Source organism: Centruroides sculpturatus, unplaced genomic scaffold (genome assembly GCF_000671375.1).
Source record: "Centruroides sculpturatus isolate CEXI.00-Female unplaced genomic scaffold, Cexi_2.0 scaffold558, whole genome shotgun sequence".
Classification (NCBI taxonomy): Eukaryota; Metazoa; Arthropoda; class Arachnida; order Scorpiones; family Buthidae; genus Centruroides; species Centruroides sculpturatus.
In genome coordinates, this window is record NW_019384839.1 from 314,341 (window position 1) to 386,429 (window position 72,089).

Consider the following 72,089-nt stretch of genomic DNA (forward strand, 5'->3'; position numbering starts at 1 on the left):
TAATAATTGATATATCTTTAAATTAATTTTGTTTTATATTAATAAAAAATGTTATTAATTTATTCTTGTTTTATATCAGGATAGGAAGTGGTTGACATATAATATAGAATGAGAATCCTTGATAAAATTTATTTAAAAAAAACAAACAATAATTTGTATCTACAGCTGTTTAAGCTATAAAATTAAATTATTGTTTTTAAATTTTAAAAAAATATATATATTAAATTTTCATTTTAATTTAATTTTTAAGCTATTATTAACAGTAATATAACCTTTAATCGATATTTTAATTTATATTTAGCATTACTGAAATAAGAAATAATTTTAATATAACAATAATTTATTATTAAAAATTTTTNAAAACTAAATTATTTTTATTATTATAATTTATAATATTTCAAGAATATCTTTGAAAAAAAGGTTTTATTTTGTTTTCTTATTGATAAAATTTGTAAAAATTCCATTGACATTTTTGTCATTTTTGTTATAATAAAACACGAAGGTTATAATATCTACCTTCATCAATTAATTTATTCAACAAAATTAACAATGTCGAACTTTATCACAAAGACAGGGAGAGAGAAAGGAACTATCTGGATGTCACTAATTAATTTTTTAATTATCTTATATTAAAATTATTTAAAATTTTAAATTAAAATGGTATAATTAAATAGGACTTATTTTCCTTTTTTTTCCTCCCTCTCTCTCTCTCTCTCTCTGTAAATAGTAAATAGTAAGGAAGAAGTTCAATTTCGAATATTTAATCCGAGAAAATTTCTTTTTATCTTTTGAAAAATAAAAGGAAGAAAAAAAAGTGAAGCATGAGTTTCATCACTTGGCAAGTTTCCAGAACTCAGACGGAAATGGGATCCCACGTGATTTGTGTCTGACTTCCGCCTGACGAGTACAGGAACCGGAAGTGACTGGTATCGTTTCTACGTCACAACATTACGTCATCTCTAATGAAAAGTTGTTTCTGTTAAAGGCGGTATTTTTTAAAGGTTATATATTTAAAAAAAATTAAATAAAAAAATAAAAAATAGAAATTAAATAACTAAAATTCTTCGAATCGTTTGAGTTTCTTTTCCCCTCCGTTATAAGAAAAAAACAATAAGAAAAATGGTAGAAGAAATTGAATTACTTTTAAGAAATTGAATGATTTAATTTATGGAATTTTTTTTTTCTAATAAACAAAAACATATTTTTTGAAATTTTATAATTGAAACAATGCATTTGTTACTGTTAAAAAATAATTATTTTACTCATCCAGAAGAGATTTTAGTATTTGAATGTTCGATATGCGGATTTTATACCGCAAGAGAGAAGAAGAAATAACAGAAATCAACTTCTCTTAAGTCGCTTAATTCCAGTTTCAATTTAAAATATCGCGCCTTCTTGCCATGCGATGAACTATGAACATTTTTTCGACTTCTCTATAACAATTTTTATTTACTTTTTAATACAGATGCACGCACGATTCGCTAACTCCATAACTAAACTTCCTAATCTCATACCACCGACAACGATTAATATATTCATATACATGTATTTTTTTTGGGTATGTAAAATTATTTCTGGTAAAATATTTTAGCTTAAAATGAAAATAATTATGATAAAATATTCAGTTGTTTGAGATTATATGCAGAATTTCCTTCTATTCCCTTTAAAGTAGACTGCAAAAGTTTCTTGCAAATCCATCTGACTTAGATGTAAGCTTTTGTGTCATGCCATCAACTGATTGGTCCAGTCAGAAAGGCTACGTGATGTCTCCTGGATTGAGCCAATTTCTCAGGCCCTTAGAGTGTGGAACAACAAGCATGGAACAGACTCCACAAATATTATGCTTGGATAGTAACATGCTATGCCTTTTGTGGCTGTTTTTTGCCCAAATAAAAAACGAATACAAAAAGTGAAAAATTAACAACTTAAATACGATATTATTTTTTTTACTTATTCATTAATTTATTTATTTATATTTGTTTTTAAAATAGGAAAAACGTATATAACAAGTTCGTAACCGACGTGCAAAATTTAATGACGGTTTTTTTTTAATTTAAAAATTTAAATCGACCAATCGTTATCGCGTTTTGTGTTATTTGTAAGTGATTAATTTAAGTTTATTGTTATTATATTTATTCTAATTAATATTTATATATTTTATTATATTATACTTTATTTTTTAAAAAATTTAAAAAAATTATCATTTGTGAAATTAAGAAAAGTCACAAAAATATTTCTAGGGTAATGTGTATGAATTTTATAATAAGTTCAAAGTAGAGAAACCTAACTGTTAGCTAAGAAAAAAAAAATTAAATCATAAAATTTAACTTTTATAGTTCATTTTTGCGAATTTTACACAGTGTCAACATTTACACAAGACAAGGAAGCAAACAATTAATGGGCTACAAAAAATTTTTAACGATCATCGTAAGAACAAAAGATAACTTATACAACTCTGACTACGATCGAAACAGCAAAGAAAAAGAAAGGGCTTTTTTAGATGCTGGGTGTAAATCTCTGGATAAACTAGACTTAGCAACAATATTCGATGGTAACGACACTCAAAGAAAACATTTCCTGACCATGATCTTTTTTTCAAACTTCACTTATTTTTCAGCTATTGTTCCAGCTTAAGGTGTTTGATTAATATAATAATTCTTTACTTTAATAGGATTTCGTAACCATCGAAGTTAAGTTGCAACTGCAGCATTAATATATTATTAATGAAGTTATAGAAATTTAAAAATATTTTTATGAATATTCACTATAGTTAAGAAAACGATACCAACGTTATTTATAAATTTTTTGCATTTTTTATATTAATGTAACGAATTTGTTAATTCGTTACATATTTATAAATAGATTATCGCTGGCGAAATATTTAAATTATATATGTTAATCTTTTATTTAACATTCATAAATTTATATACATATAAGAATTTAATTCGGCTTTAAAATATCTTTAGGAACAATTGAAGCTACGTTCGCTCTTTCTTATCTTTTCTCCTAATAGGTTGAAAAGTTGCTTTGAATTCTTTTGTAGTTTCCTTAGAATGGATACTTTTCTTTTCAATGTCTTGTGAAAGTTTCTTATAGAAAGTGATGCATTCTTTAAAACCTTTCCCATCCAACACAGAATACAAGTGTTGTAGTATAATCATCAATATTTGATGCACACTATTCATGCCGAAACTTAAAATCAATATTCTTCACTTATCTATTGAACTTCAAATGCAACAAGAATAGGAGTAAAGAAAACGTTGTACACTTAAAACGCCAAAGTATTCGCAGCTGCAAAATTGGATGTCAGTCATTTTGTGGCTGTTACTTGGACGGCCACGAACAGGTGGTCAATCATCCTGTTGCAAGTTAAAAAAAATCTTTTTTTTTTAACAGTATATAACCCTAATAAAAGTCTCCTTTGATAGAACGGCTCAAAAATTTATTTAAAAATCTGAATATCGTATCATTTATAGTCTAATATTTAATTTTTTTTTATTTAGAAGCTTTATTTAAGTGTGTAATTAAAATTTGTTGCTCAAAATGATTCGAATTTAGTCTGAGGTCAACGACATGAGCGATTCTTGGCAAAGTTGTTGCTCGAATCTCGTTTTGCATACTTTCAAATCGATGTTTTCCACTGTTGTCGGGCCACTTTCTATCAATCTCTTTGATCATGGCTACTTCACTTTTATCGCGTAAGTGGACACAGTTTCAGCTTGTTCTGTACACACATCCACTTTACACTGTCATTAGTTCTCCTCGACAGAACAGTAAATCTCTGCCTACAAGTTGATGGATGACGCTTGCTTGTCCCTTGTCCTCTAATGAAAAATTCATGGTGAAAGGAACACCTGGGCTGGATCTAATCTTCATTACTACAAACATGACACCGGTCTCCACTCCACACTTCGGTACTGTTGTCTTCTTTTACGTAAATATCTTTTCTCCTCACGTCCGTCCGCCATTTTGTAGGCCAGAAGAATCGCTTGGAAAAATTTAAATATCCCTAGTTTACGTAGGCGCTTAAAACTTACATATCAGCTATCGGATCTTCAAATTTTAACAGATAAAATTGTAATATTCTTAAGATGCAATTATCGTCGACCAATATTAATCGAACTCAGATAAGATCAGCAAAATACCAAGCAACAATATCGTAAATAACGGCTATTCCCGCAACTACCACTTTGGATTGACACTTTTTTTTACGTGTAAAAACCGGGCTACTGGGCGGAAATGACCCGGATGTTGACGGACAGTTCTATTGGACGTTTTAATGTCACATAAATCTGATGTTGGTAAGCTGCCATATCTGGTAGCGTGCAGGCAGACCTGGCCGCTAACCAAACACCGTCGTACATGATTCAATGTGGTAGTTGGATGACTCTCCATCTTACTAGCTATAGTCATCGTAGATTGCTGGGATTAACAGTGTAATGAGATTAGATGTCTGGTTATCTCTCACCTCCATACGTAGGATTAGGGTCACATACCTGGTGGTATGACTGTAATTGTATCCTGTTCTAAGTGGTATTGGGAAATTTTGGTTTTATTTTTTTACACTCCGATAATCTTACCCAAATAGAAATATTCGATTATTTTATTTAATAGAAGAAACTGATAACTGATTAACTATTGATACTATTATTAGAAAAAACAACAATACATAAATACTTTTCTTTTTAATAAAAAAAAAAAAAGGTCAGTGTATCAAAAAGTGCATGACCTGTTGGTAAAAATATTTTCGTGATCGTTACCGACACATCCAACTTCAAATAGTGTTGTTGTTTTTATTAGATAAAACAAAAAGGAAAAAAAGGTTAAAAATTACATTTCATCCATTAAATTTGATTGAAAGAAACAATTCGCTGAACAAGTATCAGCTAAAAACAAACTTCCTAATGGTCAAATCATAGAGATTCTTTTTTACCGTAGAAATTCGAGAGTCTAATGGTCAACTTTGGTGTCTAATTGGATGAGAGACATGTCACACTATCAAGTGTCGCTTGAAAGAGTTTAAATTACACCATTACACCTCCATCCTGTTCTTGATTCTATCCGGATTTGGAAGTAACAAATTAATAAATTATTTTTTTCTATTTTATTTTGGTTCGTTAGTTGCTTGTTTTATGATTTTAAAGTTGTTAAAACTGTTGAAAATCGTTATTTTGAACACGGGAAAAAACGTTATTAACAATTTTTGACGAGGAAAAATACTTCAATGCATTAAATCTTTTAATAATTCGTTATTTTTATTATTTATTCATTTTATTTTCGGATGAGCATATAACTGAATGGAACATTTCAGATGTAACTAATCAATCCAAATGTATAATTGCTGATTAATTTTCAGTATAAAGCGATTTAATCACTTTAGCTCAGACTAGAAAAAAGGAATTTTATCAATATATCCCTAAGCACTTATAATTCAAAATTCCCGTTTCGTATGCACGCATTTGGTTATCAATAACAATTTTTTCTTGAAGTTTTATCTAAAGGATAGCAAAACATTGACGTGTATGATATATATATCCACATTCTCTACACAGGTTGAAGGTTGATGTTATAAATCTGTCAAATTCGATTAAGTTTTGGCAGGCTAGAAACTTCCGTCGCCCTAACTGTATTCATGGCTGGGTAAGTCCTGAAGTGCTGATAGCTCAGAAATGAACCGTAAATTTGCAGTTTGGATGCCTTGTCCCGCAGAAGTTATTAAAGTTACCATAACTATAGAGCTTAGTGGCGAACTAGCGAAGCGCTATGCCACCAGCTGTTACCACAGAAGGTAGTGAAAAATTCAGCAGTTCCTAGGACCTTAGTCCCGTCACATGGTTGGAATCAACCAGCCGTCCACACAGAAGCCACCCTACTGTAAATTAACTGTCTGACACTGAAGCCTACCATTGAATGCAATGCGGACAATTCTTGACTTGGAAGCGTGCAAGTTGTTGGGGCGTGATCTTGAGGCAAGTTTGGTATTTTACTTCGAAATCTCCCATTAATTCTGCTTGCTCCACCGTATACGATTCCAATTGTTCCAACTTTTTGTCTGCTTCACTTTCTTTACTTTTAGTCTTGTTAGTAAATCACACATCATTTGCTAGTTGACCGAAGAACACGGAAATTATTCATTTACGCCCACATTAAGTAGCGTTTAAATTAGCCAATATGAAATTAGTAAATTTAATCGTCAAAGCCGAATACGAAGATAAACCATCCCTTTCCGAATTCCAAAAAAAAAATCCTATAAAAAACAAGGCTTAATCCCCCTTATCCTATTAAAAAAATTCCTCTGTATTAATTTTCGTATTTAATTTAAGTTACGGTAATAAATTATAAATTTAAAATCCACAATCGTTTCAAATAATTAAAATAAAATTTAAAAAAAAACGGAAATTATTATTATTTAAAATAAATAATTTATTTAAAAACATAAGCGAGCGCATTTTTCTCGCCAGATGGCACTACAATGTTGGAGGAAGAAGCCGTGGAGCGTAAAATAAAATCATCACGGCAAACATATCTGTTTGATTTTATCTTTTGACGTCCTTAATCCTCGATCGAAAAAATATAAAGGAAAAAAATTTCCAATTTTTCTTCATCATCAAAGTAAAAACAATGTTTTACCAAAAGTATAAGGAAAAATCTTTGACTAAAGCCGATCCCTAAACGATAGTCTGTCGGTCAGTCCGTAAATAAAATCGTTTCATTTTATATTCTTAAAATTGAAAATAAACTTCATTCGTAACGTAATATACATACGCAGCCATCTTTCCAAAACTCAGACCTTTATATCCTTAAAAAAATTTAATAAGACGAATTCTGTATATGACAAAAACAAACTTAATTGAATTCAGAAATAAGCAAAAAACATTTATAAATCGAAAGGAAGGCCATTAAAGAAGCTTCTTTATACATATAAACATGTATACATACACATACAATAATAATATTAATATATCAATGTATATATAATGTATATATGTATACTAATATTATTATTGTCTATAGGCTCTATATACAATTTTAATGCAGATATTTTCATTTATATTTAGATAATGCTTGATATTTTATATAAAACAATTATCTGAACATTAATAATGGCGAAAGTTTGACGTTTTAAATCGTAATTTAGATCTTTAATCGAGTTATACGTGATTCTTGCATATTTTAGAGGCTGCTGTTGAATTATAACACAAACACCGACTTAAAAAAACAAAATTATGTACTGACATTCAGTGTACAAATCACATTTACGATTAAATATTACGTTCAAAATATATAAATGAACGACCAGTTTTAATGGCCAGTTTTCTAAAACATTATATATCAAATAGATGTATATATACATAAAACATTTTACATTCCTTCGAGTATTTTAATTAAATATTCAGCTTAAAGTTATATGCTTGATATGATAATTCTTATATCTTTTTCTTGTATCTTTTAACCCTTCACTCGTGAGATAAACCGATAATTTTGAAATTTAAGATTAAATACCAATACAGTACTTTTCCAGTTTTCGTTAATTAAAATAACGAAATACAATTAAAAAGTAATTATAATTGACAAAGTTCTTCTATTTTTTTTTTTAAAGTGTAATATTTAATAAGCCTAAAACAATAATTTTTGTAATTATTCGTGTAAAGTATTTAATATAAAAAAAACATGTTTAATTAAGTTATATTAAGTAATATTACATTAATTATAAACTTTTAATGATACTTAGCTGACCAGTTTTTATAATAGAATAAGGTCGTGCAATATGACAAAAAAATGTATTGAAAAATATATTTAAGACCCTGTGTTAAATATTATTCGTGCTGTTTTTTTAAATAATTTTTATTATTGCAGATGGATTTAAGAGTATGTTAAATATTGATAGAGTAGGCCTGTGAATATGAAAATTATTATCTGGAAAATGAAAATTTATATAGATATAAGTCAATTATTGCATGTTCTCACTTAATCGTGCAGTTCCCAAGGGTCAGAAAGTGAACTAGGCGAGAAACGTGGAGTCAACTGACGAATTGATTTTATTCAACAAGGTCAAATTGTTCTAGACTTTAAAATGCACGGAGACATGTCTATGTTCCTTAAGGTGAGATGAAGAAAACTACTTTGACACCATCAACGTGAGCTAAATACGAACATCTTTAACTAGAAAGAAAATAAAGCAACTAATCTAGTTGATGAGTATTAAAAAAAAAAAATTAACATCGTGTCATTGATATTTTTATTGATAACTAATTTATATCAGATAATAATTAATATAATTATTTTTTGAAAATTTAATTATCTCTTATGTGTTTTTTCGTAGGTCCCGTTTATCCTATCGAATAATAATATTAGAACTTAGGCCTGGTTTGTTTTTGTACTTTATATAATGAAATTATAAAAACAACCACAACAAAACCAAAACTGAAATCTAAAAGAGAAATTGTTTTTCGTACGTCGGATTGAAAGCAAGTCAATCTGAGTAAAACAATAGGAAAAAAAGCTGTTGTGACCTTTTCTCGTATTGTGTACGGCTAGATTACGGCTACTGTCAATACCATCTGTCCATCGGCAGACATGTGACAATACCTGATTGTCATCAGACCAGGCTCTTGTCTACACCACCTGGTCACAACTAGACGCATTTTGATGTCAATATGGTAGAACGTTGAGCATTTTCCAAATAATTTCAAGGTAGAACTATAATTGTCATAAAAAAATCGATCTGTTCTCATTAAACATTTATATTTACATTTAAACAAATTCTGAAAAAAGTAGTAACAAAAATTTGCGTAGGAGGATTTAATATACCTTCTTACGTCTTTATAGATCCGTTCTGTTTACAATTTTTTCTTTAAAAAAAATAACTAAAAATAGTCGATAATACAATTGTATTTTGGAATTTTAGAAGCTCGGCCAATTCTTTCATCATTATAGGACTTTATCAATTGACAAACCCCGAAAAGGAAGTTATTTCTTCAAATTGATTCCACAAATATATCTCTTAACATTATGGTGCCGTGTTAGGAAATGAATGGTCGTGCCTTTGATGAACAGTCAGTTGTTGCTAACTAGAGATTGATAGACGGGACAACACTATAATTCTACATTAATGTACAGTTACTTTTGTCAGATAGAGCTTAATTAATAATTAGGAACTTCTCAACGTTGTGTTAAATGGACAATTAACAATGCAGTTTGTACAATGCAGAAGTAATGGATGAATTAGTAGAATCTTTCTGATGGAATGCACACTTGGATTGATTCTATCGACGTCTTTGAAGAATTACTCTCATAGATGATAATTTATCATCATCAGTTTTAAAAATGTAAGTTGTAATTCATTAGTTGCCAGTTTGATAACGAACGTGTTTCGCAAGCATCCCTTTTAAATATTAAATTATTTACGAATACTTAATTTTCATATCTATGGAAATTCTTCGCAAAAGTGATTTTAAAATTATGATCTAGTATAACATTTCTTAGCATAAGGCTTGGTTATAATTAAAAAATAATTTTGCTCGTTTTAAATTTCAAAATTTTCACCAGATTTGTATTATTCGTTGTTGGTAGAAACAGTAATGAAGCTAACACATTAAAGAAAATTTAACAGCCACAGCTAGACGACGTTACTACACCCTAACGTTGCTACAAAAGTAATTAACAAGTTTTAGCAAGCTGCTGATTAACATGACCGTACTGTGAACATTCTTACCCAACACTTCAGTGAAACAATTAAAATGACATTAATTTCTTTGTCGTTGGAACCAACTGCCAAAATGAGTGTGACAAATTAACACAACGTATATCTGCGAAGTCACAACTGTTACGACTGATATAAAAGTATTTATCAGTAAATTCGCTTTCGTATATCTGATTTTTATACACTTGATAAATTGAAGTTAGCAAGTTCATTTAACGTTGTCTTTACAGTCTTCTTTAAAAAGGTATTTTATTACCTCAGTCAATGTTTTTAATGCTTATAAATATTTAGCCTATATTATTATTATTATTAGCAAATATTAGAAGCATTCTTATATTTTCCAGAAATATTAATTTGCAACGTTCTGTTAAATACTCTATACGTTGGTGTTAATTCAGAATATGCAGACTAAACAATAATGTATACTGTACTTTCAGAAAGAATCTAGAGCAATGCACTTAATACATACAGCTTTAAGCTTGTAGAATTTAAGAAACAAGTTATTATTAATGGATTTATTTCCAGTGATAAGTTCTAATATATAAAATGTGTCATCATTTTATTATATTATTAAATTTACTTCGAAATTTAATAATAATATAAATAGTAATGTTAATTTACAACTTACGTTAATAAGAATTTTAATTCGTATATTTATAGCATAATAAAATATGTAAATGATATTGCTTTAATATTATTATGTTGGAAATACAATGCTTCCTTAGGCGTGTCGACTAAAAATAAATAAATAAATAGAATCACATAATTTTTAAATTAAAAAACTGTTTATTTTTTATACAGACTATTTGCTAATAAAGATTTTCAAAATCAGAAAAATTAACGGTTTACTCTGTTTAATCTTTTAGAGGAAGCAGGTAATACTGTCTCTTCCTTTCTTAGAGGATAAGGTTACATTAATTACTATAGCGGTGAAATGTTTCCCACACTGTTAATCTGCGAACGGAGGAAATTTCAACCTTCTCACTAGTGCCAAGCATAGAATAATAGGGGCATCAAATCTGCGAGAAAAATGGACGCAAGGCAGGCAATTTCGATGCTAATTACCCCGTTTGATGGATGATACGAGCAACCTGGCTCCAGATATAACAGACAATGGCTTTACCACCTTTTACTCAGATGGGAAATATCTGCGGGTAGGATTGTTTTTTTGTATTTAGTAAGTCGACGCATGCACAAATTTACACATTTTTTGCAATGCTTTAAGCAAGAGAATGGAGAATTTTCTTAGAAGTTTTCTATCCTTTCAACAGTGGTTGCCCTGTTGAGTATATCTGGTTATATTGCAGCCAACGGATTGAGCCATTCTTCTCCTGTCCACTTTAGCGTTTTCCACAAGGGAACGCATCGTGGTCAACCCGACAATGACACAGTGGATGTCAGAGTAACGGTACTGTGTCATATGTCTCGTGTCTCTTCCCGACCATCAGTGGCCCAACAGACCATGTGAGAGTCATTCGTTTCTGAGTTTTGTCTGCGTGTTTCGTCGTCTGTTCTTCTTACGAAGATATTCTATCTTCCTTTCTACTGCTATTTCTTTCGACAGTTTACTAGAAGAATTTCTTGTCGGTATCAATTTTCCTTTACTGTAAGGCCCAAGTTATCAGCAGCTTTTATTTTATCAAATGAAAATAAATGTTGTTGATGTTTTTTGTATAAAAGCATAAAGATAAATCTGTAATATCGATTTCTTTATTACACCAAATAATTAAAGGTATTAATGCTTAATCCTCTTAAAATTATCATAACATATAAAATTCAGTTTATTCTATTAATATTTATAGATTCTTTTTATTATTATAATTTTTTTTTAAGTTGGATTTGTTTTACTGTTTAAAAATAATGGCAAAATTTAATTTTTATATTAATTTTTTTTCAATATTTTTAAATATGAAACATCGTTATCATACGTGAAAGCTCGCAAAAAATTCAGTTGATTTTAATTATAAAAATTGTATGTTTTAAAATGTTTTTTTTTCAACTTTTAATCATAAAAAAATCAAAAACACGAAAAAAGATCGACAATAAAATACCCATTTTTAATATATTCTTCGCATCAATATATCGAATATTGTTGCAAAAAACGATTTTTTCCAATTTTAATTTGTCAAAGGACACTTTCACTTAAATTTTCTACATCAACCGTACAATCAAAAAGTATATAAGAGGAAAAAACAGAATTTTAACATCTGAGACAACTTAATCACTTGGCAAGTTGGTTGACAATCAGCAAAGTCGGCAGAGAAATTCGATAGCTTGATGTACATTATACACCCCCACTGCAACTTATTAATATCTGGATTAATAACGAGAGGAAACGCGCCAAGGATTACATCGAAAGTTTGCCTCCTACCTAGTGATTATCTTCATGCTTGAAATATCATCTTGCCACACTTAATGTTCTGTAATTTTTTTCCGCTTCAGTTCGGAGTTGTCAAAATTTATACGTCTCCTATAACCTTTCCAATCTCTGTTTGTCTTCATTCTGCTTTAGATTTTTTCTCATTTTAAAAAATTTTTTTAAAGATCAACTCGAAATTTAAAATTCTGAATATACTAGTAAATTCTTTTGCTAAATTTCTTAACAATTTGCAAAACAGAGTGGTGAACCGTCAGTAATAATAGCGAATTTTCTTTCTTTCCTTCATAAGGTTTAAATAAAGAATAACATTTTTAAAAAATTCTTTTTAATAAGTACGGAAGAGGAAAAAAAAATTAAGAAAGACGAAATCATAAATGAGTAATTAACTTATTGATAAAAAAAAATCGTAAGGAGTTTGGATAAAATAAAGGCAAAAACGTTATTTCGCAAAGTATCAGCTACTAGTTACATCGGCGTGACGTCAAAATGTATGTCGTGGCATTAAGGATAATGGAATGCACAGTGACTGTACCCCTAAGCTTAATGCCACGTTTCAGTTTTAGACAAGACGCATCAAAAACGGTTGGAAATGAAGGAACTTCTGTTCAGTAGGAGATGTATGTTTACTTCAGAAAGTCACCTGGCCGTGAAATGAAACAGGGTAGCTGTAATTTGTTTGAATCGAAACAATTCCAACCAAAAACTCTTTTACTATCACTGTTTAGGACAATCAATCACAATTCGACAGGGTTTAGTAATATTAAGAGGAGAAAATAGTCGAGTGATTATCCAGCGATGACTTCTTCCTTACTTAAGTCGGATAGCAATAATCGATACGAACTTTTATCAATGATTAGATTATTTTTTAGACGTAAATTATTCGTTTTATCAACAGAGGACAGGGTGAAGGACGAGGAAAACTTTCCACGACTTCTCTATGTAATAGGAATTCGAGTAAGTGAATGAATAAATAATATTATGGTGGTGTGACTGAGATTGGTTTTCTTGTTTTCTCTTCTTTCGATCTGTAGGAATAGTGTTAGACGTGGTTTAATAATACAGACACTTCTATTTTTATTTTTAATAGAATAATTAAATCAAATTCTTCTAAATTAGTGTATGGGATAACGAAGTAACTGCATTTTGTAGCTTTAAATATATATACGTAGGCCTATATTATAAATGTTTTTATTTATTTATTAAAATATTGAAAAATATAGTGAATTTTTTTTTATTTTAAATTTGAGAAGTAAATCTGCATCAACCTGTACAATTTCCGTAGCAGAGCTGCATCTTTGCAGAGAACAGTGAGGCAGAATATATACTCTGGCAGAGAAACACCGCCCTCTACTCAACACACCAAAAAAGAGGGAGAGAGAGGCAACCGTTTAGAAAATCCGTCTGTCGAGAGAGAAATAGAAAGTAATAAGAAATGGTAGAGTAGAGCCACAGGTACGGTAGCCCGAGGGACAAAAGCGAAACTTTCATTTCCTGTGTTCCCGTGTTGACAACTTCACGTTCTGTCCGTGGTCTACCACTAGTAAACAACAACCCTTGCAATCCCCCAAACCCATCGATTTGTTCCAAGTCGACTAGATGACATACCACTCACACCACTCCTCTTGTGGTTCAGCGCTGTAATAACTTACCAATGAAATTGCTTGGAGGCTTTGCTTTAAAAGATCTCATTTCCTTTCCGTCATCACACGTAGGATTTGATTTAGGACTTTTAAGTGTCACATAACCAACGCTTGTCATCATGTCGACTTAGTTGACAAACTATTCTTTCTCTCGGGCTAAACTGTCTGCTACATTAATCGATTCTTTCTAAATAACCTAAACATATTTTTAATTTTAAAGAAATAACAATAGTAATTTACTTAAATTTTCTAAGGTAACTTTCTCTACTTCCTTTTTTTTTTCCTCCTTTAACTAATGGCCCTCTCATTTTCCGTTTTAACAACGTTTTAAAGAAACATTAACATTTAATTGGTAAATATAAATGAAAAGCAAAAAGGCCAACCCGTGTAAAAACTAAATTCTCTATCTGCGCAATGAATCAATTGAAAATGTTGCTAGAAAGTGATGAGGGAACGTTATTGATCATTGAGGGAGTTGTAAACATTAAACACTTACTATCTGCGACAGGGATGTCACTTGCTTGACAAATGACATTGGCTCCCTTATGTCTGGGTTAGTCTCACAGCGATCGTTCTTTTTGTCTGCGAGGCGGAATGGATAATTGTGCTGTTACCGATTTCGTGGTTGACGAAATCAGCATCACTAGTGTTGCAAAACACCATAGTCTCGATATCTGTCGCGATTGTTATTGAAACAGACGTGTCTCGATAGAAACAATATGTTCTCATATACCACTTCCTGCTGTCAATTTACCGACTTATTTAGTTTTGTTCATATCTGTTTTCTGCATTATTATTTTTTTATGTATACAACAGAGGCCAGTGGTCGATCAAAGCTTTTAAATAAAATATCACTCAGTTGCAAAATTTTTTTTTCTACCAGTGATTTTAATATATTTTAACCCCAAAAAATCAACTTTCCCGAACTTTATTAGCTGTTATATCCAAAATCCTTATCTGGAAGAATAATTAAATTTCAAATGTAATTTGAATTCATACGAAGTATTGTAATCAGATAATTCGTCGAAGATAATCTCGAAATAATGATCAATCTTGTCGATTATCTGTCGGGATGCTTAGAACGAGTATATTTAAGATTTAGTTTTTTCTGTGCTAATTTGTTTCCTGGACTCATCATGCAAAAACACTTTGCATGATGAGTTCAGGAAACTGATAAAAAAAAAAAAAACCTGCGGGCGGCTTAGTTTATTTTATTATTGATTAAGTTGAATAGGTTATACTGATCGAAGGAATCTTGCTATGGATTTTTTTTTTGTTTGTAAATATAATAGCTTGACTATATTCAAAACTTTATGATGTAAATAAAGATAACAAGCTTAAGCATTAATAACAACAACTCTATACTATGATATATTTTATTTGAAGATTTTTTTAAATTAAATTTTAATTTTCATAGAAGTATCTATTTTTAATTATTTATGTTAACAGTTCGAGAAGAGTCTGGAATTCTAACGTGAATTCTACAGAATTTAATGTTATTCTATAATAATCATATAAAAATACGGCACATTTTATTCCGAATAATTCAGCAAAGACACATTTTAACTATTCAAACAGGTAAGCTAATAAAATATTCAGTTTTTTCCTTTTATATTAATATTTGAAAATATCTATTTTGCTGTCATTTTCAATAATATTCCTCATAAGTTTACAAATAATTAAACTTGAATTTTTAATATTTAATAATATTTACAATAGTTTATATAACATTTTTACATATTTTCTTAGAAAGTATGCAGCTATAAAAGAACAAAACTGAATATAGAAAGAAACTATATTTTAATGATAAGTTCGGAGAAATTTTTAAATAAAAAAATTCTTTTTCGAGTCTATCAGAAAATTTATTTATAAAATCGATACTAGAACAAGAATATAATCAAAGTGCGTATATAAACAGTATTCTTCCAGAAAGAGAGAGAAAGAGAGAGAGAGAGAGAGAGGAAAGCAGAACTTTCTCGACTAATAAAAGCGATTCATTCTTCCGCATTTTTTTCTTTTCTTCTTTTCTTCTGTCGCCTGACTGTGGAAAAACGAAAATAGATAATTTGAAGGGTTCGAGAAGAGGAAACGAAGATACAGTGCCTATCTGACGGCTTGGAAAACTCATTGAGGCTGAAACTCCGACAGATTTCAGGTTAGAACTGGACTTAGCGTTCTGTGAAATTTTTTAATAATTTTCCCTTCGATACACCAGATGGTGGCTGAGACCATGAAAAGGTAGCTTGACTTTTGACAATGTTTGACTTCCAACTTGACAGTATAGTCGATGATGCATGTGTATCTTCTTCTCTATTCCCTATTGAGAAGTTCTGAAATATGAAACTTCACTTTTTTATTTACTAAGAAATATTTCAAAATATTCTATATTCTTTAACAGCCTATTTATTATCAAATTTACCCATTCTATATTTTTCAGTTTATCACGAGAAAAATTCACGATTTTGTCCCAAACATGCGATATTTTGTTACATCGTCTACCCATCCCCTGAAGAAACACAAAGTTTGATCAGTATTTCTTCTTATTTTCAAAGTTTTTCTCGATATTTTACACTTAAAAGTTAATAACATTTAACTTAAATTTACTAAAAGTATCAAATTTTAAATTCTTAATTATTCTTAATTATAACATTTTTAAAAATTACCTAAAAATATTAATAGAATGTATAGGCCTTTAGTAGTATAATTATAAAAATATATTTTTTCACATAATTCTTTTTCTTATTATTTTTTTAAATGTAACTTTTATCTATGAGTACTCCTTATATTAATTTAGCTTTACTTGGAATGACGAAATCAATGTTGGAAAGATGCCGAAGCTTTGTCTCTAGCAAACACACAAGAAAACTACCAAGCTGGATCGGAAAACTATATACAACTGGTAGGAATCTCTATTTTTCTATAAATCCATTAGAGCAAATGATCCAAAAATATTAAAGAACTATAAGCCAAACTTTAACACAATATCATATATTTTTTTTATTGTTTTTTTCCGTTCAGTGTCTATTTATTATTTTTTTATCGTCTTTCTTTTTACAGCATTTTATCGATAACTTGAATGATAGGTTTATCATAGATTTATTATTTAAAGAATTTATCTTAAATTAAGAATAATTACGTTCATCGATGCGCGTAAATATACACTAAAATTATCATTAAGACGATATTAATATGATTTTAGATTGAATTGAATTGCATATCTTCAATCAATCCTTCAAAACTGAAATATTAGAATAAAAAATAGAGACAATTTTTAACAGGAAGAAGGGGGAAAAGGTGGACAATGTTCGATTTTTACATTTTCCAAGAGTTGATTCTGGTAATCGCTGACATTACAAATGTTCTATCTTATGCATATTCCTGCATCATTTTGTCTTTTCCTCTGCGAATTTGGGGCGTATGACGTTTAAAAATAACCTGGAAACGTATATATATTTTTTAACTGTATAAAATTTATTCTTTGGAATGCCTAGCGTTAAGATTAATTATGAAATAAGTAGAAAGACACTCGAAATCAAAGTTTCTGTTGTTAAATAAGTACTTAGGTCAAATATTTAATCACCGACTTGTCTAGTGTAAAATTTGTTGTGCATAAAACGTGATCTTTTGGCAAAACGGCTAATCTTTCCTGTATAGGACGTAACTGGCGGCTGAAACGCCGACTGCAGTGACGATGCCAATTACTCGAAAGAAGTAGCAGACAAAGTAAAAATTCTAACATGTTGGTAATCAAGGCAATAAATAGTAGGAAGACAAAGTCAGGAGTGCTGTATCCAATCAAGCAATGCTTTCTGGGATATTTTCAAGTTGTTCTCCCCGAGGCTCAGCTACGGCATTGATGCCTACTTATTGGCTTTGTTAAAGCCTTAGTTCTTACCGTATCTAACCGAGAACTTACAAGTAGTGCTGTTTCCAAACATATCATGACATATGCCACTTGAACACGTATAGTTTAGTTGTTCTTTTCTTGACCGTAAACATCTTGGGGGTTACTGGGAGAAGAAACATCGATCGAACTTGGAAGAGATTATTATCTAGGATATATCTCTCTATCAAATTTATATTAAAATATTATCTATCTTGAAAGATTATAGATGAAAAATTACATATATAGATAACCTCGGTTGTGATCAGACCGAGTTGACAGATAGTCCACCCTGTAAGTGATAAGGTGAGCTAATACCGTGGACCAAAATGACGGGCAGTGGCGATAATGGTTCTCTCATCATGACAAGGGTAAATAACAGTCAATGATCGGGGATTACACTGCTGACAAATAGTTGTTGGTCGTAAGTAACAAACTTTTTGCACAATCTACAGATGGTTGGATGATACGTTTGTTACCGATGGCTCCTTGGAGGTCTGTTTATCTTGCTGATCGCTCTGCTGATGAGATGATGATGATCTAAGCTCCATTTTGGGAAAAGATACACTGTCGGTGTCGCGCGAGAGATTATTAATGATAATTAAGTTTCGTGAGTGGAATTTAGTATAGCAGTTTTATGTAATTAAACAAAAACGATTCGTTTTTGAATACTTTTGACAACAATCTGCAGTTTTACGATTAACCAGGTTATAATTTTGACTTTGACCGCTTCATAGGTCGGTATTATTGTCATATTGACATACACGCGAGTGTAACAACTGCCAGCAACGACAGAATATGATAGATGTCCACAAGGAATATAGGATAAATGTCAGATGTAGGTGAAGCATGACCACCAAAAGGGAAATTGTTAGAGTATAAGTTTCTGCTCCGTTTCAATTCGGTAAAATTATACTTTAGGAAAACAATAAGACAAATCCCAATTTAAATTACATAGTTATAAACATTTTCATTCAACCATATTGAAAAATGTACGTTCTAGTGGAGAAGATTTTAGCTTCAGGAATAGTTTTTCATTTTCATAATGACAAACATGAAAATTTAAAAACTTGTACCCTAAATGGGTAGTTTCCGATTCGTCGATTGATTCCGCTAAGTTGAATTTAGGAAATTCATCATTTATCTAAAAATTGTTGTTGAAGAGATCGTTCGATGAGGGACGATGGAAAAAATAAAACATCCCTTTAGGTAAAAATACTACTGAATTGTTCAGATCTCTCCTTAGATGGCCCCAAAACGGAATCGTCAGGTGCTTGTTTCTTTTTATATTCCAATGTAATTGTAAGCAGTAAGCGGAATGAAATACGTAGAAAGAATGTCGGCATCTTTTACTCATTCTTTTTTTTCAATCGGTACTAAAGAGATTGGCCTACAGCAAATAAATGATGTTTGGTCCAATGATTGCTATAATTGATATTTCTTTGTTCTTAATAAAGATTATTTCCGATTTTTTTTTTGCTGTGACAATATTTAAATTTTTTAAGATCTATGCTCATCGTTAAACTGCATGAGTATATACCCGTATGATTAGTTATAACCAATTTCAACTAGGAAACGTGGTGCCTTCTTTCACAGCTTTGAAGACAAGTGATTCAAAAATCTTCCTGACTTTGCATTTTTACATTGTCATAATAAAGGTTGTATGTAAAGCACATATATACATCTTTTATGAATGTGAGATACATCAGACTATGAATCCAACGACTTGTTTTATGTTGGACCCCATCTCCGGTTTGACGACATTTGACCCGATGTCTGCTTTTGTCGTAAACTTGAGACGGAAATTAAAGTCTCTCCACAAGCCAACAACCTTACAATATCTAGCAGGCAAATGCCCGTAAAAACGGAGGATGGCTGAGAATACAAATAGGAAGAAAGTTGTTAGACTCGCTACTGATAAACAGTACTTAACCTGAACCCAGTGGAGTGTCAAGTGAACTTTGTTGTGTGTGACATTCCCTGAAGCTGTCCACTTTCTTCTGATGCACTCCTGACAGCTACGCGGTCAATGTCTGTTTCCCTTATATAACATCATAACAGTTAATGCTATATTTAAACTCACGCTACAGATATAAGAAATATATTTACATTAATTAATTGATATTCGCCCGCTTGTAAGGTTGTAAAAGAAAATGTAACAATCGCATCTCGACTGCACCTTACCAGCAAGACACAATCACAGCAGGCAAAGCTATAATGCAAGGGGATAAGAGAAAAGCCGAAACTGGTCTGAAACTTCGGTATGTTTACAGCTGTGACTGCCAGTTGTAGAACCAAGTTATTAATGTCCAGCCGTGAAGCTGTGTTGAGTCGTAGCGAGGTGCACACAGCAACAGCTGCTCCCAGTCCAACTCTAGCGGGTAGACTAACATCGATCCAGCCTCTGGGGTTTGCCGCGACCAGAACAGCTAGAGAGTGACTCACCACACTGGCCAGTCAGCCAACCTAGCAGCGAATAAAGTAGACTCTTTTGTCTGACTAGAAATCCAACTCATAGTGATTATATTGAATCCAGTCTTTTGTCTGCTCCTATAGATCACGTATCGCTTGTCTTTGATTTCAATCACGATCAATCGCCACATGGCCGCTCTTACCCGTCAGATACTATATGTAGCAATTTACAGAGGTTTCGAGATAGCTCATTACAAACGTCAATCGTGACATTTCGACTCTCTCTATATATATATATAAAAAATGAAATAAACTATGCTAAATATATAGCCTATATATATTTATTTTTAAATCTACATGTAAATTCGTGCAGGATGAATTTTTTTCTTCTATCTAATTAATAGCAAACATGCATTACAAATTATATTATCGCATACGAAGTCAATAAAATGGATTCTTTACATAGAACAATCACGCAAATGTCAGCGATCGTTTCATCAAGCAAACAATTAAGCTCAAAGCTTTTCAGACTTTCAGTCAGTCATTTGCGTGATCTTAATGAAAGGTCTTTGTGTGGAAAGCGACAAATCCAGTTGTGGTCGACAGATTCCGGTTTCTGATACCATCCAGCCATTACAGCTTTTTCAAAACATTTTTATTTTGCCAAAAAATAATAATAAATGAATTTACTAATGTACTGTACTTTCTATATAATAAATTTTATTTATAACTAGACATAGGAGTTGTGTTGGGGTTAGTTGCCTGTTGTTGTAGGGATTTTTACAACGGGGGTTATTTAGTGGGATGGCCGTCGCCAACAATAAACTCCACCTACTGTATACAGTTGAACACCCAATGGATTTTATCACACTTCAAACATTACCGACGACACTAGGGGACATCCTGTAACAACAGTTTATTTCTAGCTGCTCTCGGACTCACTAATGGAAAACACCCACTAACGACGTCCGGTGGGGTCTAAATTGTGACCTGAAGCAAGTTACAGCTAGAGATGTTTTGTCCCACAAAAAGTTCCGAACGTGTTTCTCTAATAAACCGCAAGAATGTCTTCATTTCCTTTCTTTTCTTACGCTGTTTACAACTAAAAGCATTTTCTTATAAAACTCTCAAAGCTCTTTGGGAAAAAAGTCTCCCCCAAACAATTTATAACATTGGTGAGAGGTAGTACGCGCAGTCGAATTTTACGCGTAATTGTAGCTAGAACAATGTTCGATTTCTCATTTCATCTTTAAAATCCTTAATTTGTACCTTTCGACGTCGATTATGCAAAGAAAGAGATTTTATTATTCAAAAGATTTAAACATAATTAATTATAATGTAGGTTGGCTTCTTAACTATGAAAAATAATATGCTACTTTTATACATATAAATTAAATCGTTATCAAATTTATTTAACTTATATTAGTTACGATATATAACAAAAATTTTAATATTAATTTCAAAATAAATAATTTTTTCTAATATGAAAGCAAAATTTTAAAAAAAATTTCATACTTATCATTTGGTTTTATATATCAATTCGTTTCGTTTTTTAATAATAATAATAAAGTTTGAATTATGAAGGTTATAAATATACCCGAAAATTATTTAGATGTTAACGCTAATTATATATCGAAATGAAAAAGTTATTTTATCATTTAAAAATAATTCTTTTTTTATTTTTTTAAAGCATCATCCATAAGGTTTAAGAAGCGAATAAAAAAATAATTTCAAAATTTTTGAAATAATGAATAATTTTATAAGTTATAAAATAATCCCAAATACATTTATCAAGTTCATTGGATGCTGTAGCATCAGTTGAAAGAACCGAACAAGAATTGATCAGCTGGCCATCCTTTGTTAATTAGATAGTCTTGCTTCCTTTTCTAGTCCCTGAGGAATGTGTGAAGCGATCGTTGAGAAAACAGCACCTCGATTGCCGGTGCAGGGGAACAGGGGAAGCATCCGAGAGAAACGCAATTTCCTTTTTGGTGAAGAAACAAGAAACTAAGCGCATCCGGAACCAAAAAGCCGCAGCATGTCATTGAAAAGAAGACGTCTGCGCGACAACTCATCCTAATTATTAGGCAATGGTCGACTAAGATATGCTGCACTTTAATTAACATTAAACTGTAGACGAGAGATAAAACTGATGAAGGAAGACAAGATAAACAGCAGAAACATAATCGCAATTCCTGTCTTGATGTTATTACTGTAAGCCTTCTACGTCCGACATAATTGAACAAATGATATCTAACCCACACTTGGTAGTGCTGCCTTGCAGACAAGACATTGCTCCCCTTCTTCTTCCCCCAACTTTCCAATAAGGCTCCGGGGTTTTTAACAAACTTTGGTACAACTTCTTTCGCAATGGTAAAGGTGATAAAAATTAATTAAATCAACACCCTTTCCAATCTCCTGTCCCGTTTCCCCTGTAGTTCATCAACAAAGGTAGAAAAATGATGAGGCCTTGCGCCCAGTCATTATCATCCGTCTGCTGTACATGAACTAATCTAATTTGTATGTCGCTGGGTTGGTATTAAACGTCGGCATAGTGGATGTCGCCTACAGCGCTGCTTGTGTACCTACAGGACAGTTGGACCACTGCCGACTGTTGACATAGGACGTGCCCCGGGCAAAGAACTTCCTCAACTACAATTGAAGACAACACTGCTGACGCTCATCAAGGCTTCCATTAAACTGCTACAGCCTCTGACTTAAAACGATTTTTTCTTCCTCCTTGTTTCGCGCATCTTTCATTAGTGCAAGTCTGCAATTCCTGCCATTTCTTCTTTCTTCTCTTAAGAATTATCATTCGATTAATTAATTAATATTACTCCATTCTTCATCGGAATTATTAAATTAAGATTTCTATAAGGACAGTTGGACCCTGACCAACCAACTTCATAAGATAATTTTTATACGAAAACACCATCTTGTCGAAAGTGGAATGAAAAAGAATTAAAAAGTTTATTTCTAAAAGAAAACATCATCACTTCTAATTAACTTTTTGCTGCTTAATTTTCCAACATGTGTTAATTTTTATCCCTCTCTGACATCTGTGGCCATAAAGCAGAAGCCATCCTTCAGTTTTTACTTTCATTGGCTCACTCTCTCCCCTTACTTTAGATGACAAAAGTTTCTTTAAAACTTCGATCAGAAAGAATATCAATAATTTATTTCGTTTGATTAACAAAGTTTCTTTTAACTTGAAAGTTTGTTAATCAGTCTATATAAATCATTAATTTCTCTTTCTACGTCAATTACAATAGTTTCAGCCCTGTTCAACGCGCTTCACAAAATGGCTGCTTCTTTTCCAATTTGCCTAATTAGAAAATAATGGATTTTGTTTAAGGATTTAAACACAAATTAACGAATTATAAAAAACTCTTATTTATGCAAATCGTCATGAAATTGTTAGTTTACATAAGCATCAAAATTTTCAAAGATTTTTTTCCTATTTCTTATTTTAATTTTATAAGATTTCTTCTTATTTAATGTGCAATCACAATAAGATGCTTTCTGCACAACTTACATTTTTAATCCTTCCGTTTGCTCCGCTGTAGATACGTAGTAAACTCTGTAAAGTGAAGATATCTAGTTGAATATAACCATATTTATTGCAACGGCGTACTTACTAGGATAAAAATTTTAGATATTCCTAATAAAAAGCTTTCTTTCCAAACTAAGTAATAGTCTAACCTCCAGTGCAGTTTAATTACCAAATAAAAGCGTTCCTTCTCTGCAATAGTGCTCACCTTTATAGTTGAAATCTAAAATATATCGAGCGGGGCAGAAGTATTTGGCCAGTTATGCTGTCATTTATAATCCATCAGTAAAAAGAGCCGCATTCTTTTATCAAAAGAGTAATAAATTCGCAAAGACCAAAAAAGACCACCTAGTGTTAAAGAAAAAATATATACTTTTATGTACCAGCAAGACATTGGATTGCATAAAGTCAGATTATGCATTTCTTAAGGGAAAGTATCAGCCATAATAAAAGTGGAGTCTATAGAAGCAACGTTGATCTTGCTATCGACTCAATCAGCCAAACGCTCCAACTGTAGACCGTCTTTTTTGACGATAATGCGACCGTTTGCGTGCCCCAGGCCAGCCCATTCGCTGTGGCACCATTAACCTGTCATCTCCGATAAGAGAGAAGGCGAAGCGACATCGAAGGACCGAGTGCGGAGTGCGGTGAACGAAAGCTGTAACGTTTCTGCCACAAGTCTTATCATCAGAACTCCACCAAGTACAAACCTGTGATTTCTTCGCAGATCTGACATGGTCAGCAATCAAATGGAGTGTTTTCTTTCCTACCATAGACATTTCTGTATACACACAGCCTGCGACTTTTCTTCCAACAGATGTTAGAAATCGAGAAGGTTGTTGAGATCTTTCTACTGCTGGTGTAATGCTTTTTTCTTGTTATTTTTTATCCTACTTTCTTCCTCCTTTCTTTTTACTTATTTTCTTCATTAATAAAATCGAACTGCATAATATTAAAACGCTTATAAGAGAGATGAATAATCTGTTTATCGCTATACTTAACATATTTATATTTATAAAGAAACGATTATGATGAAATATAGCGTAATTTGTTGAATTTACGGAATGAAAGGAAGCCAAGTAACTACATATTTTATGCTGTTGTTTCTTTTCTTTATAGAGAAAAAACTACGATTTTAATTTTTTATCTGTTTTTATGTTTCTACCATATTTTGGATTTACTGTATTTTCACAGCGATTCTTTTAAATCTCAAAAATATTTAATAATAGAAGAAGCGTGTTTGTTAAATATATACAAAATTTTCGCCTATCAAGGTTAAATTTACGCTATTTATTTCGTATTTATGGTTTTATAAAACTACTTTTTATTGTTTACATGACTTATATATAATATTAATAAGTGTTATTATTGTAATGTGTTTATTTAAATTTACCTTTATGTTTAGCGAGCATTTAGCAGGATTTTTAGATAGAAAGAAGTTAAAAATGTTAGAAAAAATAATAATTAAATAAATGAAAGTTTTTTTCTTTAATTGCAGATTTGAAATTTTCAAAATGAGAAATATGAGAAGATTTGTGTGTATTAAGCACGTATGTGCCACATTCGTAAGAAGCGCAGTAGGGGTACAGTACGTGATGCCACCACCACGTGCTGATTGCTCACATGGCCAACCTGTGACGAATCAAGGAGGACGAAACTTAATCATTTACATCTGGATACAATACCCCGAAGTACTTACCTTTATGCGAACTGGGCAATCACTAAACACTGTGGATTCTAAGTTCAGTAATTCTGAACGGTTCTTAGTAGTCTTTGGGGAGGTCACCGAAGCTATTGCAACGCAGTAATGCTTTAAGTGAGGCAGACAGAATGTCTGTGTAATGTCAGTTGGTGCTACTTAATAATGCAACAGACAAAGCCCTTACACCATCCTCGCCAATTATGGAGTCTTCTACCAGTTTCGCTGTCTTGCATAATACATTCAAGTAGGATAGACGAAGAAAGCCATCCTGTTAAATCATTCATTGTAATAGCTCGTATCCCGTCACTTCACTACATGCTGACTGGTGCAATATTTATCCTACGGTTGCCAAAACCATTAACACAGTGTGCGTAAACCAACTGCAGCGGTAGTAGCCAAACAAATAAGATAGAAACACTCCTGCACGGCGCAATTTAGAACATTTCGTTTGCGGAACTTTCCTTCAACCAAAGGAACTACTATTTCTTCCTCCTTTAATATTTTAATAATTATGCCGTATGTACAAAGTGCCGAAAATTGTAGAAATAAACGATAAATTTTACAGGTTTTAGTATAATATCTAAATGTTTTCTTTCTATCGTCAATTAGAAAAATTTCCCTTATTCTTATCGTTAACATTGATTAAATATTGACAAAAACTGAAAAGCATCCTACCTATCTTAACTTCACTCTATAAATTATCGTTTAACTTTTCACTTTTCCTATAAAATAAAGACATTTTCGTCTGCGCTGTCTATTATATTCTCGTTTAGTCTTGATTTTCGAACAAAATCCTCTTAATATCTGTTTATAACGATCGTTTATCTTATACTGTTTTTCTCTTGCAGAATTACAAAGCATCTAAAAATTTCTGTGCAATAATGATGAGAGAGGGGAGAAAAATTTTTCCTCCAGGAAGTTATTAATTACCACGTATTTTCTATTATTGCCTTATATTTCGAAAAAAAAAACAATCAGATGGGTTTAAAATGATCATATATTCTATCAATTATATATAAATTAAAAACAGAATGAAGTCGATATTAAATAATAAAATAAAAATGAAACCTAAATTAAGATTTTTCTGTCGAGACACAACTGCAAAATCTTTATGCTGTGTTCAATGCAAACTAAATTATTAATACAATTTCTCTCCGCTTGCGCGTTATTATTTGGAAAGCGGCTTTTATTACACTCGCTTCTAAAGTTACAAAGATGATAAGGGCACACTCTACAGAAAATGACTCGTTTAAGTGGAACATTAACTCTTAACCAAATCATCCACAATCGATTTATTCCTTTACTAAAGACGTTTTTTAGACAGACATTTTTAGCTGATTGCATGTAGGTGATACATGACTGAGACGCTTGCAGACAAACCAATTTCTCCTCCTTCCATTATGTGACGCCAAGGTTACCGACAGATTCAATATCCTAGCTGGCTTGGTAATGGACCTTCTCCCATGTCCACTGATTACATGTAACCAACCATCTTCGAGGTACAGTTTATCTCTACCAAGACATTCTTTATCAGAAATCTCACGACAAAATACCCCTTCGGCTGTCACCTGGCGTGACTTCTCTTCTTCATGTTTGAATTTTACTTTTATTTGCTGCAACTTTTGTACGAAGCTGAAAAAGCGCGACTTCTGCCCAATCTATTACTTAGTCCGTATTGTTGGAAACGGCTTTAATGAGAGGTAACCAACTACACAAGCGGGACACGAACATTAATTTCCAACTCTTGAAATTAAATTCCTCACACAAAGACTGATGTCGTCCCCGGTAAAGGATAGCAACCACCTTCAATCGTCTATGCTACATAAATACATAAGCATAAATTATAAATCGCGCCGAGTAAGGTTTTTAACTGTATCGAATATTCTGACATAGATTAAATATTGTTTTATTTTAAAGTGCTCTTCGAAAGGTAATCCTCTAGTGTAGCGTCATTTGTTTCTGTGATAAATGTATCAATCAATTTTTTGCAGATTTTGTACGGTTTTAAACGCTCATATTTTATTGTTATCGCAAAATATTAATGCGATGATTTTTAGAAATTTCTATAATAAAGCGTAGCATTTTAGAGAAAACAGAATTCAAAGTATTTTCTTCTCGATTGAATTCGCTTGATATACGTCCTAAAATTTTCTTTTGTAGCTGGAGTGTCCAATAGCCACCCACCAGCGAAACTGTCTCTTCGGCATCCATGATTTACAATCGGTAGTGCTCTAGCAGAGCTGGTATGTCCAAAGGTTGGCCGTAAAGGGCGTCAGATGATGGAAGCAGACCGCCGAGTTTATTGCTGGCAGGACACAAAACCACACGCCATCCGCTGCCTTTACAACCTCGGAGCCCGCAAAGTGCTTGCCCTCTAATCCTCAGTGAAAGGCTTGGGCTGCTTAACGATCGAGTCTTGGCTGGCCGACTTGCTTTTCCGCTGCATTTGCTGTTAGAATTGACGACGGCATCACGTCCACCCTACCACAACTTTTGTCTTGCCTCAATATTACCGGAGAATAACCTCGAGCAGAATGGTTCGTTCATCAAAAAGAAACGTACAACTGCAACCATAAAACCTTGTTTGACCATCTCTGCCTCTCGATAAGTCGAGACGCTAGCTGACTGCCTAGGGACAACTTACCTGTGCACGCTAAGATGGACACCTGCAACAATGACGTCTCTACCGAATTACCTCCATTTTTATTCTTCTAACCAATGATTATCTAATGGCTTCTCTCGGCTTCTTTAATTAGTGGATACTTAAACGATTTTTATCGATCGCATTTTACCCGATCGATCGGCGTAAATCGACTCGTTTATTTTCGATCGCTTTTTAAATTTTTATTTAATTATTTAATTTTACAATTATTAACGATTCTCGCCAAGAGTTGGAAAATTTTCCAAGTTTAATTCAATGTCGAGAATTTTCATAAAGATCTTTTATCCGAGAAAGACACTTCATCTCCAAACGCCGAACGTCTCTCTTGATAAAAATCTTTCGATAACCCTAATTGCCGAAAAATGCGAACTTGTTCCATGTCAAAAGCGAGAATAAATGGCAAAGAAATCTTTAAAAGAATATACTGTTAATAAAACATTAAAAAAGCCTCCTTTCGTCACAAATCCCATCCACTCGAAAGGCTAGAGCAGAAAATCCGAACAATTCTTCTTTTCAAACTACCCACAGGATACTATGTTAAGAAAGTGAAGAAATGCAGATAATAAAAAATAACTGGACTAAAAACTGTCTCTCTTACCATCAATTCTGTATTATCTTACTATACAAGAATGACTATAAGGAATGGTGATTTTTTACTCCCCAACCGGTTATTCGTACGAAAATGCAATGGCTGAACTTCTAGCCTCCATCCAATGACAAATGGCAGTTACAGACATCAGATCTTGCTCCACTAATATGCCTTGATCGGCATCGCGCGACCATTAGCGCAGCTCTAGCGATCTTCAAATTTGATTTGAACTGATGGCCCAAGTAGTGACGGCTTTGACGATGGAAATGGAATAGACAGTATACAGCCACTCATTTTCACAGCCTGTGCCAGTTTGTCTCACTCACTGTTACAGATCCTCTTCGTTCTGGTCGCACAAATGGCGAATTTCTGTAAACAATTTATTAGTTACAGCCAACTGAATGCCAGTAACACTATGACATCAAACACTGGCCTTTTAGTTTCTTGATGGAATTTCAAATACATCGTTCTAAAGAGGATTAAATAAAATAGTCTCTTAATGCTCTTTAAGCCAATTGAACATTTTTTCCTATCAAATTCCTTATATATATTATCTGCATTATTAATCTTTTTTGAAAAATTAACTATTATTATCGTTATCTTTAAACTTATTCAGACTTTAAATAAATTAATTAGCCGATAATTCCAGATTTTTAAATCTTTTTATGATTTTTAGTTAACGGCTCGATCGATCTGTTTATCTAATTAAAAACAATATACATAAAAATTATTTATATTTCAAAAAAATAATAATTAAATAAATGAAAGTTTTTTTCTTTAATTGCAGATTTGAAATTTTCAAAATGAGAAATATGAGAAGATTTGTGTGTATTAAGCACGTATGTGCCACATTCGTAAGAAGCGCAGTAGGGGTACAGTACGTGATGCCACCACCACGTGCTGATTGCTCACATGGCCAACCTGTGACGAATCAAGGAGGACGAAACTTAATCATTTACATCTGGATACAATACCCCGAAGTACTTACCTTTATGCGAACTGGGCAATCACTAAACACTGTGGATTCTAAGTTCAGTAATTCTGAACGGTTCTTAGTAGTCTTTGGGGAGGTCACCGAAGCTATTGCAACGCAGTAATGCTTTAAGTGAGGCAGACAGAATGTCTGTGTAATGTCAGTTGGTGCTACTTAATAATGCAACAGACAAAGCCCTTACACCATCCTCGCCAATTATGGAGTCTTCTACCAGTTTCGCTGTCTTGCATAATACATTCAAGTAGGATAGACGAAGAAAGCCATCCTGTTAAATCATTCATTGTAATAGCTCGTATCCCGTCACTTCACTACATGCTGACTGGTGCAATATTTATCCTACGGTTGCCAAAACCATTAACACAGTGTGCGTAAACCAACTGCAGCGGTAGTAGCCAAACAAATAAGATAGAAACACTCCTGCACGGCGCAATTTAGAACATTTCGTTTGCGGAACTTTCCTTCAACCAAAGGAACTACTATTTCTTCCTCCTTTAATATTTTAATAATTATGCCGTATGTACAAAGTGCCGAAAATTGTAGAAATAAACGATAAATTTTACAGGTTTTAGTATAATATCTAAATGTTTTCTTTCTATCGTCAATTAGAAAAATTTCCCTTATTCTTATCGTTAACATTGATTAAATATTGACAAAAACTGAAAAGCATCCTACCTATCTTAACTTCACTCTATAAATTATCGTTTAACTTTTCACTTTTCCTATAAAATAAAGACATTTTCGTCTGCGCTGTCTATTATATTCTCGTTTAGTCTTGATTTTCGAACAAAATCCTCTTAATATCTGTTTATAACGATCGTTTATCTTATACTGTTTTTCTCTTGCAGAATTACAAAGCATCTAAAAATTTCTGTGCAATAATGATGAGAGAGGGGAGAAAAATTTTTCCTCCAGGAAGTTATTAATTACCAGGTATTTTCTATTATTGCCTTATATTTCGAAAAAAAAAACAATCAGATGGGTTTAAAATGATCATATATTCTATCAATTATATATAAATTAAAAACAGAATGAAGTCGATATTAAATAATAAAATAAAAATGAAACCTAAATTAAGATTTTTCTGTCGAGACACAACTGCAAAATCTTTATGCTGTGTTCAATGCAAACTAAATTATTAATACAATTTCTCTCCGCTTGCGCGTTATTATTTGGAAAGCGGCTTTTATTACACTCGCTTCTAAAGTTACAAAGATGATAAGGGCACACTCTACAGAAAATGACTCGTTTAAGTGGAACATTAACTCTTAACCAAATCATCCACAATCGATTTATTCCTTTACTAAAGACGTTTTTTAGACAGACATTTTTAGCTGATTGCATGTAGGTGATACATGACTGAGACGCTTGCAGACAAACCAATTTCTCCTCCTTCCATTATGTGACGCCAAGGTTACCGACAGATTCAATATCCTAGCTGGCTTGGTAATGGACCTTCTCCCATGTCCACTGATTACATGTAACCAACCATCTTCGAGGTACAGTTTATCTCTACCAAGACATTCTTTATCAGAAATCTCACGACAAAATACCCCTTCGGCTGTCACCTGGCGTGACTTCTCTTCTTCATGTTTGAATTTTACTTTTATTTGCTGCAACTTTTGTACGAAGCTGAAAAAGCGCGACTTCTGCCCAATCTATTACTTAGTCCGTATTGTTGGAAACGGCTTTAATGAGAGGTAACCAACTACACAAGCGGGACACGAACATTAATTTCCAACTCTTGAAATTAAATTCCTCACACAAAGACTGATGTCGTCCCCGGTAAAGGATAGCAACCACCTTCAATCGTCTATGCTACATAAATACATAAGCATAAATTATAAATCGCGCCGAGTAAGGTTTTTAACTGTATCGAATATTCTGACATAGATTAAATATTGTTTTATTTTAAAGTGCTCTTCGAAAGGTAATCCTCTAGTGTAGCGTCATTTGTTTCTGTGATAAATGTATCAATCAATTTTTTGCAGATTTTGTACGGTTTTAAACGCTCATATTTTATTGTTATCGCAAAATATTAATGCGATGATTTTTAGAAATTTCTATAATAAAGCGTAGCATTTTAGAGAAAACAGAATTCAAAGTATTTTCTTCTCGATTGAATTCGCTTGATATACGTCCTAAAATTTTCTTTTGTAGCTGGAGTGTCCAATAGCCACCCACCAGCGAAACTGTCTCTTCGGCATCCATGATTTACAATCGGTAGTGCTCTAGCAGAGCTGGTATGTCCAAAGGTTGGCCGTAAAGGGCGTCAGATGATGGAAGCAGACCGCCGAGTTTATTGCTGGCAGGACACAAAACCACACGCCATCCGCTGCCTTTACAACCTCGGAGCCCGCAAAGTGCTTGCCCTCTAATCCTCAGTGAAAGGCTTGGGCTGCTTAACGATCGAGTCTTGGCTGGCCGACTTGCTTTTCCGCTGCATTTGCTGTTAGAATTGACGACGGCATCACGTCCACCCTACCACAACTTTTGTCTTGCCTCAATATTACCGGAGAATAACCTCGAGCAGAATGGTTCGTTCATCAAAAAGAAACGTACAACTGCAACCATAAAACCTTGTTTGACCATCTCTGCCTCTCGATAAGTCGAGACGCTAGCTGACTGCCTAGGGACAACTTACCTGTGCACGCTAAGATGGACACCTGCAACAATGACGTCTCTACCGAATTACCTCCATTTTTATTCTTCTAACCAATGATTATCTAATGGCTTCTCTCGGCTTCTTTAATTAGTGGATACTTAAACGATTTTTATCGATCGCATTTTACCCGATCGATCGGCGTAAATCGACTCGTTTATTTTCGATCGCTTTTTAAATTTTTATTTAATTATTTAATTTTACAATTATTAACGATTCTCGCCAAGAGTTGGAAAATTTTCCAAGTTTAATTCAATGTCGAGAATTTTCATAAAGATCTTTTATCCGAGAAAGACACTTCATCTCCAAACGCCGAACGTCTCTCTTGATAAAAATCTTTCGATAACCCTAATTGCCGAAAAATGCGAACTTGTTCCATGTCAAAAGCGAGAATAAATGGCAAAGAAATCTTTAAAAGAATATACTGTTAATAAAACATTAAAAAAGCCTCCTTTCGTCACAAATCCCATCCACTCGAAAGGCTAGAGCAGAAAATCCGAACAATTCTTCTTTTCAAACTACCCACAGGATACTATGTTAAGAAAGTGAAGAAATGCAGATAATAAAAAATAACTGGACTAAAAACTGTCTCTCTTACCATCAATTCTGTATTATCTTACTATACAAGAATGACTATAAGGAATGGTGATTTTTTACTCCCCAACCGGTTATTCGTACGAAAATGCAATGGCTGAACTTCTAGCCTCCATCCAATGACAAATGGCAGTTACAGACATCAGATCTTGCTCCACTAATATGCCTTGATCGGCATCGCGCGACCATTAGCGCAGCTCTAGCGATCTTCAAATTTGATTTGAACTGATGGCCCAAGTAGTGACGGCTTTGACGATGGAAATGGAATAGACAGTATACAGCCACTCATTTTCACAGCCTGTGCCAGTTTGTCTCACTCACTGTTACAGATCCTCTTCGTTCTGGTCGCACAAATGGCGAATTTCTGTAAACAATTTATTAGTTACAGCCAACTGAATGCCAGTAACACTATGACATCAAACACTGGCCTTTTAGTTTCTTGATGGAATTTCAAATACATCGTTCTAAAGAGGATTAAATAAAATAGTCTCTTAATGCTCTTTAAGCCAATTGAACATTTTTTCCTATCAAATTCCTTATATATATTATCTGCATTATTAATCTTTTTTGAAAAATTAACTATTATTATCGTTATCTTTAAACTTATTCAGACTTTAAATAAATTAATTAGCCGATAATTCCAGATTTTTAAATCTTTTTATGATTTTTAGTTAACGGCTCGATCGATCTGTTTATCTAATTAAAAACAATATACATAAAAATTATTTATATTTCAAAAAAATAATAATTACTAGAATTATTTTTAGTTTTAGTACAATTTTAAAATATATTTTGCTCTTATTGAACGTGGAAGAAGGGGAAAAAATAAAAAAATAAAGTTGAAAATCTTAAAAAAAAGTCAAACAACTAAATTACGAATAAAAAAACAAATCAAATAACTGCAAACACAATATAATCGACTGCATTCTCTATTTTTGTGTAAGTTTTATTTTGGACACTCCCCGTAACGAATGCATTGGGGACCGAAAAAATATCCTCGATAAAAAAATATAAAACTGGAGAATATGTAAAAATCTCCCATGTGTGTGTGGTCAGAATGACTATAAAACACGATACTATGAAATCTTCGACCATCAGAAAGAGAACAGTGATCTTTCTTGACAGCACTCTACATCTTAGGTGATAAGATCTGCTAGAGAGAATGATGTGATTTCTCTCTACTCTACACAACTATTGTCACATGGAACCAATGCCACTCTCCCTAACTTAGAATCGATTTTAGACATGACCCCAAGGGAGACACGAAGCAACGTGACCTTCTGTCTTTTAATACCTTCAAAGTTTGATAGAAAAAGGTCTTTTTTACCTAATTTTTTCCAGCCGTCTGACTTTCTATTCTACCACCCTTATCACCAGACACCGCAGCTTGGGGCTGAGGGTATGTTACGGTCTACCAGAGACCAAGAATGAACGCCATATCGACCACTCGGTCCCTGTGGATCCCTTCCCTGACTCATCGTCCACGCATTAGTGGACACCGAGCATCGACGCTGCTTTACGTGATCAAGTTTTAGGGCTGGCAACTTTGTCGAGTGTTAGGATAGTGAGTCATAGAGTATATGGATTTATTATATTACGAGTCGGTACGTTTGCAGTTTAGATCTCTTAAGAGCACTCTATCTGCAGCGTTTTTGTAAGTCGGAGAGTGCTGCTGATTAAAATATACTGTTCAAATTCACGCTATATACCCGGAGAAGTTTTAAAAGACCTTATAGGGTCTATATATCCAAAAGAAAGTTTTATCACTTTGCATGGATTGATGGTTTTTGCTATATACAGTATATATATATATATATATATCGTCGAAAGTTTAAACGGAGATTTAAAGCGGGCTTAGATAGACTGAATGGATTAGTCGTGCATAGCTATCTTGTTTACACTGGCTGAATCCTGATCTTTTTCAATAAAAAAAAGTATTGAATATGCTAAAAGAAAACAAGAAAAATCTACATAAGAACATTTCGAGCAAGTCAATTTTGTCGTGCAAGTAGTTGTCGAAATCTGCCTATCAGTCGAAAAAAGACGTCTCAGTGAAACTTTCCCGTATTTGTTGATATTCCAAATAAAAGTAGCTGTTTCAATATTCGAGTTGACTCTTGTAAATAGATACACGGTTGCTCTCTGGTCATCTGCACCGACTTCGAAAAAGGAATCTGCCTTTCTCTCTCTTCTGTGTGTCCTGCTCCGAGCACTAAGTTTATTCCCTATTGGAGCTGCCAGCCTTAGCCATTTCTGTTTAGTCTCACTCTACCATGCACACTGACTTCTGAATACTTCTTGTGTCGGATTGATGGGAGGATATACCGACTTCTATCCAACGGACACAACGTAAGAGTTTGCCGTCTTTCTGAGCCGCATCAAATCCTCGGGAAATGAAAGCTGCCAGCAAATCCCTTCTGAGAATGGTCGAGTCCCTTGGCAATGTGTCGATCACTTTCCACAAGTTGAACTAGGGAGAGGAGATTACGATCATCCCTCGAGATTAGGAATAGAAGTCTCCGCAGAAATGAACCGAATGTCATTGGAGACAGTGCAGTTTTAACTCCCTCCGAGAGTTGACTTGAGAACTTACTTTTGTGTGTTACCGACAGGTCACTAAGGTCATTTTGCGAAGGGATTAAATACGGTCTAGCGGTGTGAAGAGGGCTTTACTTATCAATTACTCACTCTTCGATCCGATGCAGCAGCTGAGACCGGATAACTAACCATTCTCGACAGTTACAATATATAAAATAATAATTCCTACTTTAAATATTATCATTATTCAAACTTATACACAAAAATCCTTTACATATTTATTAAATATTACGAAATATTTTTTTATATGATTTAACGAATTTTAGCGATTCCCACGCTTAAAAATTGATTGTATACAAATAAGTAAAATGATATCACGCTAACTTTTTGTGCTTTTTAAATATAATGAATCAGTTCAAATACATAATTTCGGAGGCAGCTGATGGGGGTGGCGGAGGTGCGCACAATAGAATGTCATCTGGCGTAGAGCGGCAGCTGCACCCGACTAACCCATTGTGTGTCATGTCTGCATTCATTGTGTCTACGGAAGGGACGCTTGATAAATTATAGCAGCCAATAATATAAGGACCCTTATTATTGCACTTTCCCGAGGGGGGAATGCCACGTGTTCTGATTTTGTCTGGATTGGGGGAACCGTTTTTTGGTGTACGCTTCGGGAAAAATGTTCCCGGTTGTGGCTAACCTTACCCACAGGATTCGAGAACACACTCGAAAAACTTACATTTTTCTCGTTTTAAAAATTTCATTATTTATTAAGTACGAGTTTTGATACATTTAGAAGCATCCTCCCGTTTGTCATCGTAATAGTTCTTGGATGTAATTTCGATTCAAAAAGCGTTTCAGTCTTTTAGAACGTGTTTAAATTTTTAAATAAATTCTAACTCTCTCGATAATCTAAACATTGACTTTTATAAATTTTTGTCATTAATCTTGAACAGGATTTTATCGTTCGTGAATAAACAGAGTGCCATCATATTCTGTAACTCGGATACTCCGTAACTATTAAGAATATCAATAAAAGTGAATCTTAGGTCCCAATCCACCAAAATAACAGTGATTGGACGTAATAGAGTCAAGAAGCCGAGCCAGTCGTAAAACATAATTTATCAAAAATTGTCTTTCTCTCTTCACTTGGCTCAAGGGAAAGTTGTGAGGGGGTATATCGGATCATTGTTGCTATAGCAACATCCGACGTAACAGCTGTGGCTAAGCGTTAAATAGATGGCAGTGTTTGAGACGTAATGTCCTACTTAATGTCGTATTGATTCTATTTGATAGAGTTTCAGTGGTGACAATTGCATTTATCATATCTTCAAGCGATACTCACTAAATATACAGTCTCAATTCAGTATACCCCATTCATCGGATTTTGATGAGGGAAATTCAGATATAGAAATCCCTATTCGAAAAATCATAATAAGATAGTATCGTCATCAATGTGTAAGGTAGGCAAAGACAAATGACCATCCGAGCCGTAAAAACTTCAGCTAAAGGGGAAAAAAATGACATAAATCGCGTTTTTATGACCCAACCTATAAATTAATTTTTAAAAGTCAAGTTTCCTCCTTCATAGACTACTAGAGAAGTGTTGCATTAGGCTTTCCGTTATGAAAGAACACGCGATTTTCCTAAATACTAACTTTCGTAACTGAATAGAGAGTGTTAAGAGTCGTTTTCTGTCAGTGATTTCGGTATAAAGGTTTGCAAAAGAATCGAAAATAAAGGATGATACTCTTCTTTCAATTAAAATAAATTTCCGAAGAGAGAAAGAATACGATTCAATAGGAAAGAAAGAATATAAATCCGTAAAATCTGTGGTCTTTATTCTTAAAAACAAGCCATGGAGAGCACAAGAGGTAAACTGTTGAATTAATCCCAGTCGAGCCACACTTTTCTCTCACTTATTGATTTGTTTCCATCGGAATAAGTGGAAGCACAGATCGTATGCATCAATTTCCTGGCAGCATCGCTGTTGCTGCACGCTTGTGTGGCGATCAAACCAAACCCGGTCTAGCTTTGACACAATCTAAACCAGTTCTCTTCTAGGAGTTGACAGCAGCTTTTTGACCGAATCGAATACAAAACGATTGGTTTAGTAACAGACTTGTCTGTAAATTATTTACAAAAATTCCACCACTTCTCTAGAGTGTTTTTCTTTCTTGCTCTCTGACTACTCGGATGTTACGAGATAAGTGATTTCGCAATGGAAAAAAAGGAGCATTTTTATTACTGTTACTACTAAAATTAAAAATCTTTTATATATCTTTAATTAGATTTAAAAACGTTTTATTTTTTAAATAGAATTATATATAGGTCAATATGTATTTAATCTTTATTAATTATTAATCGAGAGTGTATGACCTAATGATATCGTTTCTTAAACTGGTAATTATCTTTTGATAAATCGCCAGAAATTGAATTGATAAAATGTTAAATTGATTTTGATTTTTATGACTTCAAATCTGAAGAAAATGGTTGTAGTTTTACTTAAAATGACATTTGCATCTCCTGCTCCCCATCCGACAAGCTGTAATCTGTTTGATTGAACTTTCCCCCTTCTCTTTTGCATACTTGGATGTTGATGGGTATGAAGGATGGACAAAGTTTCCTTCTTTCCCATTTTCTGATTTAAACTGTAAAAAAAGCACTTTAAAGTTTCCGTTTCGAAATGTTTTGCTATCGCAATTAGCTATTTGTATCTAAAAAAAAAAAAAAAGAATTAGACTATGATTGATATCCGAATCTTTAATTTCCAAGTTGGAAAGAGGTTTTTAAACTTTCATCGTAGAGCGATCCGATTTTGATTCGAAAAAAATTATAATAAAATTACTTAAACCATAGGTATAAAGGCAGACCCATACAAAAAATATATGATAGGGATATTGTATTTATTGCTTCACCATCTCAACATTCATACAAAATTACTGCTGAGGACGAAGGGGGGATGATAACGATGATGATGAGGTCGTTGTGATATAGCTATTTACACATCCGTTCTTAAAATAAGTTTCTACATTCTAATAAGGTCTCCATAAGGTCGGGTCCGAATGACCGTTAGTCGTGGAATTAAACATGGCTCCCGCTGTAGGTGTTGCCTGTCGAGATTCCCCGTTACCATCAGGGAAATCTGCGGATCTTCCCGAAACGTTAACTTCCGATCGCTGAGATATGCTAGCTTCAGTTGCAGATCTTAACTCGTTTCCTAATAGGTGAAGAGACGAGTGGCTATACAGCTGCGGATATAGCAGTGATGGTGGTACTACCGGTGATCCAATGTACATACCCGTCGAGGAAGCACTAGTGTTATTTCCATTGCTGTAGTAACCGTGAGACGATAATAGACTGTAGCCTGGATGGCTTGCAGATAAGTAGGGACTAGTTGTAGTGCCGGGAAGTAACGATACCGTTGTCGACGGTGTTTGTTGGTTAGTTACTCCACCCAATCCCTGACGTAATTCACTCAGTCTATCAGTAAGACAAAGATCGGCCGCTGCTAGAGCATTGTTGTATCGTGAAACTAGAAGAGAATCCGCTTTGAGTAGACTACTGTTGGATTCGGTTAGGGAGGGAAAACCGGCTGGAGTTGTAGGACCTCTTTCCGAAAGACCTGATTGAAAAGAGGAGAAAGGTCTTAAATACACGAAAGCGCATAAGAAAATTAATAAATTAACTTAAGCCACGTTAAATCAAGCGAATATATTAGTTATATATAACAAAGTAAACGCTAGCGGAATAGTCGAAGCGTGGATGTTTCTGTTAATTGTTACGTCACTAGAGTATGAAAGACAAGACTAAGTACCGGATGTCAGTTGGCTGCCTGACGTACAGGTGTCATGGGATGCTGCCGACGTGCCTGCTAGGGCTCCGTCTAATTGGTAAGTGACAGCAGCCGAACCACTGAAGCCAGAACCTTGTAAAGACGAGGCTGGTGTCAGATAAGGTGTGTAATGGGAAGCATATGGTGTCCAATGGGCATCAGTTCCAGTCAGATGAAGTGCTTGAGTCGGATCTGAAAGACGAATGGTACAATTAGTAGCTTAATGACGGCTCTTCTTACATTCTCCTTCCATCTCCTACAAGAAATTCTCTAGCATTATTCCAGTTAACAAATGATAAGTTTCTTTTATATTTGCAACCGTAAATTAATTCGATCTTTAAAATAGAATCAGCGATAAATACTTTCGATGATTAACGTTTAAAATTGCATCAGTAATGGAAATACCGCAATTAAAAAGCATAAATTAAAAGTCGAGTCTCATGAGAAACTAATTATCTAGTTTCTAGCAGTTTTGTGATCGAAATGATCAATTGATCAAATTATCATCTAGCTTGATCCACGGTTTTGGGATGCGCAACTGTCACTTTTAACTGCCATCGAGAAGAAAAGAATTTCGAACCGCAAACCGTATCAGATAACCAAGAGGACGATAGAGAATTGCCGATTGTGTTAATGGCCAGAGACAGATTCTTGGCGTGGCTATAATCCTTCTCCGTATCCAAGCCACTGTTCGGAATTTCACTCCTAATTGTCTCATAATTCTACTTCTGTAAGACTGCTATGTAAAGAAAAAAGAATTTTTCCTCTTCTCTTAACTATTTATGCTATTTCTTTTGCGAATTTCTGACGTTAACAAAGATTCCTAAAAATGAAGAATTTCCTATCCAATCATTGTCGTCCATAGCCCAAATAAATCAGCGATAGGCTATTAAAATCAACTTTAATTTCTATAATATTCAAGCTATTTATTAACTATTGATTTCTCCTCAATACAAAACAAAATTTAACAACTTCATTACTAAATTAATTTATTAACAAAATAACATAATAGGCCTATAATGCTTAGAAATTACATATTTTACCAATCCCATCTCATCGATATTAAATTAAGACATTACATTTCATTTAAACGTTCGGAATTCAACATTAATTATTAAAATATTTAAGACCAAATTTATAACTGTTAATAAAAATATTATTATTAAGATTATTTAGGCAATCAAACAGTAAATTTTCCGACGATTCTCCAAGATAATATGATAAAAATTTATGCATAGGCCTATTGTTAAAGAACTGGAACAAATTTTAAATACTGTATTTGCTTCAGTTCTGCTATTTCTTAACATTTGTTTAATATCAAGTTAATTTTTAAAATTTAATTCACAGTTAAATATCTGCCTCCGTAATAATCCTTCTGTTTAATATAAGTTTAAATCTCAAACAAATGCAGGTTGTTTCATATATATTTTTCCACCAAAAAAAATTATTCATCGACAAAAATCTATATTTTATGATGCTGAAAATTCTCTTCTTTACAGTTTGATTTGTGCACAGAGAAATTGTTCCAAAAACTTGACCTATGTTCACTTAAGTAGAATTCTCCTCCGGCCTCAGATATTGCAGTATTATTTTCTCCCGTTACAAAAAGAAAATGGAGCGAACAATAGGTCAATTAAATGCTCAGTTTTTTATTACGATAAGGCCTTAAACTTATATAATATAATAATTAATAACTTCTAGTCGAAAATTAAAGAAAACGTAAAATAAAAAAACTATATATCAAACCCAGAAAGAAAGCCCAAGGGCTAGATTTGACTTCCGAGTGGATTTATTTAGTTCACGCTATAATATAACTTTCACCCTCCTCTTGCCCTAAACAAAAATAGCAAATATAGGCCTAAAATTGAGGGGGGGGGAAACATTTCCTTTATTGTGAGGTGATGTGAGTTTATAATCGTCAATGCCTATAAGCGAGATTAGAATGCGTAAAATTAAAAACCAGTTTTTTTTTACTATCTTTATTCTACAGTTATGCATTATTTACGAAATTACATAAAAATACTTATTATAAATTTAGAATTATAATAAACAGACTGCGCAGTACGTTGGAATCGCTATTATACTAATGCCACATAATAGTATAGGTTATCAATTAGACGCATACAGCGATTAAGCTATTAATTAATAAGAAGAAATGTATTGGAATTAAGTTTGAAACAAAGGCCAAAGTATCGAGAATTGCGTAAGATTGAAAACACTGGAACCGAACTCAGAAATGCAGCGCCTAGCCACCTACCCTGTAATTATTATAGTGGACTACACTCCTAAACAACAATTAGCTCCCCATCGACGCCCATAATGTAATTTGTATGCCATCCACTCTATACATTTCACGTTGTATACATGCGATACTTCTCAAATTCATATTAAAACGAGCCCTTTCAACTTTACTAGAATATATTCGAGATTGTATTATTTAAAGGGTCGATAGACATCAACTATTGAATACAAGCAGGGCGACGTCAAACCATTAAACTTCGCAAACACCGATCTTTCAATAGTAAATGCTGTATAATGGCTTAAAATGTGATAGTTAAATATTTTAGAGTGATGATGGATGCACCGACCACTCATAGTTAACGGGTTGCATAGCTGTAGTTAAGTGCGACGTATGCGTTCAAAATAATTTCGATTTACAAATTTAATAAACTTAACTTTGCACATAATTCTATATCAGTTTTCAATTTAATCATGGAAATTGATTAAAGACTGCTACTGTTGTGAGATATAATCAATTAATACAATACGTGTAGAAGCTATGCGCTTCCACTGTATATAGTAACGCGTACGGCATAACCAGTCAAACAGAATCTACATAAACGCAGCTGTTGTAGGTTTGATATACACACAACTGTATACAAATCGTAATACGGAAGACGTTAAAGTAAGCTAAGCCCTACGAAGTACGAAAATCGCAGCAGGCACTCCACATTAGGCAATTGGTAACGCGTAGGGATTAAGAATGCAACTATGTGTATACGCACGAGTGAATTTACATTTTGCACCTTTATAAATGTAGCCGTTTATTCAATATAATAAAGCCTCGCACCGTTTGATTGCATTATAGTGGGTTGAACATTTGGACTATTATATGGATTTGGAAGGCGCTTCTATATTTAACAGTCCGCTTATAATATTTAACGTGAATTTACCTTAAAGCTGGGTTTAATTATGTAGTAGCACTCCTCGTCGTAATTATAAGATCCCCCTAGCTAGCATCACAGTAAGTTACCGCACGGTATAAAAGCCTTTACAATAACAGGGAAAGGATTTTAATTGAGAGCATTTGCACACAGAAAGAGAAATATCAAGTTGTCAAAAGTGCAGAACCACTAATTGTTTTCTCCAAGTGAGCCAGACCTGTTAAGACACCGCTTAACCGCAATCTCATCCACGTCCCAACAAACAACCGTAAGAATATCGGCAAAGCAATTTGCAATATTTTTACGACCTCTCCTTTCTCATCAGCGTATGATGAATGATGATGCTGATTTGTCATGTTCAGCTACTGCTTTAAATAATGCTACTTTCAATCGAAGTCTGCCATATAGATCTCCTTCAACCGTATGACTATCAACCGCTTCTAATTACGTCCCGTAATCAATAGTTTCTCGGTGCAGTCCGTAAATTAATCTAATCTCAGTGAAAACTTGAACTAGATGACGTGATGTGGAGCTGTTGGCTCGATATTGTCAAATGGATCAATATTTTGGTCACTTAGATAGTGCTTATTTAATGAACATAAAAGCATACTTTCTATTAGTTTTTTGTCGACGTAGAAGTAAGCGAGATGTTATGGAGAATATTTGGCGTGCCTACATTTAAAAATAAAATACAGGCTGTATTGCAGTCGCTTGAGGTATTGTGTAAGAGAATGATTTTTGAGATGGATCATTTTTGAGAATTAGCCCTGAGGATAACTTTCCACGTGCACTATGACAGCTAAAATGCAGCCGAGCGGTCGAACATTCCAATCGCATCTATACACGGGGTGGAGATGATCTGTAATGCTAGGTTATGCTACCTTAGAGATAAATGACTAAACTTACCTTGGGCAGGACCGGGAGGTGCGGGCATTCGACGTGGAAGTTCGAGAGCCCACTGTTCTGCTGTCTTCCTCCTCAAATGTTCCCATTCTCGAAGAGGATCGAGAAATGTCGGACGCTGTCCAAAGGCACTGGCAAACGCCCGTAACTGTTGTTGCTGCCCTGTCAAAACACAAAATCCAATCAGCCTTCGTTATTACGCGTTATTAAGCGAACTACTAGCATACTCTTAATTATCGCAATTATAAATGCCGGCAGTCATTTGGATTAAATGACATTTAACGCTTTTTTAAACGCTTGCGTCGCCTCGAAATATGGCGCCTATCTGCTTCTCGCTATTCTTAACAATGTGTAAAGCCGGCGATCACGTGACGAACCCACTAAATATCAAACCGGGCTCTTTCCATAATACAAATGTACCTGGTAGCGAATTCCAAGATAGAGTAGATACCAGGTGAACGATGTGATTTAGTGGGCGTCGGATGACACCCGTCTAACAACGCACTTAATGATACAGCTATTCGCAGCATTAAGTCTATTATCGCTTTTTTCGTCCGCTGCACATCCCATCATAATAGTGGGGTAGAAGATATTTAATAGCCGGTCTATACTTGTAAATCCTGGAACTATAGTGCTACCGGAACAATGCAGGATTACTTTTGTTCTCCAAAATTCACGCAAGCTGTTATTGCTGAATATGACTTACATAATCGACAAAAATGATCAATTTCGGCAATTTTTTGGACAGGGTCGTTCTATAGAAGAGAAAAAATAGAATAACGTACGTTTATTTTTAACGGCGAAACACACTAATAAGCGGGGACTCACCGATCTGTGACAATTAACGATTACAGTGGTTCCCACCCTACTACGGGGCGCACCTCTCTAGGGGGGGTGCGAGTGGGCGCAAAAGAGAGAGGGATGAGGGCGGAAAAGCTTTCCTTATTTTCGTTACTAAAGCAGTTCACTCTCATAACACCCAAAAACTATAGCGCACACCCTCACTGCAATTAAAACGGCAGCAAAGTAGGTTAAAAGAATACGGACTGTATTTATTTATGTTTAAAAAAAAAGCGCTTGGGGTTTTATTTCTCGATCTAATCTTCGAATCGTTGGCAGACATATGCCCTCGCAACCGAGTCTAATTATCTGCTGCGCCGGAAGCCGCGTAATTCAAGACATGACTTGCGTCAGTCGTATACAGCCAGGTCTGTCATATACACTTGTTACTCCGGTTGTAAAAAAGCGACCATCAGCTATAATATGTTGTCTTGCCGCCACATTACCTGACTGAACTGCAGCGAGGTGCACTGACAAAAACATATTGGCTGCCTCGGAAATTACAACGCATCTCTCAAATAAATAGCAGAAATTTCAGCTCCATTGAAGCACGCCTCTGGTCTTATCTACAGCCCGTAGGCCGCCTCGGAAGAACCAGAAAACACCTGATATACAGATTAACCAACGCCCGTTGTATATAACAGATGACTATGGACGACATATCAGAAGCTCGCACCGAAAGACCAGGCGGCATGCAGATAAGGTAGAACAGAGGATGAGAATGTGGTATGCCCGATCACTTCCCTCCCCGTTACAGATACGAAGATCCCATCCGGCCTTTTCTAATACGGGGATTAACGAATTTCAAAAGCTTCTCTAGCCGGGTAGTAATGAATAATTCGAAACAGTCTCCTCCCCCGTCCAATATGAAACACCGTGATAAAGTTCAACCATTGATCCGGATGCCAGCTGTTACTGTGGACAGCTGTTGTGTTTGTGAGAAACATGTTATTAGGGGTGCGGCATGGGTTATTAGAACGGGTCAGCAAAGACTCAAAACGAGTTACGGTAGCTACAATTGGGGTGGGTGTTCGCCCGTGCCGTGCCCAGTTCGTTGCAATTCATCAACTCTATAATATACCGGTATGGTACAAGGAAGTGTTTGGGTTTCGGCGTGGCCCGGGGGACTTGCGGGGATTCACCTTGCTCTATTTTTATGGAGGCGCAACGGGGAGGAATTGCCATCGATTAATTCGCACCCCAAAGCTCGAATTGTGCGCGTAAAACCTAGCAATTTTACTCTTTTGTAAAGGATGAAGGTGCAGCAAACTGTGACGCCACGCCGCCTTTTTTCTCTTTCTCTTCTCAGTTAATTTCGATAAGTAGCTTAACTCGGGACATGCTTTATCCTCATTGAATATGTAATTAATAAATTTACGGCTTGTAGCATTTTAAGTCTTTGCAAGTGACAAAAGACGGTTTTTGGTTTCTTTTCCTTAGCTGATTTTTCTGTCTTTATTTTTGCGGTCGACTGAACCAGAAACACAGTCGACAACATTGCCAATCGACCAGAAACAAATTTTGTTAAGGAATCTCCAAAAACTGTAAACTTTTAATAATTTTATTAAAACTCTTTACTTAAAAACTACTAATTGATTTTCTTAACTTAATTTCTTCTATGCCCTACGCTAAATCGATTCGAAATCCTGATAAGAACACACCAACAAACATTGTTAACTTATTCTATAATATTAATTTTATTAATTATAATATAATTTAACTATTTATTAACATAAAAAACTATCGACTAACACAATTTACTAGTGTAACCTTCGCCGAGGAAATTTAAAATGTTTTACTTTATAAATTTTACTGGTGTTAATTATTGCAAGATATAATCTATGAGCACTTAAATGTATAATATCAATAAAGATGGATGAAACCGCTTCAATTTAAACAGTAATTAACCTCAAAAACTCGGGGCTCGTTTTATTATTTTTATCATTTGTAACACTAGTAAATTATGTTTGAATTTTTAGAATTAATTATTAAACTTAATATTATTTTTAACTATTCAGAGCATTTTAGCGGATAGCTTCCGTTACGAGTACCATTAGAAACAGTCACTCGAAGAAGAAACTATCCAATCACATATCCCAATAAACCATTCATAACAACCATTACTGGATGGCCGAACCACACCCATAATTGCCACTATAGAAGAGAAACGGCAATCGAAAGGGTGGTTCGAAACTCGACAAATGGACGTTGGGCTAAACTAGGGGAGGCGAAAGGGGAACATCAGTCATCCACATGCACTCAATTAGCGGAAACGTACGGGTCTTACTGCGTGGTTCTCTTGGTCCGTCAACGGTCACCTTGATTGCTTTACAATATGTTGCCACTTGAGGAGGACTCGTGCTGACTGTGATGGTCAACGTGAAGCTTTTACCTGTAAGAGAAACGGTAATTAGTTTCGGAAACGGCATCGATAACAAAACCGCAAACCGTTCTCTTCGCTTTTTTTATGGGAGAGAGCTTTAAAAAAATTTCTTTTTGTGTATTCTTTAAACTGTCAAATTTACAGAAAATCCCGAAAGTGAAGGTTGGATTAAGTGCGTCCCCTAAAAAAAGCAGGTGAGATGACCATAGCGATCAGCTCTTTTCCTGAAGCGACCGAGTGAATGACCAACCCGAAGAAGGGATGTCAATAATAGTTAGGAGTTAGCGTTGCTAAGCTAGATGACTTCTGACATCTGGGAGAAATCCTGACCGAATTAGATACGAGCAGTTTTTCTAACAATTCGGAAAGGTTAGTGGCTTAAGAAGGCAGCCGCCATTTTAGATTTCGGCCACTTTCGCAGCAATGCCAGAAGAATGACTACAAAAGAATTTGTTTTATCGCATACTCGAAACACAGCTCATTACATTTCTCTTGCTAGACAATGAATATACATTAATCCACTTCTTATTTATTTATTTTTTCCTTCTTTACAAAAATAAATAAATAAAAATTTTCTCTATAAACTGCTTGTTAATCCGGACTCCTAATTTGAATATTTAGTTATTGCATTTAAAATTTAAGTTTCGACAATTAGTAAAATCTATCTCAATTATAAGGCCAATTATTTACAAAATATTTTAATTTTAATTCTTTTATAAGTAAAAAGTTTCATAAAATTATCAAAAATTATTTAAGGTTTTCGAAGAATATCTCATTATTTGGCTTAATACTTTGATAAGTTAAATTTAGCATTATTTATACTTCATAACCCTTAAAATTAAACCAGAAGTTACAACCCACAGGTAATTAATCTACGGATTATGTTAAGAATTAAGTGACTAATGATTAACCTTAGACTTCTAACTAATAATTAACGTTTAACAATTTTATATAATCTAATAATAAAGGCCTACTATATACTTATACAATAGGCACAAAGAATAAAATTTTCCCACTAATTTTTAATAAGATATATAAAAAAATTAATTTTTAATAAAATTATTCGTTCAAAAGTATATACTTATTAATTTAATATACGATACAATGATTATTTTACTATTTAACTAGTGAATGATATCCTTAAATTATATAAAATCCATGTGTTAGAACTTGTATTCGATCCGCTCTGCTACAGAAAACGCGCATCTCTCGGGTCTATGACATGGCCTAACCAATTTCTATTTACTTTATATGCAATTAGTACGACACTAAAGTTTGGTAGCTTTAAAAAAAATTCTATACACGAACCTTCCATTTGAAAGGTAGAACGAGATACGCGACTTCTCTATTCCTTCCGTAACTAGAATCTAGTGACATGATTGGAAGACAGATTAAGGGGGATCAAAGGCTGTCCGACACCAAATTTGGTCGGAGTTTGTTTATTTGCTAGACCTCAACTAAATTTTGGTGTCGGACTAACCTCTATCCCACTCTTCGACGGAGCAAACGAATTTATGACGATATATTCTTGCTCTAAATCAATTTTTACATAAAAAATAGACCATAAACCAAATTTTTAATTACTTTCAACCGCATCGGTTAATAATATATTTTCTGATCTATAATAAATTTCGTGCTGTAAAGAAAAGCGTTTAAAAATTACACCATCTTCAAAATTACTTAATATTTTATTAAAGGAGATTTTCACATTTCTTCTCTTGACCTCAAGCTTCGTAATACCCTTATTATAGTATAAAAGAGGAGTACAAATGTGCATAAAGTCTGCATCTTATTCCTGTCCTCATCTTAACATGAAAAATCCGTCTTATTGAAGAGAAACTCTGAATAGATAGATGCTATCCGAATTTAATGTTATCTTCTTGCATGAACCTATAAAGATTTCGTTCGCATTAAGTTTATGTATACAAAAAAAGACGTAAAGAAATCTTATTTTTTTATGAAAAAAATAGAGGTTATGCCATTTTGTTTATTTTCTATAATAAATCCTTTTTATAAGTGTCGAATACGCGATACGTTCTAAGCTTTAAACATTGTTTAATTTACAATAATTCGTGCCTTATAAAAATCTTAGTTCTTTCTTAAATAAAATTAAAACTTTATTTTTTATATTTTTTTTCTAATCACCAGTTCAAACTCGAGTAAGTAACTAAATAAGGAAGTTACGTTTATCTATCTTCTTTCTGGATAGCCTTTCTCTTGGGAAAAGTTGCGCTCTGATCCCTTTCAGGTCGTAAGGGGCAAAAAGGTTACATTAATTGCGGATCTTTACAACATGGCACGGAATTAGCTGACCTACTTGCCGACTAGAGGTCAGTAAAAGTAATTTTTTTTTATTTATTTTGTAGGAGTTGCATCTTTTTTTTTTTCGTGGTTATTTCTTGTACGATTGTATTCCTAATGCTTCTTTCATTTCAATTGGGACGCGCTCAATTATTCATCAAGAGGGTCATTGTTGCCGATATTATATACAACTAGGGATAGAAAATAAACGAGAATTTTATCGTTCGGTTTAGCATACACACACATTAAACAATGGTCTATTATACGTAACGAAAAACCGAGTTTTAAACTCGTTTTCCACTTATAGATTTTTGCATTATTGCGGAATTTAAATAAAAATAATCATAAAATATTCCTTCAGTTCTTTGTTTACGGTCTTAATTACTAATCCGTATCCATTTAATTCCTATTGTACAGAAAATGTTTTGCTGGAAACTTATGGCAAAAAACGACAGAAAAGCAATTATCATAACCGAAAATCACTTATGGATTGCGGTTGGCCGTTGGTCGTTTCTGTAACAAACACTTAGAAAAGTATGGTTTTCTGGTTTAATTAGTGTAAAACCTAAAAAATTAGAGTGGTTAAGGTAAAAAATAAACAGGAAACAAGTCGGATGAGTCAGAGAAGCGGGCGAGGGAAAAACACAAGTTTGCGGTTGCTTGGTTGATGTGTGGTTTTGTCAGGCAAGGGCGTGACGGGAATAGTGATGTGGCGTCTGAAATCTCCAACAGTCGAACGGTGCTAATTTCACGAGACGACATTAAGCTCAGCCTCAAATGTCTCGTCCCAAGCGAATCAACTACTCTAACGCTTCCGATCAAACCGTAACGGGAAAACGAAAACGAGCGAGGGGAAAAAAAAGGCTCGAGCGCAAACACGTTAAGACTAGATTAACGATAAATTACTCGAACCTTCTCTCCTTTTAATATTTCCTTATTGTTTTCGGATGATTTGGAAACAGACCTTGGCACCCGTTAAGAAAAACAATAGAGGTGAAACGTTCTTAATTTTGATCCCCCGTTTGACCCAGTTGAACGCGCTATTTGCACCCCTAGACAATAGGGCAGTAGGTGGACCGAATTGTATTCTGTAGCTAGTTGCACCAGATAACTGTAGGTCTCTTAATAATACCCGAAGAAAATAATAATTATTAACGTGGGAATGTGTTTATATTCGTAAATTACCATCTAGAATAATTGGAATTTATGATCGTATTTTTTGTTTCTTTCTTATATGTATAATGGATGAGGGGCAGCCTTCCTATTGTAGATGTGAAACAATAAAGGTGATGTGTCATCCGATATGTTCTTGCGGTGTGCAGTGCACAAATTTCTGGATATTGGCTTGGCTGTTGGGTAAACATTCTGGCCAAGTCGGATGCAACCGTACAACGTTACCAGGTATTAAACTGTGCAAATATCGGCGGTATATATTTAATATGTAGAATTTGCCAGTGTTTTACTAAACGCGAAAAGCATTAAGCAATTCCGATTTAAATAAAAACACTGAAATTAAAGCATAACTTAAAAAACACCTGTAAATCACGCGGGAATATCTCGGTTGTGGTAGATTAAAAATCCTGACAAACTCGTGCTGGTTTTATTGATTGTTAAGCAATTCCACAGGTTTCGTCACATGGTTTTGGTTTGTAAACAAACATCACATAACCGTTATGCTTTGGAGTAACACAAAAGTAAACAAAACACTCACCTCTTCCACTTCTTCCCACGAATCTCAAATCGTTAAACTTGGCTACTTGATTTTTCATGACAGCCGATGCATTTCTTAATTCGCCACAGAAGTTCTCGTCATTTCCGGCCCTGATAGTGACCAGGGTGCCGTCAGTCACTTCACCTAGGGCCACAACCTTAAAGGCCACAGGTAGAGTTTTGTTAGATCTCCAGTGAGATGGCAACACTGAGCATACGAGATTTGGGCTTCCTGTCCTAACTAATTCACCAGGGTGTTCGCTGAGCACTTCACTCAGTGCACGCTCGCCCGATAGAAGAAAGTCGGTCATCATGTCTGTACGAACGGCAGAGTTGCCGTGCCGATCACGAGGAAGATGCATGAGGTTGTACGCAACCCGAACACCTATCTTAGACCCGACACGTTTTGCAGTGGACTGAATGGGAACGAACCACGCGCCACTCTCCCTCCCTGGATGGCTGATGCCGTATCACTCCGCCTAGTCGTGTGTGACGTAAGCGCCAATAGTAGTGTCTTCTGTCGTTCAATCTTCGCGTTTTTCTCACAGTTTTAAACGCCACTAAACACCACTCAAAATCAAATCTTCCAAGACTTAAAAACTTAAAACGTGTAATTTCAACACAGATTTATTTATTTTAAATGAGAAAAAAAGCGTAAAAAATTTCTCCAATTGAAATTAATCAGGAAGTAATAAATTACGAAGTAAAACGAATCGTTATAATTAACGACGTTTATGACGAAAACTATCAGTAATAAAGTGCATAAATCGTTACGCCAATTTATAACATTGCTATTTTTAAATTTACTAATTCCTGCATCAAAATAAATTATAATCCTACTTAATAATTTAATATTAATAAATATTTTAACACGAATTGTTAAATTATTTCAACTAATATCGTACTACAATTTAACGCGGAATGAGACAGAGAGTAAATCGCCTCCTATCAAAGAAGCGACCTGTTCCATTGTAAAATAGGGAGAGACGGTTTTACACGTGGAGTTATTGTTGAAATTATTTTCTTGTGTAGTTTAGAAATATAAAAATTTTTTAAAATTTAAATTGTGAGAATTTATCGTAATTCTTATTTAAAATAAATTAGCACAACACATATACTCTTACATCTCCACATTGAACACAGTTAATGGCTAAACTAATTGTTATACTTCTTCAAATCTGATACTTTTGCCTAATTTATTCTTGAAAATCGTTATAAATTCTATAAATTTCAATACAATTTAAGAAAAAAATTACACACAGAAGGAATAAAAGGATAATATCTAATACTATAATTTATATGACACATATAATGGAGGATAGATCATAATAGATGTATTACCCAATTAATTAATATAATAATTTATTTATTTTTTTAATTTTTTAAAAAATTTCTTAACTATCAAATATAAATATTTTGTTAGTTCTTTCGTTTCTTGATGTTATAACTCAGGTAGAGTGTAGAAAAAAGATTGAATAGAGCTTCTCTATTCTATTTTTAAAACTAGACAATTCTTTTTCTAGATTTATTTTTTTTTTAAATGAAAAAATTAGATTTGGTGAAATGGATTAAGAATGAATTTATTTTATTCGAAAACGGGAAAAAATGTTTTGTTTTTTTTCCAGTATTAGTAAAAAATTTTCTTTTGAGATGTTCTGATATAATACACTCTATGGCTATTCTACAGTAAACATGTACTCTGTGTCATAAAAGTTGCCATAAAACCTTTCTGTTGATAAGTGTGCTACGCATTCTTAATATGTAAGAAAATCTCGATATAACTTATATTGAAATTACGAGATTTTACTAACTTATTTTTAATTTTTTATCTATGGTGCAAATTACGACAATTATTTATAAAATAAAGCGATAAATTATTCAATGTGCTGTGCTTGAGTAATGAAAATTGGATAAATGTAAGGCCTTATATTATATCAAATGATATAAGTCAGTGATAATTGTGATACATCTTAAAAATTATTGTTAACGTCGGAAGTAACTTCATACATGAATGAAAGTGTAAACATTGCTCTATTTAGCTTCTCTGTCACTACACGAAAGCTCCGTTAGCTCTTTATCAATCAGAAGATGGGCGTATTTTTTTTTGTCTCGTTGACACCAATATGTCCTCCCTAAGGATTGCGGTAGGTGTTCTTGAATTATGATGCCACTTTTTTTGATGTTTATTCACCAATATCTTGCGTATTAGAATGGACTGCCGATTGTGTTTCGTATAGTACGTAAATTGAGATGCTTTTCAGTATCCAGCTGTAAAGAGGAAGACCGCTTCATCTTTCCAACGGATATTCTCCCTTGGGTCTACAAGAAAGCAAACCAGTGACGTAACTACTGTACCGCAAAATTTACGGTCGCGGGGTCCCGTATAATAAGCTTACATTTGTATTTTGTCATAGAATTTATTTAAAAGGAGACCCAATCATAACTTTTTGTTATAAGACCGGATTTTGTAGTTGTATTGGGGAAAACTTAAGCCTACTTATTTTGGCTAAGAAAGTCGGTCATGTTGCGTCACACCTTCTGTCAGACATCTTGAAGCTGTGGTAGGAATTCGTGTTTACTGACTTATTTTATATTTATAATATTTATATCAGATAATATTTTCGTGAAAGAATATTTAAGAAGTGGAATTTTATATTAAAATGATCAAATTTAATTTTAAAACTGCAACAGCGACTATAATTGGTCAATAAACGACTTTAGATGTTAATGACGAATCTTATTAAGGAGTTAATTCAAAGAACGGGTTTATTCTGCATAATTTTTCTTATATTCGAACATGATTTAGATGACTTTCTCAATTACCTAAATACTACAACTAACTAAATTACAATTAAACGACTTAGCGATTAACCTCGACATCTTTATTTTGAATTCAACTTTAGATGCATTCAGACAATTCCTATTCTTGTTCTTATTTATTTATTTTTTAAATAAAAACCGGGCTTTAGAATATCTTTTCCATTCTTATTCTTTGATAAAAATGTCGTATAAATATACTTCTTGACATCCTGTCAAAATTTCCAGCTTTAAACAGGCATATTTTGTTTCTATAACAGGATCTATTTAGAAAAACAATTCCCTTATGTAGATGATCGCATCTAATTTTATTAGTTAAGTGGATCCACTTATCACTAAATAAATGTAACTTAGAATATTAAGACTATTAAATATATTAATAACTTCATAGCAGGTCTTCTTACAGGCGTACCAGAACCATTTTTCCGGGTCTCATATTTAAGATGCTTCAAAAATATTTCTTACAAATTATTCATTCTATTGAGTCTTTTGTGTATTAAGAAAAACTTTTAAAAAATTAATTATTTAAAAAATATAATATGAATTTTAGCGTTTTTGTTTTGCTATTTTTTTTTTTGAATGTACTGGGGCCCAAAAAGTTAAGTGTTCTGGGCCTCTCTCGATATCTGATAAACCTTGTATTATGCTAATTAGTCTAATATTTCGAATATCATAATATTTAATCTTCAGTGAGTTAACTACATTTCTGTACTTTAGAAGCTTAATTAGTGGCGAAGTGTGGAGAAGGAGAACTAAGGGAGTTCGAAACTAGGGGAAGCACCTAACTGGTAAAGGACATTTTTTTTATAACTCTTTCGGCTCTGTGGGCACTAAGATGGTCTTTTTTAGGCAATTCCATATGGGTTCGGCCAGGCCCACAATGGGAACGGAGCCCAACGTATTTGGACGGACCACTCCAGAAAAATTCCTGGGAATTTTTCAACTCGTCCGGATTCGAATCGGGTTCTCCAAAGTGGAAGGTTGCCACCTTTAACTAATTTTTGACACTAATTTTTGTCATTTGATACAGTTCTAATAAACATATCAAACTTGAATTTAGACAATGGTTTAGTTATCATATCTGAAACATTAATTAATTAATCTCGATTAGTATATATTCAATAACATAAACATTATTAGTAATTTGTTGGTTTAAATAACTTACAAATCTCATTAAGCTCAGCTAGCAGTACTAATCAGAAGAAATTTATTTGAAATTGAGTAATGAAAGAATTTAATTTTTAACAAATTGTAAAGATGAGCAGCAGGGGAAACAGTGCTTCCATCGCTTCCTATCATCCTCGCCGCTTAGCTTAATTATTATATAAATAATCATATAATTTATACTTAAAATATATCCACGTCCATTTTAGGACGTAAATATATTTTAAGTATAAATTATATGATTATTTATTTTAGGATGGAAACTCAATTTTATATTAAGGTGTAAATTCTTGCGTTGAGATCTATGGAATAAAATGTTACATATGTTAATTTAATAATGAATAGTAAAAATATATAGTATATGAATATAAATTTCAGAATTCTCTTTACTATTTTAATAATTTTTGAATTATTTTCTGTTTTAAAATTTAAATGATAAAAACATATTCATGAATAATTCTATTGCAAATTTTACATTTTTTTTTATTATATATTCTTCTAGTGAGATAACAGCGTTGTTGTTTTCTTATTTACTCCATAAACAGAGCATAAAAAGCGTTTGAGATTTAAATTTTCAATGTTCAATTACGCTATTTTTCTCTACAAAACTGAAGAAATATTCTTGTAGTTTTATTATAAATACAAGAATAGTTTGTAAAAATATAGGACTATATGTTTAATGATTACGGCTTTAGAAATACGGAAATTCGCTCAGATTATTGTATACTGTTATTCAAAATTATTTTTGAGATTCATCGGAATAAAGATCTTCTTATCGAGTTAAACTAATTGATCCTTTCTATCTTCATTTTGACTGCTTAGATTTGGTTTTTTGCCTATCTAACTTCTTAGATTAGTCAATCTTTACTTCGACCTCCCAGCCATTTCCTTGTTCATCGATGTTCTGGAACGGTTGTTCAATTTCCATTCCAATTTTTCCGTTCGATCATCTTTTAACTTTATTAAAATTCTTTAAATGTTATTTAGATTTATGACTTAATTTCTATGATATTTTACAGAATAAAAACATTAGTAATTCCTCATAATATGAAGTACAAAATTATTAAGTTTAATCAAATTTAAGAATTGAAACGATTCTTAATCCAAATGTCCTAATAAAAAAGTTTTTTATTATAATTTAGAACAAGAAAATTGCAGAGTATTTTAAATAAAATTTATAAAGATTATCACAACAAATATTATTAGAATATAATTATTAAAAAATTAAAATTTTAATANTGCTTTTCTTTTAAGCTGATGCAAAATTGATGAGAAAATTAGTGATAGTAAAATAACCTACTGATTTATGGATATTTATGTAAATGATAATGAAATATTTATTATATAAAATCTGCTAACTTTAAATTTTTTTGTAGAGAAATTTCATAACTCAAAAAATCTGTTAGGTTTCGGAAAATATTTGATTTAATAGTTATTTTTCAACTAAAAAATAGTTTTTAATTACTGATATGTTTAATCCAAGATTCAATAGATACTATTTAAAATAAAAGAAATTAATATTCAGGAATATATTATTTTCAGAAACATCATCTTGTACTGTTTAAGTATATATATTTCATAAATTATATTAAAATGGAAGAAGAGTTGCAAAATAAAAAATTTCAAAAGAATGATTCAAGTATGAAATAACATATTTGAATATTATTTGTAATCATTCTTTTGTTAATTTTAAAATTCTGTGATTATTCTCTTGCTTTAATGGAGTTTATGAATATTTAAATTATACTTTGAAAATGGATAAATGTATTTGAAAATGTTAGATTAGTGGATAAAATTTTTTATACTTGATAAAGTTCTTGCTGATTCTTAATAAAAAATAAGGAGGAATGGTAAGTTTAACTTGCTTGAAATACAACTTTTACAAATTACTTTTTTAATATAATTTGATATGTATATTTGCTAATATACAAAACAAAATTACATATGATTTATTTTAAAAAATTAATATGGTATATATTTTTATTGTTGAAAATGTGTATTTAGTTTATCAAACAACTACATTGGTCAATTTGAAAAATGAATATATTATAATATTAATACCGTATAAATTTATATGTTATAGTTTATTAATTTAAATGCAATGAAAAGTTTATTATTAATAATACTAAATTTCATTGTAAAAATTAAAATTAATTATTTATGTTTATTTTTGTTAAGTTTTGAAACAAAAAACTGTTTTTTAATCTTCCGATGGAAACCGATCTCCCCTCCAATACAAATGGGTAAAATCCGGAAGCGGAATGACGTCACAGAGGCAGTGTGCATCTGTGTCGTCGAGAACATGCCGGTTAACGAGACTCCTAATAACTTGAAGACATCAAAACACAAATCAAAAACAAAGAAAATAAATAACGAAAAGGAAGTTAAGACACCAGTACAAGTTAGTGAGAATAAGGTAATGTATTTATACTGTTATAAGCTGATAATAGAGAGATAGATTATATTGTACATAAGCCTAATGCATTCAATGTTGTTTACAATCTCAATTATGCTTTTTTAGTATTGTAATTGACATCTAAATGATTAATTTGATTGAAAATATCTGATGCAATTTCAAAAATTGCAAATGTTAGGTTATTCTTGCTATCACATGTCTATATCACACACAAACATCTATAAGAGTATTTACTTTAAACATCTTGCATGTAGTTATCATGAATTGCCATGTATTATATCATTAATCACATAACTAATATATTTTTTATAGAAAATATATCTACTCCACGCCAAAACTTATATAATTAGAATGGATACTGTCTTTTGGAATTATAATTATTTTTACATTAATAAAAATAGTTAAGCGAGTACTTTCATATACTAAATAGAACATGTTAATAATATGTTGTAATTAGCTTGAGGAAGATGTTAATATAATGTCGAAAGTACTTGCTTAACTATTTATTAATATAAAAGTAATTATTCTTTACTTCAAACTGGGTGCATAAGTAGACACTGGGCATCTTTGACATCATTCTGTATTCAGGAATATCTCACACCAATATATATTTACGACAGATGCCCCTCTTCTGTTGGCTTTTTCTTTAAGACATTTAGTAAAGAGGTGCTGACTAATACACGTCATTTTTTAAAATATATATATATTTACAGTTAAAATTTCTTGACAGTGCACTGAACAGTGCTTAGCTTTTACTGGTGATGATGGTTTTATAATGCCAAAAGACAGTATCCTTTATAATTGACAATATTTTATCACTCATAAATTACATTAATTTTTTTATATATTACAAATATAATAATACAGTAGAGCTTCGAAAACTTGGCCTAATGTGGACCGAAGGGTGGCCGAGTTTGTGAAAATGCCGGGTTATTGGGAATGGGGTTAAAAAAGGATAAGTATGCGTGTTTCCTCAGAAAATATTGTACTGAACGTGTATGTATTGTTTGCTTGAGAATACAACAGAGAATAAACTGCCCAAATACCCTTAAACAAAGGAAAAGTACGTCCTTTATGAAGGCATAGAGCCTTTACTACATGAAAATGAAAATTAATGAATACACTGTGTACAGTAATTTACCTGATAAGACAGACCTCAGAAAAATACTTTATGAGAGCTTTTATACTTTTATAAAGCTGTCTATAATGAAAATTAATTAACTAAGGATTTTTTTGCCCTGCCAGGGTGTGGCCGAGTTATCCGGAGTGCTGGGTTATCGAGTGCCGAGTTTTCGAGGCTCTACTGTAATAATAATAATAAATTTTGTAATTATTTCATTGTAAATGTATCACATTTTAATAAAACTTAATTTTTTTTTTTTATTAAACTTCCAAAATCTCAAGTTGTAATATTGTTATGTTTATTAATTAATTTTAATATATATGCTTTTCTTTTAAGCTGATGCAAAATTGATGAGAAAATTAGTGATAGTAAAATAACCTACTGATTTATGGATATTTATGTAAATGATAATGAAATATTTATTATATAAAATCTGCTAACTTTAAATTTTTTTGTAGAGAAATTTCATAACTCAAAAAATCTGTTAGGTTTCGGAAAATATTTGATTTAATAGTTATTTTTCAACTAAAAAATAGTTTTTAATTACTGATATGTTTAATCCAAGATTCAATAGATACTATTTAAAATAAAAGAAATTAATATTCAGGAATATATTATTTTCAGAAACATCATCTTGTACTGTTTAAGTATATATATTTCATAAATTATATTAAAATGGAAGAAGAGTTGCAAAATAAAAAATTTCAAAAGAATGATTCAAGTATGAAATAACATATTTGAATATTATTTGTAATCATTCTTTTGTTAATTTTAAAATTCTGTGATTATTCTCTTGCTTTAATGGAGTTTATGAATATTTAAATTATACTTTGAAAATGGATAAATGTATTTGAAAATGTTAGATTAGTGGATAAAATTTTTTATACTTGATAAAGTTCTTGCTGATTCTTAATAAAAAATAAGGAGGAATGGTAAGTTTAACTTGCTTGAAATACAACTTTTACAAATTACTTTTTTAATATAATTTGATATGTATATTTGCTAATATACAAAACAAAATTACATATGATTTATTTTAAAAAATTAATATGGTATATATTTTTATTGTTGAAAATGTGTATTTAGTTTATCAAACAACTACTAATTGAACTGATGTCACTAGAGAAAAATTTAAATTTTAAAATTTGTTGGTAAATTTTGGATAATCAATCACTTGTTATGGAAAGAATAAAAAGATAAATATCTTAAAGTAAAAATATTAATATGAATTCTGGTACAGTACAACAAAGGTTAAATCATAAAAATTTAACAAACATGAATCATAAGAAATATCAAAAAAAAAAAAAAAAAATTGTTTAATTGGTAGAAAGAAGCACTACTTTTTCATTATAAATCTACAATAAGCTGATGGAACTTTGAATTGAAAATAAAAAGAGATAATAGTAAAATTAATATTAAATAAATAATTTTTATATGAGTACTGTACTTTATTATAGCTGTTTTTTTGAAGGAAGTTACTTATTTTGCCTAGTTATATATTAATGGTAATAATGAGATAGCTCAATAGCATGTCTATAGAAGATTGCTGACAATCATTATGCAAAAACTTTGTAATTTCTGGAATTAGTACACATTGAAATCAATTTCAGTTAATCCATTTTTTGAATAATTGATGCTCTACTGTATCTTTTTTCTTCTAATGCATTTTGAAATTATCCTGTAACATCTAGTGAGTGCTAGTTCATAATATTTAATTCTATAATGATATATGCTATATCTAAAATTTAATTCCATTTAAAACCAAAAAAATTAGTAACATGATTCTTAATTATTAATTCTGAAGACGAAGATTTAGTGTTTGAATGTAAACATCTGCTTTTTAGTCCATAAAAATTTTATAGAATGTATTCAAAGTTCATTCCATTTCTGTGTAGAATATATTTTGTTCAAATATTGTTTAACTGAGGAAGCTTGAAACAGTAGGCAAAAGTATTTTTTAATATAAAAAGTTTAACATGATCTGTCTTATTATATTCATTCAAAATGTAAGAGTTTTGCTTTGGTTAATCAATAAATTTTAATAAGTCAGTTAAATTATTACCAATTCATATATCATTATTATTTTTTAAATTTCTCTTTTAACTCCTTTAACTCTATAATTGAAAAATGACAGCCTTTTCAAGAAGTCATAAAACTAGTTTTTTAGTGCATTTTCAAGGTTTTTCACTTTTATCCTCAAAATCTACATTGAAATAAAAAAAAAAAACAGCAATGGAAATTACAACTAAGCTAATCATATTTTATATAAAATAGCATACTGTTTATATCATAAAGCTGAAATTTTCGATAATCTTTCAAATTAAATTTGAAGCTAGTTCTGTACATTTTTAAATTCAATGATGTAAAACTTTAAAAAAAATAAAAGATTTTATGTGGAACTTTGTTGCTGTCATGCTATTACCAATAAATTGTTGACTTAGTTAAAAATTTTATTATTATTTCATTTGCCATCTCTTTGTTGGGCTGCAGTTTTCAAATTGCAGACCTCTACATTCTCATTGTTGTCTGTTTGTCTCTCTGTCTGTCCTTTGTTAACTTTTAGCTTATTTATTAGTTTTCCATTTTTTTTTTCTTATTACAATAACTTTTTTATTGAAATAAATGAATATTAAAATTAATTATAATGGAATTATAATTAATGATTTTGTGTTTATGTTGAAACTTTAAGAAAGAAAAAATACATTAAAACATTTAAAATAAGCTTTCTTTTATATCTGTTAAAAATTCATTTAAAAAGGAAAGAAAATGCTAAAATATACCAAAAATTGACAAATCAGAATATATAATACATCTGAATGATAAACAAATATTTATTCTTTTTGAACATGTATCATTTTATTATTTTGAAAAATGGAAATTTTATTAGTTCATTTTATTGCTAAATTATCATTTATGTATGATGTATTTATGATATATTTCATACTAGCAGATAAGCCCAACATTGCTTGGGCAAAAGTAACATTAGCGAAGATTAAGTTTATTACATTATAGTCAACCTTACCCATTTTCACAGAATGCAAGAATTGGGTCCTCCTGTTTCCAGACTAATTAGAGAATTTTTAGATGAGTCTAAAAATATGTTAGATTTCTCGCAAAAATGAAAAAAACTGCATCTACTTCTTGCACATCGCTTTCTCTTAACAAGTAACACTTCCATTGTTGATGGAAGTGTTAAGCCTTAATCCTGTCCCTCTCCTCTGTGGGGAGGAATTTCAAAAAATCCCTTCTTAGTGTGCGTTCTTGTGACGTACCCTAACTGTGTACCAAATTTCAACTTTCAAATCCTAACCGTTCAACATCCTGGAACATTCCGGAATGTTGTGGAATGCTCTCGAATATTCTGGACTGTTCTAGAAATTTCTAGAGGGCGAAACTTCCAGCCCTTATATCTTCAACAGCATACCCTTCAGGTAAAACGGGAACCTTTTTCATGGATGAGGGATAGAGGGCTACCACACCATATATCTCCCTTGATCGTACCGGGACTCAAGTGGCACACACATTGTACACTTACCTTTATAATATATATTGATTGATTATTTTATTTACTGTACATACTGTTTCACATAGTTTTTAATTTTTAAAATTTGTACTCTATATTGTTTGCACTAAATTTTATATTTTGCCTTTTTCAAATCTTAACTTATTTCAAAGTATCAAATAAACTAAGATACTAATATAACTCCTGTAAATTTCCCAAAACATTTTTTTATAGAATGAACAATTTTGGAGATTTCATTTAATTGTTGTTTCATCTGCAGTACATATATATTTATTGGCAATCATTAATAAAAATAAGCAGTTTTATAAAGTTTTTAAAAAATTTTGTTTTATACAAAAAAAGATATAAAATAGAAATACAAAATAATTTAAATGCTGTAGAAGCATTATGTTTTTAATATTTTTAATGGAGTTTAAACATAAATAAAATTAACTATAAATTTTTTTATTAATACAGTTGAACCCCCCCTATAACATGGTAGATACATTTTGGTTTTTATGAATCCATTTTCTAAGAGTCCAGCCAATCACAGCCTGGCACGTATGCAGTTTACGGACTACAGCTGTTTGAAAGGTTTCTTCCATAAAATTAATCGATTCTAGACTAATTCGACTCAACATTTCCAAAATACGTATAATTTTTTGGGAATAATCCATATAAACTATGCTATAGACAAAAAATTGTAGGATTACTTACTGAGTGTGCACTGTTCGATCATGTCATTGCTTAAGCTTGTTTTTGTCGTGGAGCTTGTCATCAAATGGTGCTCGCGTGCTTCCTGATAAATTATTTTTTTTTGAAAAATTCGCTGAACTTTGGAGACATCATTAATATAAATATAATTTTTATGGATGTTAAATAATAAATGGTTTTTAGTAGGTCCGCTGCTTGTTTAAACTCAACAGTTTGTACAATATCCTCTATTGGTCTAGATTTGACCAATCCTGTCATGACATGAGTTGGCTATGACGTTTTACTGAATTATAGGAGTTTTTTTAGCATGTTTGTACAAATACTGTCACAATTTTTTCGCCATGATATATGAATCTGAACTATAGGAACTCGTGTTATAGGGGGTCGACTGTATATGCATATATAATATTTTTATTTATATGTAACTAGGCTATTTACAAACATACTGTAAATCATGTTTATGAATAGTATGCATGTAAGAAAGTTAAATAAAATAAAATGTTATTAATAAATCTGAATAAAATATATTTATATTTTAAAGAAATTATGCAACTTACTATATACACAAACTTCTAGAATTGTTAGTATTAGATTTAGTTTTTCTTTTGTTTTTAAGTGTATCAAATATTTTGATTACTTACTTTATTTAATTTTTTAATGACTTTATTTATTATCATTGACTTTTTTTTATGTATTCCACTGAAAAAAGTACAACTTTTGTCTTGTGTTCATTCCATTTTTCATTTTTTTGTATTTCTTAAAATTTAAATAATTTTTATAATTTTTTATTTCTTAATTTTTGTTTTTATAAATTAAAATGTAAAAATGCATTTATTTTTAATTTTATATAATTGTTGTCTTTGTTTTTTTATGAATATTTGTTAAATTTTGCCAATTGCCATTTGGGACTTTTCCATTTACAGTATTTGTAAAAATAAATAAATAAATAAAAGTTTCATGGAATTATAAAAAAAATCCAGCAATAAGTTGCTTAACTTTCCCCAGCAGCATTTGGTGGCACCATCTGTTATGATATTTAAAAATCTTTTTTATATTTTTAACTATTATAAAATGGCAAAAAGCTTCATTTTGAGGGTAGGGATGGGTTTATAAATAATGAGTAAAATCATCATTAAGTCTGACCCTACTGAACACACGTCTTCCATTATATTCCACCCCCTTGAACATTAACCAGCAAAATTTTATAGCATCAAGCCCCTAATAAGCAAACCTACCTGCAAAATTTCAGAAATTTTTGACAATAAGCACAGGAGTTATTAAGCTTCAAAGAGGTGAACCAAATTGTACTCCCCCACACACACACTAACATAGATACATATAGAAATTACCCCAAATTTTTTTTGCATTTCTCAATGTTTCAAGGTTCCTTGTGTTAAAAAATGTAAAAGTCTTGGACGGTCAATTTTGATCGATTGCCATACTTTCCCTGTTTTATATATAACAGCTGGGAAAGTAAAAATGATATAACTTGTAATAGACAGATTCTCATTCAAAATTTTTATTTTAAAATTAGAAGAAAGATAATTTTGAAAAAAAAAAAAATATATATGCATGAAATGAAAATCTAAGTCAGTACTGAGTCACGAACAAAACCATATAATAAGGATATAATTCACCATTTAAAATTTTCATTTTTACAATTGATAGATGAAATTTATTAAATTATTAAACTCAAAAATTTGAATGAAAATGCATTTAATATTGCATAAAAATCTTTTTATTGTGAATTTTACTTTAATAAGTTTTAAATTGAAAGTTTTTTTATAATTTTAAAAATTATTTTATATTAAACATTAAAATGTTTTTCTTACATCAACATTTAGTATTTCTTAAAAGATTTTTTTCATGGAGTAAAACTTGTTTTTTTTTTTGTTTTTAAAGTAAAAAAAGACCATGAAAAGACCAATAGTTAGATATGATATTTATTTTTGAGGAAAATTGTTTAGTAAATAGAAATATATGATCAAATTCATTAAATATTCTGATTTAGATATTTTGGTTCTTCTGTTAAGATTAGATTCAAGAAAATAGTTCTGATTATTATGAAGTTTCTATAACATGAAATTGAAAATAATATCTGCTTATAAAGTCACTGATAGATGATCAACTGATTTAATATGCATGTTTTTCCACAAATTCATAAAGAATAGATAATATGCAAAGAAATTGCTTATCAATATTGTAATAATTAAACAATTGATGTACAGTACACAGAAAACTTTTTGTTGTTAGAAATGTATATACTTATATTTAATTAGCAAATATATGTAATAACTTTTCTGATATCTCTTTATGTTGTGCAAAAATTGGCATAACTCATAAACATAACATCAGTACAGATGCAGATAGTTTTAATGTTTTAGTATATACTAATTATAGTAGTCATGTTTAAATCCAAGTAAATAAAATACAGCATCTTACTTAGAAAATAAAGTAAAAGTTATACAACTTTTTCCTGTTAAAACAATTTTTACTTTTATTGTCATCAAACTTTTAATATTCACAAAACTCTTCTCATTAAATGTGATTTTTGCAGAACCTCATGCTAAAAGTGATTTTTATGTAGGAAAAAATTAGACAGACAACATTGTAAAATATAATCTTTATTTTTAATGTTTTCATTTCTGAGCAGTAAAATCTTATTGCAATGTTTTCTGTAGAATTTACTGCAATATATTGAAGAAATTAACTCAGAAACTTTTTATTGACAAAATGCTTAAATTATAAAAATAACAATTTTATTATAGTGCATTCAGAATTCATGAAAATAACTGAAGTATCAGGAATTTGCAGATATATTTATAGATGCTGGAAGCATGTTTAACTTATGACAAAATGAATGTAATGCTTTGCTATATAAATTTTAGAAACACTGTAAATATTAGTTATTTTATTATAAAGTTATTAAAATTTTGTTAGATTCTAATTTAAAATTCTGTGTAAAGTTGGTATGATAAACTTTAAATTCAGTATATGAAGTAAAAAGTTTTATTTCTGTTGAAATCAGATATTTTGATAACATCAAAAAAAAAAAAAATGTCAGGTTTGTATTTTACTTGTCTTAGATTTATTTGCTGTTAAGCATTTTCAAGAGATTTATCTTTCATCTTCGTTATCTATCATATTAGAACATTCCACTAAATTAAAAATATAAACATAAATAACAAATATTTTAAATATGAAAATTTAACCACCAAAAAAACTTTTAAAATTATATTTTACTGAAAACAGTCAAATACAGTATAATTTAAAAGATATTTGTAATTGTATTCATCATTTTTTAGAAATATAACTTGTATATTTAAAGAAAGCTGCTTTATAAATATACTATTTTGCTATTGGTAGATAAAATATTTTTCTAGTTTTACATTTCAACTGAATGAATTCTTTATTATGGAGTGCACTTTCAACGCAAATAATAATGATGTTACTTTAGTTTTCTGTTGTATTTTTATGATAGGAATTATATTTTAATTTATATATTATTGAGAACTCTAATATGTTAGTTTTTATTTCTATAAGTAATAAATAAATATTATATTATAAGGAATGAGCAATTATTTATTGTGATATTGCCACAATGCCAGGCTGCAATTTTTAATCATATTTTAATTTATATTTAATTTAAAATATATGCTCTCCATCTCAAATTAGTAGCGACTTGCTCCTGTACATCATACTTCTCTAACAATAGAGTTGTGCCAGTCATCTGTCTAATACCTTTCAGGGGAGAATTTTTGAAATGAAATAACATGGCTTCTGCTTTACATTGGATGTTTATATTTAGTTAATCTGTGTCATCTGATCCTAAGGTTTCCATATCTGGTCTTAGTCTTTCATACATCATACTCCATTCTCAAGATTAAGGAAAGACGGATGGATGGACAGATGACAGTGGGAAGTTATAGGTCTACAATTTGTTNTAAAATGTTTTTCTTACATCAACATTTAGTATTTCTTAAAAGATTTTTTTCATGGAGTAAAACTTGTTTTTTTTTTGTTTTTAAAGTAAAAAAAGACCATGAAAAGACCAATAGTTAGATATGATATTTATTTTTGAGGAAAATTGTTTAGTAAATAGAAATATATGATCAAATTTATTAAATATTCTGATTTAGATATTTTGGTTCTTCTGTTAAGATTAGATTCAAGAAAATAGTTCTGATTATTATGAAGTTTCTATAACATGAAATTGAAAATAATATCTGCTTATAAAGTCACTGATAGATGATCAACTGATTTAATATGCATGTTTTTCCACAAATTCATAAAGAATAGATAATATGCAAAGAAATTGCTTATCAATATTGTAATAATTAAACAATTGATGTACAGTACACAGAAAACTTTTTGTTGTTAGAAATGTATATACTTATATTTAATTAGCAAATATATGTAATAACTTTTCTGATATCTCTTTATGTTGTGCAAAAATTGGCATAACTCATAAACATAACATCAGTACAGATGCAGATAGTTTTAATGTTTTAGTATATACTAATTATAGTAGTCATGTTTAAATCCAAGTAAATAAAATACAGCATCTTACTTAGAAAATAAAGTAAAAGTTATACAACTTTTTCCTGTTAAAACAATTTTTACTTTTATTGTCATCAAACTTTTAATATTCACAAAACTCTTCTCATTAAATGTGATTTTTGCAGAACCTCATGCTAAAAGTGATTTTTATGTAGGAAAAAATTAGACAGACAACATTGTAAAATATAATCTTTATTTTTAATGTTTTCATTTCTGAGCAGTAAAATCTTATTGCAATGTTTTCTGTAGAATTTACTGCAATATATTGAAGAAATTAACTCAGAAACTTTTTATTGACAAAATGCTTAAATTATAAAAATAACAATTTTATTATAGTGCATTCAGAATTCATGAAAATAACTGAAGTATCAGGAATTTGCAGATATATTTATAGATGCTGGAAGCATGTTTAACTTATGACAAAATGAATGTAATGCTTTGCTATATAAATTTTAGAAACACTGTAAATATTAGTTATTTTATTATAAAGTTATTAAAATTTTGTTAGATTCTAATTTAAAATTCTGTGTAAAGTTGGTATGATAAACTTTAAATTCAGTATATGAAGTAAAAAGTTTTATTTCTGTTGAAATCAGATATTTTGATAACATCAAAAAAAAAAAAAATGTCAGGTTTGTATTTTACTTGTCTTAGATTTATTTGCTGTTAAGCATTTTCAAGAGATTTATCTTTCATCTTCGTTATCTATCATATTAGAACATTCCACTAAATTAAAAATATAAACATAAATAACAAATATTTTAAATATGAAAATTTAACCACCAAAAAAACTTTTAAAATTATATTTTACTGAAAACAGTCAAATACAGTATAATTTAAAAGATATTTGTAATTGTATTCATCATTTTTTAGAAATATAACTTGTATATTTAAAGAAAGCTGCTTTATAAATATACTATTTTGCTATTGGTAGATAAAATATTTTTCTAGTTTTACATTTCAACTGAATGAATTCTTTATTATGGAGTGCACTTTCAACGCAAATAATAATGATGTTACTTTAGTTTTCTGTTGTATTTTTATGATAGGAATTATATTTTAATNCTAATGGAGAATCTTTTGAGTAATCTGTTAATAAAATAAGTTTTAAAACATTACAAGTTATACTGCAGTTAGATATTTAACTAAATCTGTTCTCATTGAGAATAGAAAATATCTTTTCTTACCAAATTTTTGATGTTTTATATTACTTTTATAGTACTGTAATTAATTTTATTTAAAAAAAATGAATTTTAGCTAATGGAGAATCTTTTGAGTAATCTGTTAATAATGTACGTTTGTTATTGAATATAAAATTGACAGCTTTAATAAATATAGCATACTTCATGGAAGAGTTTTCAAAGTTTATTTTTTATATTATTTTCTAATGGTTTTCTTCTAGATGCTATTATTATATTTGAGTTGAAATGTAATATAAAAAGTAATTAGCTTTTAAGTAATCAGCTTTTAAGTATTAAGTAAGAAATTAAAACTAATTTTTTGATCAGTTGTAACTGGATTTTTTTGAGTGACCAGAGAGACCTCACAGGCATGTAGAATCGGCTTATAGAGGATATTACACACAATTTTTATTATTATAATTTTTTGAAGTTCTGTTTAGTTGATTCTATTTCTTGTATGTGAAAAATTGTTTCTTCATATTGTTCTAGTGTAAAATATGATAATTAAACTTGCCTACAACAAGCAATTATTTATTGTGATATTGTCACAATACTGGGCTGCAATTTTTAATCATAATTTTAAGTTATTTAATTTAAAATATATGCTCTCCTCTTGAAATTAGTACTGTAGTGTCTTGCCCCTGTATAGCATACTTTTCTGTTAGCAATGGAGTTGTATCAGTCATCTATTAACTGCTTTCAGGAGAAAAATTTTGAATTGAAATAATGTGACTTCTGGTTTGCATAAAAAGTTTGTATATAGTTAATCAGGACCGCCTGCTCCAAAGGTTTCCGTATTTGGTCTAGGATTTCATCTATCTAACTCTGTTTTTGAGATTAACGAGGCAGACAGACGATAGTGGGAATCTATAGGTCTACAGTTTTTTTCAAATTGCAGCCCAATTGTTTGTAAAGTTATGAAAAAGTAAAAATCATTTCAATTAGAGATGGTTTTAATGTAAAATTTAAATGTGTCATGTACAGAATGTGACTTATGGAACAATAATAATATATTACATATTCTGATATGAAGATAATAATTTATAAAATTATGTCAAAACTGATTTTTAATATTGAAATATTTGAGATTCATGTAATGAGACACTTTCTAATGTATAGAAATATCAGTATTAAAGATTATGATTTATATCCAGTTATATTGATATTCATTAGTGTTCTTTTCAAGATAGTTTTAGCTAGTTATCAATCAGCTAAACATTCTTCCAATTAGTTAAAAATATATTTTATTTATTCATTGCTTTTTAAAGACAGCCAAATAAATATATATATTCAGCTATCTTTATATTAGAATATGTATATAAAAACTCAATATGAAACTCAATAGAATATGAAAGTATATATATGCTATTGAGTTTTGTAACATGTGCATTTTGTTGTCATTAACTACTATAGTTTATAAGGAAATTTGCAGTAGCAGCTAGCTAACATTAGACTACAGGTTGATCATTTAAATTTTTTTCCAGGGAGAAGGCTGTATTTAATTTTTATTCTCATAATAATGTAAAAAGTAATCTTTTTGTATGTTTAATATTATTAATTGTTCTGCAAATTAAAATGTTTTAGTGCAGCATTATTATAATAGTAATAATGTCTCAAAGTGCAGATTGAAATATTTTTATATTGATATTTTGATCATACTCTTTCATGAAATTAAAATTATCAATTAAACAGGTAAACTTGAATTTGAAAAAATTAATATACTCTAGTTATTGATGTAATTTGTTATATTACATCTTTCTATTCTACACAGAACTTTATAATAATGCTTTAATGTACAAAGTGCATTATATTTTTGTAATTTCAGTTTCATAACTGCAATTTAGCTATGGAATAAAAATATTCTATGGCAAATATAAAAATAATAATACAGTAAATTCTATATAATGGAAATGTTTTGGAGTAAAGTATTTACATTATAAAACAATCTTTGTTTAATAGAGACTTTACCTTAACATCCTTAAAAATGAAAATTTGATTGTTTCCTCATTTTATCTATAACATAGCCAACAACAAAATGCAAAATTACGATATAAAGAGATTAATTAAAAATGAGTAATCTATTGTTAATTACAGTAATTTTATTTACAAAGAAGAGTATTTTATTAAAGAAAATAAACTGTGTTGTACTTCGGCATAGACTAACACTTTAATGAATAGAGATTCTCTTATAGAGTGAAATAGTTGCGATTTCTATTTGCTTTGTTCTCACTTCTTAACTGTTTTCGTTTTAAGATTTCTTTCAGTTTCCTCAATTAGTTCTTGCAGTGTATTGGGTCAATGTTTCAAGCCTTCATGAATGAAAAAAATCTCTCTTTAAATGCAAGTAAAGAGCTAGAAAATGACTGAATTGGATTTTCTCCTTCTGTTCTTGCTCTTCTATTGTTACTTCAACATCATCATCTTTATGGCATTGTGAATTTTTGCTAAAACTATCTGAGCTTTTTTTTTTTCTTTCTTTCAGTTTTGATGATTTGATCAAAAGAATACAATCTTTGGCATTTGTTTGTTTCTGCTACTTCTAAAATGTTTTGAAGTTTCTGTTGGACGAAAGATTATTGTCTTCCTCAGTAATCAAAAAACTCGTTAATCCAACCATTTCAAAGAGTTTTAAAACAAGATTTTTCCACTTGCTAGAGTGATGCTATCAGTTTTTAAATAGCATTGAATACTGAATTCATTTTAGATGTTTCCTAAGTGTTATTCCAGTGCCACATTCAGCAGAAATTACCAAGATGCCTGAATTATTAACCATTGATAATGAGTTTAACAATATGTATAAGCCCATTTAAGGGATGCAAAATTGAGTTAGTTTTGCTTGGAAAAACACATCAATTTAATGTTTATAAATGTGATATTGAGGATGGCTTGTGGCATTTTCTAAAAACAAAAGATAATTTTTGTTTTCCTTTTGCATTTTCCTACTGAAAAGTTATGTAGCAAGATCTCTAATATTGTGACATTATTGTATCACTAACAACTTCTTTGTATTAATTTTTTGAAAACACCTGGGTGATTTTGATTTTCTTATGACCAATGGTTTCTTGAATTCTCTGTTCATATTCCAATGTAGAAAATATATGTATGTCTTTGGATATTTTTCCTCCAAAACAATTTTCTTGTCTTAGTGCAAGGAATTTACTTGGTAACATTTTGTAAAATAGTACTGTATAATTGCAGTTTATATTAGAAACAATTTTCTCCAGTTTTTCTTTTCAAGTTTTCACATTTTAGGTTGCAGTTAAATAATATACAAACCATGACATATCGTTTTTCTGTTCCCGAGGAAGGCCATTTAAACTGGCCAAAAACATTTGGAAAAGTGAATAAAAAGGCTGCATTTTTAAAGGTTTTTGTATCACATTTCAGGATTAACATTTCTAACTTCTCTATAAATTTGTAAAAAGAATCACATGGCTGATTTCTGAATTTTTCTAGTTATCCATTAAAAGTCTTGAAATCTCAAACCTTTGATATTCTTACTATAGTAATGAGTTTATAAAAGATTTTTTTGAGCCACTCATTGATGATGTCTCAGGCAATTTCACATTTTGCCCATAGGATAACCTACTGATCTGTGTGTGTGTATTTTCTTAATTATTTGTAATACATAAATTAATAATGTAGAACAATAACAATGATTAATAATTAAATAATAATTTATATTTAATTATAAGTACAGTACTTAATTTTGTACAGACTGTAAAATATAGTAACAATATTTAAAAGTAAAATAGAAAATTAGTTACAAATTAAGAATTTGTAAGTTATTTTAAATAAATATTATTTAAATTTATGTAAATTAGAACTTTAGTAACAAATAAATGTTAAAAATGACTACTCATATAATAATTAATAAATAAAAATGAAAGATAAGTGAAGAATTTAGAATTACAGTAGAGCATCGATTATCCAACTCAATTGGGGACTGGGGTTGGTCGGATAATTGAAAAGTCGGATAACCGAAAAGTGTGAAAAAATCCATTATTAGTGTAAGTACAGGTAACCCCCGTATAACACGGGAGTTACGTTCCAGAAAATTGCCGTGTTATACGAAACAAAGAACTAGTGCGAAAAGGGGGGATAGGTTCCAAAAATTTAAAAAAACATGCTGTTAAATCCTTATTTAAATCGAATTTAGTATTCATT

At 31.4% G+C, this 72,089-nt stretch overlaps 2 protein-coding genes and 1 long non-coding RNA gene across 5 annotated transcripts in view; 2 read left to right on the top strand and 1 right to left on the bottom strand.

The window, feature by feature from the left end:
* Positions 1 to 15,524: 15,524 nt before the first annotated feature.
* On the top strand, positions 15,525 to 25,810 carry LOC111630282. Its single transcript, XR_002757488.1, has 4 exons — positions 15,525 to 15,878; positions 16,161 to 16,244; positions 16,518 to 16,622; positions 25,067 to 25,810. It is a non-coding gene; the product is annotated as an uncharacterized LOC111630282 (long non-coding RNA).
* A 12,386-nt stretch (positions 25,811 to 38,196) lies between these two features.
* LOC111630280 (runt-related transcription factor 1-like) lies at positions 38,197 to 50,998 on the bottom strand. 3 transcript variants are annotated; one of them, XM_023374361.1, is made up of 5 exons: positions 50,447 to 50,997; positions 46,330 to 46,443; positions 43,215 to 43,373; positions 39,127 to 39,336; positions 38,197 to 38,934 (listed from the first exon to the last, which is right to left on the bottom strand). In XM_023374361.1, exons 1-5 carry the CDS (start codon positions 50,805 to 50,807, stop codon positions 38,345 to 38,347), a joined length of 1,434 nt encoding a protein of 477 aa, XP_023230129.1. In that variant the 5' UTR covers positions 50,808 to 50,997; the 3' UTR covers positions 38,197 to 38,344. The 3 variants fall into 3 exon arrangements, with proteins under 3 accessions (XP_023230129.1, XP_023230130.1, XP_023230131.1); XM_023374362.1 differs by having other exon boundaries at positions 46,339 to 46,443; positions 50,447 to 50,995; XM_023374363.1 differs by lacking the exon at positions 46,330 to 46,443 and having other exon boundaries at positions 50,447 to 50,998.
* A 5,730-nt stretch (positions 50,999 to 56,728) lies between these two features.
* The window catches only part of LOC111630276, a 122,386-nt gene continuing 107,025 nt past the window's right edge, over positions 56,729 to 72,089 (top strand). Inside the window, exon 1 of the mRNA XM_023374357.1 lies at positions 56,729 to 56,842. Coding sequence (XP_023230125.1) covers positions 56,729 to 56,842 — 114 coding nt within the window. The remainder of the gene's footprint in view (positions 56,843 to 72,089) is intronic.

Coding starts and splice junctions, on each gene's coding strand:
- LOC111630280 (XM_023374361.1), bottom strand. CDS start 50,807: ATGCATCTTCCTCGTGATCGGCACGGCAACTCTGCCGTTCGTACAGAC. Junction 46,444..50,446: donor CGTGGGAAGAAGTGGAAGAG/GTGAGTGTTTTG, acceptor TTTCTCTTACAG/GTAAAAGCTTCACGTTGACC. Junction 38,935..39,126: donor AGGCAGCCAACTGACATCCG/GTACTTAGTCTT, acceptor CTTTTCAATCAG/GTCTTTCGGAAAGAGGTCCT.